This window comes from Meriones unguiculatus, chromosome 6 (genome assembly GCF_030254825.1).
Source record: "Meriones unguiculatus strain TT.TT164.6M chromosome 6, Bangor_MerUng_6.1, whole genome shotgun sequence".
NCBI lineage: Eukaryota > Metazoa > Chordata > Mammalia > Rodentia > Muridae > Meriones > Meriones unguiculatus.
Window position 1 is genome coordinate 96,074,279 of NC_083354.1, and position 62,607 is coordinate 96,136,885.

At 39.9% G+C, this 62,607-nt stretch overlaps 2 protein-coding genes and 1 long non-coding RNA gene across 8 annotated transcripts in view; 1 reads left to right on the top strand and 2 right to left on the bottom strand.

The window, feature by feature from the left end:
* Positions 1-6,985: 6,985 nt before the first annotated feature.
* On the top strand, positions 6,986-33,401 carry LOC110558025 (tyrosine-protein phosphatase non-receptor type substrate 1-like). 4 transcript variants are annotated; one of them, XM_021652731.2, is made up of 6 exons: positions 6,986-7,082; positions 11,580-11,730; positions 19,171-19,527; positions 26,812-27,168; positions 31,460-31,574; positions 32,165-33,401. In XM_021652731.2, exons 2-5 carry the CDS (start codon positions 11,658-11,660, stop codon positions 31,570-31,572), a joined length of 900 nt encoding a protein of 299 aa, XP_021508406.1. In that variant the 5' UTR covers positions 6,986-7,082; positions 11,580-11,657; the 3' UTR covers positions 31,573-31,574; positions 32,165-33,401. The 4 variants fall into 4 exon arrangements, with proteins under 4 accessions (XP_021508406.1, XP_021508407.1, XP_021508404.1 ...); XM_021652732.2 differs by having other exon boundaries at positions 31,460-31,550; XM_021652729.2 differs by having other exon boundaries at positions 31,460-31,524.
* A 1,311-nt stretch (positions 33,402-34,712) lies between these two features.
* LOC132654550 (uncharacterized) lies at positions 34,713-42,861 on the bottom strand. Its single transcript, XR_009592178.1, has 3 exons — positions 42,732-42,861; positions 37,290-37,422; positions 34,713-35,673 (listed from the first exon to the last, which is right to left on the bottom strand). It is a non-coding gene; the product is annotated as an uncharacterized LOC132654550 (long non-coding RNA).
* A 9,311-nt stretch (positions 42,862-52,172) lies between these two features.
* Positions 52,173-62,607, bottom strand: part of LOC110558027 (signal-regulatory protein beta-1-like) — a 35,594-nt gene continuing 25,159 nt past the window's right edge. For all 3 annotated transcript variants that reach the window (XM_021652734.2, XM_060385748.1, XM_060385747.1), the window contains exons 3-6: positions 61,198-61,515; positions 60,449-60,763; positions 54,118-54,232; positions 52,173-53,530 (exon numbers count right to left, since the gene is read on the bottom strand). In XM_021652734.2, the coding sequence (XP_021508409.1) occupies positions 54,120-54,232; positions 60,449-60,763; positions 61,198-61,515 (746 nt within the window). In that variant the 3' untranslated portion in view covers positions 52,173-53,530; positions 54,118-54,119. The remainder of the gene's footprint in view (positions 53,531-54,117; positions 54,233-60,448; positions 60,764-61,197; positions 61,516-62,607) is intronic.

A 62,607-nucleotide genomic window follows, 5' to 3' on the forward strand; every position in this document is an offset into this window, starting at 1 on the left:
ATCAGAAGATGGAAAGATATCCCATGCTCACAGATTGGTAAAATTATCATACTGAAAATGGCCATTTTAACCTAAGGCAATCTACAGATTCAATGCATTTCCCATCAAAATGTCAACACAGTGCTTTATAGACCTTGAAAAGACAATTCTCAGCTTCACATGGCAAAATGAAAAACCACGAATAATTAAAACAGTCCTATACAATAAAAGAATTTGTTGTTCAAGTACAACAAACCAAATGTAATTAACATAATCACATGATATTAGCATAAAATCAAACAATTCAATGGAATTGAATTGAAGAACCAGAAATAATCCCACACACTAATGGACATATTCTTTTTTTGACAAAGAAACCAAAACCATACAATGAAAAAAAATAAAGCATCTTTATCAAATGGTACTAATCTACCTAGATAGCTGCATGTAGAAGAATGGAAATGGACCCATATTTATACCACCTTGCGCAAAACTCAAGTTCAAGTGGATCAAAGATCTCAACATAAAGCTGGACACACTAAATTTATTAGAAGAGAAAGTGAAGATTAGCCTTAAGTGCACTGGCACATGGAAAACTTCCTGAAAAGAACAGAGCTTTGAGTTGTTGTGCTCCTATGACTACCCATCTATGAAATGATGGAGCCAGATGAAGGGGCCAGTCTTGCAAAAACAAAGGTGCTGGATCTTCCTTGACACAAGGCAACAAGATATCCTATAGGAGCCTTGGTGAGGATCAAGTGTTGATAGGGTAGCAGAAGCCAGAGGCCTCAATCAGGTCAATGACTCATTGCAATTAACATTTGCAAGAAAAGACGTTGAGCAAAAGGGTGTACTAAGTGATACATCTTGACATCTTGAAGCTTCCTCTGCAAGATGTATTTTTTATTAATAAATAGTTAATTAATTACTTTTATTTTGAGGGAGATTGCAAGGTCAAATGGCATATATGGCAGGATGGGGAGATGAGGGAACTGGGCTTCATGATGTAAAATTCACAGAATCAGTGAAAATTTAAAAAGTTAGAAGGAAAGGAAGAAATAATGAAAGAGGCAAAGAAAGAAGATAGTGAATGTAATAGTAGTTTTATGACTGCAGAAACTTTTGAAAGCAATTCACTACAGGGAAAATACTGCAAGGGGAATGATTTCGTGTAAGAAAGTGGGGATTGTGGGTTTATTATTGCAGCACTGCACAAGGATAATTTTATTACAACAAGAAATGAGTAGGCGAGGAGAGTATGAGAAGTTAAAAGTTATAGTGCACAGTATCAACTATGAGTAAAAAGCCCATGCACAACTGACTAAGACATTGCACAGTGACATATTTGCATAAACCAGTATAGCTCTACATAGGAAGACCGAATGCTGTTAACAGGGGCTCATTAAGGGTGGCCTCCTACACCTCTGAACTTGGTTGCCTCAGAAGAGCAGTTGATACATTCCTATTAAGAGTGGATTATTGGAAAACAGAGTGAACAGGTAATATACATCTGCAAAAACATTTGAAAGAAAATCAGATCAGGGAATTTTATAGCAAGGGGAATGAGGATTTAACATAAGAAAGCAGGAAACATTACTTTATTATTAGAGCACTGCACAAAGACATTTTTTTTATTACAACAAGAAACAAATGAGGGAGCAGAGGACATGTTTCTTCATTCTTTCCAGTACACAGTGCCATGAATGTGTAGAAAACACGGCACAACTGATTAAGCATGGCATAGTGGCTGATTTTCTAAAACTCAATGAACTTCAACTACAGTGAAAACTAAATCCAGTCTACCACAACTAAAAGATTTCTTCATACATCGCTGTAGTTTCTTGCGTTAGAAGAGCAGAGCACATATTCCCATGTAAGTCAGGTTTTTAGAAAACATGCTGAGAAATGTAATTTCCTTTAAACTTGCAAAATCTCCTTACAGCAATGCACAGCATGGGAAATTTCAACAAGGGAAGTGGTAATTTACAGTAAGGAAGCAGGACATATGAGTTTATTTTAGTAACAGTTAATAAAGATATTTGTGCTAGACTTATGGTTAAAATCAGAACTAGAAAGGAATGGTGGAGAAGCATATGAGTATATGAAAAGTTCATAGCACACTCTACTCCATGCAACAAACATCCACACAGGCACGCGCGCGCTTGCACACACCACTAAAATATCGCAAAGTGATCTATCTCTCCAAATGAATTTATTTCAACTGTAGCAAAGACTGAATCCCTTTTTACATTTGGAAGGGGTTTCTCTCATACATCTTTGAAGCTGCTTGAAATGGAAGACTAGATGTCACTTTTATATGTAATGTAAATTTCTACAAAACGAAGTCAAATCAGTAGTACTTTCAGAAGAGTACTCTGTTACTATAGAGCCCCTTACAGAGAAACAGTTCACAGGACATGGTAATTATTTGCAAGAAAACAGAGCACATGGCGTTAAGACTCATCCACTGCATAAGGAGATTAGAGTTAAGATTCCAGTAAAGGTAGTGGTTTGAACAAGAGAGAAGTATGGTACATTATTATAAATATCTGAAACATTGGCATCACACAGACCCTTTTGGAAAAAAATCACAGGGAAAATTACAGCAAGGTGATTTAGTATAAGAAAGCAGAGAACATGAGTTTATTAGTGGAGTACTGCACAAAAACATTTTATATTACAGTAAGAAATGAGTAGGGGAGCAGAGAATAAGTGTCTCTAATATTTATAGTCCTCAGTATCATCTATGTATAGAAAACACAAGCAAAATGACTAAAGCATTGCACAGTGGGTTGTTTGCAAATAAAACAAAACAAACAAACATACAAAAACTAAAGAACTTCTACTCTAGAGAAAACTACTCCCATGTACAACAGTTGAAAGTTTTGTTCACATATCTCTGGAGTTGCTTCCATTAGAAGAACAGAGGATGTATACCAATGTGATGTGGACATGCTAGATAGCCTAAGTGAAACAGTCTCAAAACATAAAACATGGTCAGAAACACAGATCAGCTGGTAAAGTGGTCAGTGGGCATGCCAGAGTCCTTTTGTTAATCCTTCGAATCATCATAAAGTGGGCGGGGGTGCACACCTGTCCTGCCAGCACTCAGAAAGCTGATAGACGAACAGTACAAGTTCAAAAATAATAGCTACATACAAAATTCATTTCCAGCCTACATTATAAAATACCAAATTTTTAAAGCCAAGACAGAAAAGGAAACAACACAAGGAGGGATTAGGGAAGAATGAAATGAGAAAAATAAACTCATTTTGTCTCCACTGTTTCTCCAAGATTATGTATTTCCTCCTTGCCACGGACTCCTGCGTCCGCAGGAAAACCAGGGTATTTGGATATCAGGAAGGCACAGTTTCAGGCGAGTTGACAGACAGAGATGACACAGAGATCACTTTGATTCTGCTGTAATTTTACTGAAGTCAGGCTTACAATTTTATAGTGATTTCATAAGGAAGCACCTTAAAGTTGGCATGCTTTCCAGAGCATTCAAACTTTTACCAAGGATACAAAGTTTATGTTTTAACTCGAAAGTGTAGCCAAGCGTAAAGCAGTGCCCAGAAGAAATCTCAGCCTAGAAACTTTCTGATCAATGCAAACAAGAAATAAAATCCTCAAACTGTGGTTTCATTATCACTGACTAGTGAAGGGGAAAGTCAGGAGCTGTAATAGTCCTCCAAGCCAAGTCAAATACCTGCCAAAGTCTTTTTCTACATTAAAGTCTAAATACACCTTGGTCAACCATCCTCCCATATGTCTTGCTAAAGATTTATAATCTTCCTTAGAAACAAGATGCTAAAGGAAGGCATGCTCAAGACTGCTGTACTTGTTTATGCTATTTTTTCTTAAGAAGGAGCCCATTATTTCTTTTTCTATTCTTATAATTCTTTCTGATACTAAATCTGATTCATTACTTCTTTTTGTTTTACTCTATTCTTGCTAAAGCTTTTAATAATCTATCAAAAAATATATTTCCTTGAATAGTTATTTGTGCTGTACCAGGAATCATAGAGAAAAATCAAAAGGCTCATTCAATCCTTCATCGGAACAAGCAGGATTTTCAGAGTACATCTTTTTGGTGTAGATGGCCAAGGGGAACATCCAGGGACTTCCAGGGAGAGGATTCTGGTGTGTCCACAAGGAAATGTGTCTCCTTGTCTTAGCAGCATAATTTTATGCTTATATAGCACATTTTATGCTCTTATAGACTCTGGGGTTAGTTTGGCACCTCCTGTCAGCTGCTTTTATGTTCTATTCCAGTCTTCAAAGTAAGATGAGAGCATGAGTAGTTTTAAGCCTTCAGCTCTGAACCTGACATCAAAAGAGGACAAATTCATGAATGTCACCAGACTGGTGTGCTGTGAAGGCTTCACCCTCATCACTGATGGTTATTTTGCACTTGAAAAGGCCCCATGGTGCATGTTACAGGTGAATCAAAGTGATTTTTAGTTAATATCTTCTTTAAAATAGATTTATGTTTTGCAACAGAGCCTCACTGTGCAGTGCAGATGTTTTTATCTGACCAAATGAAAGACTTCCAAACACAGGGTACCACCTCAGTCAGGCCATTCGTGATACAGAATTAAAGACTAACTCATTTTCCTCTTCTTCAGTATATTCTCTATTTACTTTGTCCCACAGAGAGTATGCAGGTGCACATTGTCACAAGCCAGGGAATTAATTGAAATGAAGGATACAACCAGGACAACATCAATAATTAGGAACTGTGATGAACTGGACAGAGTTTGCTCCAATGATATCACTTGTTCCATCTTTCTCCCATATATGAAAATGCCTGGCTGCTGAAGTGCTTCCTAAACAATGGCTTAGAGGCCATGACAGCCAGAAGACCAGGTAGGCAAGCTCACTGCAGAGCCCCCTACTCTCTAGGTTTCCTTGGGCAAATAATCACCTCCTCCGCCAGCCACAGGCCAGGCCTTACAGAAGAACAGGTAATCCAGGGCCCTATGCTCAGTTCTCTCTCCCCTTCTCAATACCATATGCCAGATGCCAGCTTGCAAGGACATTCCCTGCTGAACCAGAGACTACACAAGTCACCAGAAGTCCAGAAAGACCTCCTGCTGATAGATCTGCTCTGCCCTTTCATTGTCTCCTTCCCTGAGCTCTGTTTACAGCAGTCCCTTCAAATCTCATAACCATGTACCAGCCTCCAACTGAGGCAGAAACTTTCTGCTGGATCAGAGGCCACAGGCTACCAGAACTCTTACCCCAACTTGGGTGGAGAGTGCTTGCCCAACCAAAGGCCTAATGGGCCAGAAGACTAAAGAGGAAGCAGTAACTAAGAAACAAAACACTTACCCAACAAAGACTAAACCAAGAAATTAGAATATAGGCTCATAGTCACCACAAACTGAGATGCGTAAATGCCAGAGCAAGAACACAATCAACAACTGCCAAGGCAATATGGCACCACCAAAGCCCAGCTACCCTAGAAAAGCAAGCCCTGGATATCCTCACATAGTAGAAGCACAAGAAAACAGACCTTAAAAATACCTTTGTGAAGGTGATAGTTAAGGATGAAGTTTCTTAGACTTACATTTTCTTTGGCCAATGTATCCATTTTTTTCTATTGTATCTTTACTGACTGAAATTCTATCTTCCATATCTACTATTCTGTTGGAGAAGCTTGCCTCTGTGGTTCTTGTTTCAGTTTCTAAATTTTTCCTTTTCATTTCATTCAGTTTGAAATTCTCTATTGATTCTATATCCACACTGCAGTCTTGAGTTTTATTCATTTCCTTCCACTCTATGTGTTTTCATATATTACTTTATGAAATCTATTCATTTCCTCTTTATTGACTGGCCTCTCCTTTTTATAGGTTTTGAAAAGGCCTTTTATTTTCAATTGAGCTATTAAATATTCAGTTCCTGAAGAAGTAAGGATGCCTGGCTCTAGTGGATAAATATTGTCCTTGTGTTACTGATTTTGTGTTTATGCACACAATGCCTTTCGGCATCTGGGATTGGGAAGGTTGTAAATCTGAGTGTTTATATCTGATTTTGTCTTGGCTCTGTGGGTGTTTTGTGCCTGGATTTTTTTTTCTGATTCTTGGGAGATTTTCTGGCTGTGTGCAGCCTGTAGAACAATCTTATGGAATCTTCATGGGTGTGGACACTGGAAGTTTCAGGTCAAATGTGTGTCTGGGCATTTAGACCTGAGACTTCGGGATGGGAAAGAGGCTTGGGGCAGTTTAGGTGCTTCAGAAGAGGGAGAGAAACAAGGTGTTCCTCCAGGGTCTGCTTAGTTAGTCTCCTGAGTATTGAGACAGAGAAAGGTGAGAGGCCACAGCAGGTTTACTAAAGACCTGGGGATGAGACCTGGATATTGAATTTAGAGAGAGAGTTGAAGATCTGTACTTAGCCTAACTGCTTCCTGGCAGGAGTGGCCTGTGGGTTATCAGGGAGTGGATGGTGGAGCTGGGGTTGGCATAAAGCAAGTAGTTGAGAGGGAGTTTAGAAGAAGCTCTTGGGATTTTTGGAAATGGGGGCAGGGAGAGAGGCTAGGCTGCTGGAGGTGTTCTGTTGCAGGGCTGGGGATTTCATGGTGTGTTTGGTTGGAGGAGCAGAAGGAGAGGTGAAAATCTAGAGTTAGCCGACCTTATTCCATACCATAAATCCATATTCGATTTTTCTTTGAGTATCTTTCTTAAACTCCTAGTGTACCTTGATAAAATTTTACACTACTAGGTCCTCAATTGACTAAAATGAGATACATTTGAAATCTACATATAACAACATATATAAAACATGTCTAATAACTGAGTGGACAGCATCCTAATAGTCATTTTCGGGAAAGCAATTTTTCATGAAATAAGCAGGGTATTTTGTTTCCTTTTGTTTTTTCACAGGCAGTAATTTTAAATTTGTCTATGTTTAGTCTTTCAACCATTTTCCTCTCCTTCCTCTTCCTCTTCTTTGTCCTCTCTCTGTCTTCCTCCTCTTTTGACTTCTCCTTTTTTTTTCTTTCCTTCTTTTGGAGACTAAGTCTCACTATGAGGGTTAGAATGCCTTGAGCTTCTGGACTCAGGAAATTCTCCTGTAATAGCTTCCAAGGGCTGGGACCACAGGTGAGTACCACCTTGCCTGGCTTCTGATGGTTAATTTTACAAGTCCATTTGGTTAGGTCACAGTGTTTTAGATATTTTGGAAAACAACCTAAATATTTTTCTAAAGATTTAGCTTGGGTATGTGGATGAGGTTATCTTAAATAGATGGAATTTCAGTAAACCAGTTCTACTCTCTGGTATGGTGAGCCTTGTTGTAATAGTGAATTATTTGCCACTATTGAACAAAGAAAGGTTTCCTACTAGAACTCCCTGAGTAGGGATTTTTTCCTAGATCTATAGCCAGGTCCTACTAGCTGGCATATTCTGACTCCAAAATTCAGTGAGTTACTTTTGTTAAAGAAATCTCAAAGTGAATAAGCTGTAATAAAAAGAAACAAATAAATTTATTAAATTTAAAATTAAAAAAGTAAACTATTTCCTTTGTAGAAATTTTAGGAAAAAAACAGTGATTATTTTCTATAAGGGAACAAAGAAACATAGAAAAGAAATGTATCTCAACAAGAAAATTATGTACAAAAATGCTGTACCAGAACTCAAACTGGGCTGTAACACACAGGGCTGAAGATGGCTGGTTGTCTTTTAGTTCTCATGTAGATGGCTTTTCTACTTAAATTAGATTTCCTTTTATTTTATGCTATAGACAAGTCTTTTGCCACATATAACTCTAATTTGATCAGTAATATTTTAAATTATTTTGGAAAAGCAAATATATCTGTGCCATTTTATTTCTGAAGACAGTTCTCCTTGAAGGTCTGCAGAGCAATATTCCCCTTATTTGAAAACACCATTTCATTGGAACAAGACCTTAACTCTCCTCTTCTTGGGAGTATTCAACACTGAATGTTGTGAAAATAATTCTTGAACTTAGTTATACAGACTTTATTGTTGTGGACTAAGATTAGAGCTCCCAATTTTAAATGCCTGCATTGAAAACATTGAGAGCATAAGTGAAAAGAATCACAGATATCATTGGTATAAGAATTACAAGAAAGCTTAAATATCCACAGCATATTCACACAATAACACACTGCCTTTGCTTGCATTCTTCCTGAAATGGAGGAATAATTTTTTGCTTAAGTTGCTGTCTCTATCTTTGCGCAGTCATGTCTTCCTCCTTGATTTACATAACATGAAGGTGCAGTGAAAATAACATTTAAAAGTTCTTCAACAGTTATCCCTTCAGGTGTTTGTTAGTATTTCAGGGCTCTGAGTATCATGTAAGTCTCCTGCAGATTAAGACCCTCCCCCTTTTTTCAGGATCTTATTTTTATAAAAATCTATATCTTTAAAGGTATGTCTATGGATCATGAAATCTTTATAATTATGCTCTGACTCTCTGGGGTTAAGAGGAAACTACCTTTTCACTATGTTGATACTACTATATACCAAGCCTGAGTCTTTAGAGTGAATGCTGTGCTACTGCAGAAGCATGGTGTGAGGAAGTGATACTAAAGGCAAATTATGTTTGAGCAGAGTGAGACTACAGTACGTGTGTCAAGCACCGCATTCTAGAAGCAGTTCCCCAAGAACTACAGATGCAAAAACGTCCTGGGAACTGGTTCTCATGTGGTAAACACTCAGCAATGAGTGGTGTGTCTATTCTGATTAAATCACGTAAAACCCTTCTGTATCTGGGTTCTGTCTTGGTGCAAGCTTTTAAGTACCCACATGTGTTTGATGAAAAAATTATGTAAAGAAATAGAAGAAAAATTTGTGAATGCTTTAAAGATTTTCAGGCACACTGATTGAGGTAACAAATTGTGTAAAAAATACTCAACATTTACAACTTTGCATGGGATTGTAGAGTTTTCTTTAAAAAAAAAGTTATGCTTTAGCTGACTTGCCAGAAGTTAACTGAAGATCTTACTCAGAAGGCTTTAGGTGAATCTCTAGTCTTGAGGCCTGGAATAGGAATAGTCAAAAATTCTGAGGCATAGGCATTACCACCGTATGCCAATGTAAACCACTAGGAAAGATAGTGATGATGCCTTGAGATACAAGGCATTGAGTCTGTAGATGGCTCTTGGCAGAATGGCCATTTTAACCATGTTAATCCTAGTGATCTAGGAGCATGGGGGATCTTTTCATCTTCTAAAATATTCTTTGATTTCTTTTTTTTAATTTTTTTATTCATTATAATTTATTCACTTTGTATCCCAGGTGTAGCCCCTCCCTTAGCTCCTCCCAATCCTGCCCTCCCTCCCTCTTCTCCCATGCTCTTTTCCCAGTCCACTTATAGGGAAGGTCCTCTTCTCACTCTATTGCTGGCTTTTGGATCACTTCCCCCTGCAGGCTGCCTTGCCTGCTTCAGGGATGAGGATATTCTTAGACCTGATGTGACTTGATATATTGGGTAGGGTTCATATAAGGAAGCTCTCCTTTTTTTGCAGGGGGGGGGGGATTAAGGCAAGAGGGGAAGGAGGAAGTACATGAAGGGGGAACTAGGAGGAAAGGAGGGAGGTAGCACCCTTGGGATGTAAAGTAAATAAACTGAAATTTAAAAACACCAATGTACATAAAATAAAAATAAAATAAATTAGTAAAAATATATATAAGACAGAACTCAATGCCTGGCAAGTCACATATCAATACTTCTGTTTACAAAACTGACATTCTAGTAGCATTCAATAGTAAGCATGCATCACTTAGTCATGGGTCTGCAAATTAGCTATACTTCAACAGATCAGAGTGAGACTGTTTACATGTGACTCTAAGCTTGTGCTGTACACTGGATTCTCATTCTTTCTGTCTCATTGTCTTTTGTTATATTAACTACCTCCCACTCAATATCTATTAACAATCCTTTTGAAAGCATGGCACAAGGTGAGCCTGCCAAGATTTAGGAAGCAATAACACCTTTTTATTTTTAAAAATACAAAAAATAATATTAGAAAAATTGATGAGTATTTACAAATAGGAAAGATGGCTTATATAACCCACTTTTAAAATGTAATTGGGGGGGCTGGTGAAATGGCTCAGAGGTTAAAAAAATTGGCTGTTCTTCCAAAGATCCTGAGTTCAATTCCCAGCCACCACATACTGGCTTACAACTATCTACAGTGAGATCTGGTTCCACTCCTCTTCCAATGAACAGGCACACATGCAGGCAGAATGTTTTATAAGAAATAAATAAAGATTGTCAATAGATATTGCCTGTATTATTTTAGGGAAAACAAATGTTTAAGTTGGCAATTTCACTGGGTAAAGTTCTACCTTCAGGAGGACCCACAGGTGACAACATTGCCACTTAATTCATATCTCATTGACCTTCAAATTTTCTATGTTAGTTAATTTGCTTTCTAGAATGTAGCCCACAGTTACTACAATAGATTTTAAGTTTCAGTTAAAAGTACCCCAATGGTGATTAGTATTCTATTGCTACACAGCAAGCAATAGTCAATATTCTAACTACAAACAATAATATACACCAACTTTTCTCTCACGGAATGTAGAAGTTGATTAGCCTTTGGCTGACTTACTATGAGCTATGATTGTTGGGGTTATGGTCCTTATGGCCACACATGTAATCCTTTTACCATATGACTGTATTTTCCTCACAGTTTAAATACAAAGGACACAAAAGATCTAAATCAAATATGCAAATAAATTTCAATTCTGACTTTTTAAAGCATATAATATTATCACATGGAACAAAAACTCATGGCCAGATACTAATATGATTGAAACAAGTTTTCTAAATTCTGCATTTCCACATGTCTGAGACTTTCATTTACTTCTAGCACAGCAGCATCATCCTCAGGTAGAAGAATTTCACTGTAGCTTCTTCAGTCTTTTCTAGGCATCTGTGCCCTATACATATGCACAGCCTTCCAACCAATAAGTATAAAGTGATATCTGAATGTTCTCATTGGCTTCATATTTCCATGAACGCTCTGTTCACATGACTTATTGAATGACATGAATATATAAACATCAAGGGGCTAACGTGACAAGTAATGAAAATAAAAATATTCAAATAAACTGAAAGTAAGTAGAACTTTATCCATTGAGAGGTTCTTGGTATGTAGTCCTGGCTGGCCAGGAGCTCAGAGAGAATCACCTGCCTCTGTTTCTGAGTGCTGAAACTGAGGGTGTGTACCTCCATCCCTGACTTGTGTTCCTTTCTTATTCAGCCCTGATTCACCTGCACAGAGCAGCATTGTTCACAGTGAACTAGATTCTCCTTAGTTAGCAATGGAAAAAAAAAATGCCCCACAGGTGTACCCATGGGCCAGCATGAAGCAGTAAATTGCACAACTGTAGTTCTTGTTTCTGATGTTCAGTTCATAGCCAAGACTACCTCTCACAGCAACAGAATCACCACAGTAAAGACACTTCAGCCTAGATAACAGAGGATATTGGGTCTTGAATGCTCTCTTTCTCTTTTTCCTAGGCACACATCTGAGGTTAGTGAGGGCATTTCTCCTCTCTTCCTAGTTCCTAGCAGCACACTGTAAGACATGTTCCCCACAACACTGATGAGTCCATTGTGCACAGGACCTCTTTCCTCTGCAGATCAGAAGCTGAGATCTCCTGAGTACAGACACTGGCAGAGCAGGCTCCTTGACCCTGACCATGCTTCCCATGGACTCCTGGCCACACTCTCCTCACAGTGTCCTGCTATTGACCCTGCTGCTGGGACTTACAGGTAAACATGTCTCAAGAATAGCATCATCTTCTTGTGTCTGGGCAACCCCTGCATTAGAAACTAAAGGACTCCAGTTGGCCATCTGAACTGTCCCAGGAAAGAAAGTCAGAATATTGTCTCAGGTCCTAGAGCCTGAGCTCTGACCATGGCTCTGCATGTCCATAAGTTTTAACAGAGGAATAGAAGCATCCTATAAGATAATGCTTAAAAAAATGGTACTTTCTGATATTTAAGTTGAAGAAAATATTTTCAGCAGAATCATGATTAAATCACTCTATCTCTTTGGCCCGTGGGAACCACCAAATCACTTCCAGTGCAACTGAAAGGACCACATAGCTCTGAGCTCTGGAATCTCTGCTCACTTCCTGAGACATAGAAGCTGACATGCAGAGCAGTGGCATGGCTCTGGGTGAAGTGTGTCCTGCAGTGCTCAGCCACCATTTCTTCTAAGTTAGGTTCCTGATTTCATCCTCTGAGTACTATTAACTTTCTTATATGATCTCAGTCTTCTCATTTCGTGCTGCTTCTTCAAGAGCCTGAACCATTATTTTGTTTTACCCAAGGCTATGTTCTGTTGCTAGGCTTGCCATGAAGGCTGGTGACCAGAGTCAAGGTGTCCATTGAGCTGATTTCTTCCAAGATGCCTCTCCTTTAAATAGTACTGTCTCATTCTCTCTTCATGCATGATCTCACCTCAGCCTGTCTCTGTGGATTTTCGCCATTTCCTGAAAGAAAGAGTCACATTGGACTAAGAGCCACCCAAATGTCTCCATTGACCTTAACAACTCTTTAGAGACTCTGTGCCATATACAGTCACATTACGGGGTTATGGCTTTGATATGTAGAATATAAGCAATTCATCAATGATAGGTCTCCACACATACCTGCTATTTTTTTATTATTATTATGATTTATTACAATTTATTCAACTTTTATCCTGGCTATGGCCTTCTCCCTCATCTCCTCCCAATTCCATCCTCCCTCTTTTTCTCCTCCTATGCCCCTACCCAAGTCCACTGATAGGGGAGCTCCTCCTCCCTTTCCCTATGAAGATAACCAGCCGTGTCTAATCAGGTTGCTTTGTCTTCCTTTGTGGCCAGGCAAGGCTGCACCCTTCAGGAGGAGGTGATCAGAGTCCATGCCAGAGATAGCCCCTGTTCCCCTTTCTATGAACCCACTTGGAGACTGAATCTATAGGCTATTTCTGAGTTGGGATTTTAGGTCTTTGCTTGGAGTATTATTCTTTTCAAGGGCCCCAGGTATCAGATTTTTTTTTTTTTTGCTTGTTGGTCTATTTTTGGAGCTCCTGTCCTCTCCAGGTGTTCCTATCTGTGCCTTCTTTCACAAAATTTCATGCATTTTGCTCAAAGTTTGGCTAAGTGTCTCAGCCTGTCTTCTGATACCTCGATCAGTAGAGTCTTAAAATTTTGTTTCAGTACTGAGAAGGTATTTAATAAAAATATTCTTTGAGTCTCAAATATATTAGAAATTTATGTTGTAAAATCTTTTCAAAAGATAATGGTGCTACTTTGAAAGTTTGATTACTTAGAAGGTAAGATCTACTTTGGAAATCAATCTAGTGCTTTCTCTGAAATTTGGGAATAGCGCTCCCTCAAGATCCAGCTGTACCACTCCTAGGCATATATCCAAAAGATGCTCAAGTACACAACAAGGACATTTGTTCAACCATGTTTGTAGCAGCTTTATTCGTAATAGCCAGAACATCCGTCCATCAATGGAGGAATGGTTGCAGAAATTGTGGTAGTTTTACACAATGGAATACTACTCAGCAACTGATTGTTTAGAAGATAAGGTCTAACAGGGTGGAAGGTCATGGGAAATTGGGGGAGGCATGCTCTGAGGGCAGCATGTGGCCTACATCCATTCTTGCCACTCTGTTTCTTGCCACCATAAGATGAGCAACATTGTTCCTTCACACACCATCATCATGAGGAGGCTCTGTCTAACCTGAGACCAGTACAACCAGTCAACCCTCAGGACCTGAACAATGAGCCAGAGCAAATATTCAGTCTTTTGAACTTCTGATCCCATGTGTTTTTCAAATCAATAAAATGCTAATTTATCATGGCATAATTATAGTCAGGTCCACGTCTGTATCTATAGTTCGAATTAGCAGCATGAATTGTACCCAGCTCCACGAATCTATATAGATCATCCAGTGTATGCAAACAGCTTTTCTTGAAAATGTCATTTGCATGGGTAATTTGGTTTCTATCCTCTATAGAGAACAGAGGAAATAATAATTAGGAGAAAAGGTGAAATGTACAATATTTTAAAAAGGTATATGTGATCTTAGTCCATCAGTTCACATCAAAAGTGGCTGCATTGTCCTCTACTATGGTTTCTGCCTTCCACTTTCCCGATGGTGAGTGCTCTCTGTCATGAACAACTCCACATTTGGCTATGGTTGAGGATCTGGCTTGCTTCCATGTATGTGGACCTATCTGCATTGCCCACGTGGCACGCTGGGGTTGGCTACCCAGAGGCTATTTAAGCTGTGGGCTGGCTTTCCCCAGGGTCAGATGATTGTTCATGATTCCTGAATAAACTGCATTGAAAAAAAAAAGTATATGTGGAGATAAGTCTAAATGACTAAAGAAATAAGAAGGCTCTGTTGGAGACTTAGACATTGCAGATGGGATGGTCTGGATGAGCATCACTGAGAAGAAATTCTATAAGAAGATACAGAGATAAAAAGATGAAAAGCGAGCATGAACATGAGTCATGTGGCCCAGGCTCCTAGAAGGACTTCACTGAAGGCAGCTGCATGTGCAAAGGCTATAAGTGGAGCTTCCTCCAAAATCATGGACAGTACTTTCACTCCAGGTGAATGGGAGCCATTTCAAGCTTGGAATATTACAAATCAGGCTGCTACAAACATGGTTGAGCAAATGTCCTTATTGTGTACTTGAGAATCTTTTGGATATATGCATAGGAGTGGTATAGCTGGATCTTGAGGAAGCGCTATTCCTAGTTGTATGAGAAAGCGCCAGATTGCTTTCCAGAGTGGTTGTACAAGTTTACATTCCCATCAGCAGTGGAGGAGGGTTCCCCTTTCTCTACAACCTCTCCAGCATGTGTTGTCTCTTGAATTTTTGATCTTACCCATTCTGATGGGTGTAAGGTGAGATCTCAGGGTTGTTTTGATTTGCATATCCCTGATGAGTTTGAGCATTTCTTTAAATGTTTCCCTGCCATTCGATACTCCTCTGCAGAGAATTCTCTGTTTAGCTCTGTACCCCATTTTTTAATTGGATTACTTGATCTTTTGCTGTTTAACTTCTTTAGTTCTTTATATATACTGGATATTAGCCCTCTGTCAGATATAGGATTGGTGAAGATCTTTTCCCAATCTGTAGGCTGTCGTTTTGATCTGAGGACAGTCACCTTTGCTTTACAGAAGCTTTTCAGTTTCATGAGGTCCCATTTATTGATTGTTGCTCTTAGAGCCTGTGCTGTTGGTGTTCTGTTCAGGAAGTTGTCTCCTGTGCCAATGAGTTCAAGGGCATTCCCCACTTTTTTTTCTAAGCGGTTTAGTGTATCTAGTTTTATGTTGAGGTCTTTGATCCACTTGGACTTTAGTTTTGTGCAGGGTTAAGCACTTTGGCCTAATGTGGGTTTTAAATAGATTTTTCTAATGATGAAGGACAACTCTTTCAGGACAGATAGAAGCAGGTTGTTGAATGTGAACTAATGAGACAGAGCTGCTTGCACAGTACAGTAGCAGAAGAGAAACAGGAAAGAGGTCAAATTTTTGGATATAGGCTGAAGTGGAGCCTATAGGATTTCTTGAAATATCAGACTTCATGTGGGAGTGCAGACCCTAGGCTTGGGGCCTAGGGATCTTCGAGAAGATAGGAACTTCATCTAAATCCATTGATCATGGTAGGATCTCCTGATTGGTCATGTTCTCCATGAGATGCTCATTTCACTCCAGAAGACACTCAAGTATACTTCTAGACAGACAACTTCAGAGTCACAGTGGGTGGGAATGGGCTTCAGGTTTTCTTTCTAAGATCGTTCATATTTCTGCACTAACAACTCAGCTTCTGCCCTCCCATCTTTTCCAGATGTCAAAACTTAAACCACCCAAAGATTGTGGCACATCAGCCCCATTCCTGTGCTGTCATTAGGAATATCACTTTTACAATCTATGTTCTTGAATCATTGACTCCTTACAACCTTTTTATAAAATTTCTTGCCAGGATTTTAATCAATATGATGTCCTCCAGGAACTTTGGCTAGAATTACACTGTTCTTTAAAAGGCATCGTGCTACCTTGTCATCTTCTGGTTTTCAGTGATCTCAACAGAGGAAAGGATACAGAAATTATGGCACTTCTACACAAAATTTTCGTTTCTTAAAATTTATTTTCTTTTTGGCTTCCTTTATCTAGGGAAGCTGAGTCTTGCCATCAGATATCCTTGCCTGAGACCTAACAGTGACTGAGTTGTCCATGGCCATCCACCATACTTCTCAGCAGGTTGAAAATTAGAGCCACCATTATCCAAAAACTAAGTGGAAGTGCTGAGCTCAGAATGAATGTTTTATGAAAATTTAAGTCAAGATACAAGAAGACTTAGAAGTTCAATTTACAGGTCTACAAAGTACTTACACATTTTATAAAAATAATGTACAAACATAAAAATGGATACAATAATGTTACTGAATCAGCAGTGCAGGGGCAGTGGGCAAATAAAGAGCAAAAATTAAAGATTTCGGAGTGAATGTGAAGGATTGGTGAAAAAAATATTGCTTAACATATTGTGAAGCCAACATGAACTAACTGAATGTGCTACAAACTCAGAGAGAATCCCACCAGCACATTTGTATTCCAACTGAGAAAAGCCAAGGGTAGTAAAAGACTGAAAGCAGCCTAGAGAATAATTCATTTCTTTAAACATCCTGAAAAATGATAGGAACATTACTCATTTCAGAAATGTCAACATCCAGGAAGCAGTGAGATGATGTATCTATCAGAAAGAGAAAATGCATCCAGAATTTAAATAAAACCAAGAATTCCACACATGATAACACTATGGAATCAACATAAAGGAGAAAACATGGTATTCAAGTTAAATATCTCCTCTTATTACAATGATACCTTCCCTGCAGGAAATGCTAATGGGCTCTTTAGGGATTACATAAAAATAATCAGTGAATAAGGGGAGTAGTGAAAGATAAAATAACTTCTTCCTAAGTCGCTAAAAGTATAGCGACTTTTTTAATTTTCATAAAGATAAATTAGGGTTCTATGACTCCATGTTTGTTGCCTTCTCTCAACAAATTTGAACATCTGAACTACACAATATAAATAATAAATATCTGTTCTGTCAAGTCACACACTTTATAGAAATCTGTCATCTCATCATTAATATCCAGCACCCACATAGTAGCTCACAACCATCTAAAGTTACAATTCCAGGGAACCTGACACCCTTTTCTTGCTTCGTTAAAATCCATGCATGCATTTGGTGCACAGACTTCCCTGCAGAAAAACATCCATACACATAAAACTATTTAAATAATTAAGATGATGTTACACATTTTATGATGTACAGAATATTAATATATTTTTAATTGGTAACTTAAACCAAGGTCTTATTTCTTTATTTTGCTGTTCAATCATAAAATTTTAAACATATTATACACATGTGGCTGGTTCAGGCTCCATATCCCCTCTTATTAAGAATCATGGCTAGGGTCAATCTCATAAAATCCTAGAAGTTTCCATTTGATAGGTTTCTACCTCACCTGTACCCCCCCAATTCTGCCTTTTCCAGTTGTCTCTCCCAGTATTCTCTCCCTCTATTTACCTCACACCTGATTTCTCCTATTCCTTTACCTACCCACTCAGTCCTGGCAGTCAACTCACAATATCTATTCTATTAACTTTTCCTAGGGAGATCCATGCACCTACCCTTGAGCCCTTCTTATTACTCAGCCTATTTGGGTCTTTGAATTGCATCATGATTATATTTTCTTTTACAGCAAATATTCATATAAAAGTGAGGACATTCTATGTTTGTCTTTCTAGGTCTGGGTTACCTCAGTCATGCTAACTTTTTTTGTAGTTACATCCATTCCATTTCATCCATTCATTTCCTCTGTAAGGACCACTGTGCTCTTTATAAAGTTGGTTTTCTGGTCATTTTCTTATGTCTCAGCTCTGTTGCAGTCTAGGCTTTGCTGTTTTAGGATAGCTGGCTGTGGTGATTCTGTATTGCCCTTGCTGTTCTTGATCATGATCTTGTACTGGGACCTAGGCTTCTGCATTTAAGATAAGGATCACTCTAGGAGCCTGTTTCAGAGTTTATTTTTGTTGGATGGGTATTTTGTTTCTTGCTTTCGGATTATTCTTTGGTCTTGTCTTTGTGGTCTGTATTTCTGATAGCCAGCTTGACCTCTGGTCCAGAAGCAACTTTCAGTCAGAATTGGGGGCTAGACTTCTGGTTGTTATCCTGGCCTGTGGACCAGTAGGGATCTCTGTTTTTCTGACTGGTATGGCCTTTCCTTGAGTAGCAGGTATACACCAGTGCAGGCGTGGGGGCATGGCAGTAGGAGGCAGGTGTGAGAAGCTTGGGTCTTTGGGCTCTGAGAGGAGAGAGTAGGAGGGTTACTATGGCAGATGGAGCCCTACCCTGTTCCTGCTTGTGTGGCCTGTACCTGAGCAGTGGATGACTGCCTAAGAAGAGGAAGGTGCAGTGAAGAGGTTGGGGGCCGTGAGCCAGGGAAGGTATCACTGGTACCAGTCTGAGGGATTGCGAGGGTTCAGACAGCAAGTAGGTCTCTTAGCTCTTCTGGTTGGCATGGTCTGCCCCTAAGCAGTGAATGTGCACCTGAGTAGAAGGAGTGTGGAGGTGTGGGGAATGGGGAGTGTAGGTGAGTGTTGAGTGTGAGCAGGGTGGGTCTTTGGGCATTAAACTGAGGGAGCAAAAGTTCAAACAGCAATTGGGCTCTTAACTGTTTTGTCTGGAAGTTTTATTTCATAGTTAGGTTAAATGTTATTATTTTTTGTGAACTATCTAAGGCCGTATTATCCCATCTGATAAAGCAAACCCCATCATGAGAAACTTATAATCAAATGTAGACCTCACTCTACAATTATGTTCATATCTCATTGATCTAAAAGAGTCACATGATCACACCCAATATTATTGTAACAGAAATTCTATATGCTGTGTGCACAGAAAATGAAGCAGATACTGGACGAAGCATGAGAATTGTAAACAAAATTAGGGCTTCAATCAAAACCTGCCAAGTTCCACATCTTTCTGTGATTCAGTTTCCTCATCTGTGTTAAGAGTCACAAGCTTTGGGATCTGTGATAACATGCAGGCTGAATGTTTCTGAGAATAGTATTTGATCACAAACCTGTAGGTTTCCATCAAGATGAGCACTAACTGATGTTTCCTGCAGGAGCAGATAGGCGGGAACTGAAGGTGATTCAGCCTGAGAAAACAGTTTCTGTCCTTGCTGGAGATTCAGCCATTCTGAACTGCACTGTGACCTCCTTGCTCCCTGTGGGGCCAATACGGTGGTTCAGGGGTACAGGACAAGGTCAGCACATTATATACAGTTTCTTAGGAGAGAGTGTCCCCAGAATCACAAATGTCAAAGATGTCACAAAGAGAAACATCCTGGACTTTTCCATCCGTATCAGTAACGTCATGCCTGCTGATGCTGGCACCTACTACTGTGTGAAGTTCCAGAAGGACACATCAGAGCTTGGGAAAGAGATTCAGTCTGGGGGAGGCACCACATTGTATGTGCTTGGTAAGTACTGCATTGTCCTCATCCCTGATTTCTCCAACAGGTAAAAACAGTGTCCAAGATTCTGTGAACAAGTAAGAAACAAGTGTGGAAGTAAGCCCTCATGTTCATAGAGTGACTTTTCCAAACTGTGGTCCAAGGAACCTGAAGAGAGGAGGTGACATGCTGTTTGCTAGAGATTCTTCTGATGAATGGGGTAAATCCATGCCCTTGTCTGCCTGCCCCAAAGAGCTTACCTTTCGTAATATGTCCCAGCATAGTGGCTGATAAAATTCCTGACAGCTGACTGCCTGGTCCAGTGATGGGGTCACACCTGTCCTACGGCCTCCAGAGTGTCCTTCTTCACCTGATGAAATCTCCTTCTGCCCTAACAAGCTGGAGCCTACTTGTGCCAAGTTTTACTCTAGATATCTACTCTAGCTGTCAAGCAGGAGCTCTTTACTCAAAATGTTTGTGTCCTCCTTTCCAAGAGAAAAAGCACATCAAAGCAGAAAATGATGCTAAGGAAGGGTGTGATTTCTTTATTTCCTGTCCAGTTACAACACACTGAGATCATTCTGGATAGGTCTACATTCTTTGTGAAATCTCTTAGCTCTGGCTTAGATGTTGGCACCAAGCTAACCTTGTGCCAACATTTTGTGTCAGGGACCAACTCTTCCAGCCACTAAAAGTCTGGGCCAGTATTAGCTTGCCTCCTGGAGGTTGTTCCATGTAGATTGTCAGTCCCCAGCTGACGTAGCCAGGTGCTCACTTTGAATTTCCTGACAAAAGCCTAAATTCTTCTAACTTGGGCTTGATATCAGGAATTTTGGAGAATGAAGGTCAGTCACACTATAAAGGCCAGTCTTGTTAGGGATGTGACCCTTGTATGCTGGCATCCTGACCATGATCACATAGCCAGTTAGCTGAGATGTGGTACATCTCATTAGAGGGCTGCTTCTGATTGTCCAAGCAAGAGAAACCTTGTTCACTTAGAAGCTTGATGAATAAGAGATGTTGGGTCAGAATTCTTGAACTCAGTCAACATGTTCATTCACCACCAGCTCCAAGTTTTTGAGATTTTTCTCACTCTCAGATTGTATATATAGTAGTGATCAGAAATCTATGAAAATGTCAACCATACCGATATTCTGTGTGAGAATTCTTCCCCTGTGGAAACAAAGCATGATAGTCCAACAACCAGAGATACCAAATTTCAGATCTCAGGCCATGAATGTTTCATTTGTTTCAATTTTTGGCTAAGTAAACAGTGCCACAGTGTATCAACTCTATGGTTATTATCTTGGCCATAATACACATGTTCTCTGGAGAAGGTCTGCTGCTTTTGAGGGTGAATTAGATTATAACGATGTTAGTGTTTTACCGCATAGATGTGATGTATCAAGTCTTCTCACAACCCCTCAACAGAGAGAAACATGGAAAGTGGCTTCCTCCTAAATCCATCCATATCATGAACAAGGACACTGAAGTTCTAGGTAATGCAATGTTTAGACACCCCAACCAGCAAAAGACTCAAGTAATATAAAACCCATAAGTTTTAGTGATGCTAGCTTTATTTTCCATATCACTTGTCCTGATGATACTGCTGAAGAAGGACATATTTGTAAGGAGAGGCATAAAATACCAATGTGTCATGTCTCTGTTATGCCATTTTCTGCTAAGCATGTGTTATAGGGGGGAAGTCACCTTTTCTTTTAGAGAGGAGGATGCTGGCATTCATAGAGGTCACCTGACTTGTGTGCAGCTGAAGGGTTGACCACAGCACACTGCCTCATATGTGCTATTTTTCTACACAGTTTATTCTCTGAGCAGCAGATGCAGAGTACAGCTGCCTCCTGCATCCAGTAAGGGTCTACAGGAGCCTGGGGCCCCTGGAACAAAGCTATACTAATTATAGGCCACAGAGCTAACACACAGCATTTTCAGGCATTTATTTCTTTCCCAGTATACACTGGAGTTTTTCATATTAATTTCAATTATTAGGATCCACACATATCACTGCCTGAGTTCTTGGTTTAATAGCTATGCTTAGTGGTGCCTCTACTCTAGAACAAGCACTCCTCCCATGATACATTTGTTAACAGGGGTGGGTCCTCAGGACTCCAGACTCTTCCCTTTGACTTAGTTCCATCTGCCTAGGCTTCTGCTTGTGCTTTTTCAGTTCTACCCTCCCTGGAGGTCAGCCAGCATCCAACAGTGGTACTGAATCTGATGAATGTCACCTGTCAAGTGAAGAACTTCTATCCTTTGAGCCTTCAGTTGAACTGGACAAAGAATGCAAATATGTTTCTGAGCATTGCTCTGCGTGTCCATAAGTTTTAACAGTGGAATAGAAGTATCCTATGAGATGATGCTTAATAAATGTTAGTTTCTAATATTTAAGCTGAAGAAAACATTTTCAGCAGAATCCTAATTAAAACACTCTATCCCTTAAGTCCATCAGAGCCACTGAAAAACTTCCAATGCACCCGGTAGGACCACTTGGCTCTGAGCTCAGCCATCTCTGCTCACTTCCTGAGACATAGAAGCTGACATGCAGGCCAGTGGCATGACTATGGGTGAAGTGTGTCCTGCAGTGCTCAGCCATCATTTCTTCTAAGTTAGGTTCCTTATTTCATCCTCTGACTTCTATTAGTTTTCTCATATGACATCAGTATTCTCATTTCGTGCTACTTCATTAAGAGCCTGATGCTGGGGTTGCCATGAAGGCTGGAGACAAGAGTCAAGGTGTCCATTGAGCAGATTTCTTCCAAGATGCTTCTCCTTTAAATTGCACTGTCTCATTCTGTCTTCACACACGATCTGACCTCAGCCTGTGTCTGTGGATTTTCTCCATTACCAGAAAGAAAAAGATTCACCCAAATATCCTCAATTGACCTTAACACTTTAAAGATTCTATACCATGTACAGTCATATTATGGGTTTATGCTTTGATATGTAGTATATAAAAAATTCATCCCTGGTATTCATTTTTCTTTTTTATTATTATAATGTATTACAATTCATTCAATTTGTATCCTGGCTTTGGTCCAGTCCCTCATCTCTTCCCAATCCCTTCCTCCCTCCTTTATTCTCCCTATGCCCCTCCCATAGACCACTGATGGAGAGGTCTTCTTCCATTTCCCTCTAACCCTAAGTAATCAGGTCTTATCAGGACAGGTTGCATTGTCTTCCTCTGTGACCTGGCAAGACTGCACCCCTCAGGAGGAGGTGATCAGAGAGCCTCTCACTGAGTTCATGCCAGGGACACCCCTGCTCCCCTAGTAGGGAGCATTCCTCTAATAGGGAATCAACTTGGAGACTGAGTTTATAGGTTACATCTGAGCTGGGGTTTTAGGTCCTTGGTTGGCGTATCATTCTCTTCAGGGACCCCAAGGCTCAGATATTTTGGCTCTGCTGTTCTCCTTTTGGAGATCATGTCCCCTCTATGTCTTTCTATCCTTACCTTATTTCATAAAATTCCATGCATTCTGCCCAAAGTTTGGCTAAGAGTCTCAGCTTCTGCTTTGATATCTCTAACAGTAGAGTTTAAAAATTTTGTTTCAGTACTGAGAAGGTGTTTAGCCAAAAATATTATGCTTTGAGTCTTAAATACATTAAAAACTTACATGTTAAAATCTTTTCAACAGATAATGGTGCTACCTTGAAAGACTGATTACTTAGAAGATAAGGTCTAAAGGGAGAAAGTCATGGGAAATGTCAAAACCTAAACTACTCAAGGATTGTGGCACTTCAGCCCCTACTCTGTGCTCTCTTGAGGAATGTCACTTTTACAATGTATGTTCTTGGATCATTGACTTCTTATAACTTTTTTAAATTCCTTGCCAGGAATTTAATCATTACTATGCCCGTCAGGAATTTTCAGTAGAATTACATTGTTCTTTAAAAGGCACCATGCTACCTTGTCATCTTATAGTTTTCAGTGTTCTGTTTCAAGATTCATGCATCTGTTGATTTGTTATCTTTGCTACACTGGTGTAAAGCCTTTATGAAAAATACCTTTTCTCTTGAAGATTGTGTGTTATGCAGTGTTAGTTTTGTTTCCAGTCTGTCACTGTTGTAAAGACCGTTTGTACATTTTAGCTGAAACTAAAACTTTGCCACAGTTCATTACATGGTCATGTCAGAGCTTCCATGAGTTCACATAGATGAAGGTCACAGTGAATGTAAACAGCAGAAGGGATGAGAAGCCCAATGTGTAGGCATCACAACAGTGAGAGTGGTGGTATTAGTAGAGTGATATTTTTTTTTTAGTATATAGAGGGTTAAACTCAGTAGTGGTAAAGTGCCTTTGGTATTGCAATCTCTGAGAGAACAGGGGCCTGAAGCTCCTGTCCATACATCATCCAATGGCATGAGCCACCCTCAGTACAGACAGAAGCAAGAGAAGAAACACTGTGTACCTATTGTATTGTTTGATGAGACCATGGACATTTCAGTATGCTATGATCAGGCCTAGATACAGAGTGGAGACAGGTACTGCATGTCCACCAGTTCTCAGTCTTAGCATTAACCCATCCCACAGGGAGGGCCACACAGCATTTGACAAAAGTGATACAACATACTAGACTCTTAGTCTCATGCAACATGCTCTATTCTAATATGTAGTGATACCCTGTTCTCCTGGGTTATGAGGCCCTGGACAGGCTTGAATACAGCTATTACTCTTGTTCTTCTGGGCAAGTCATACAGTGAGGCTGCAACTCCTGTGCTAGTGTCCCGTGATTTCTTCAGACTCAGGGATGAGGATATAAAAAACTGTCCTTCTATAACCAAACCAGTGTGAAGTCAGACACACTTCCCTGGTTCAGATGATATATAGGTACTGTATCTTGGGGTCATGGGATGAAAGACAGAGGGTGGATGGTGTGTCTTCCTAGCCCAGCTGCTGTGAAGTGTTTATCTGGTCTCTCTAAATACCCTGAAGCCAGTCATGCCTGGATGTTCCCAGAACCTATGATTGCCCACATCCATGCACACAGACTTAGCTGAGAATCTCAAATCCTCTCTGAAAAGAAAATTTCACAGTTGTCAGTATACTTATTTAAGTTTTCTGTGCTCTCATGCCAGACAGGAAAGGTTCTAGTCACTCCCTTGATGCATTCTTTCCCTCTCCCATGGTGACTTCTCTCAAATTACAGCTGGATAAAACATTAGGGAGAGTATGGGAAATCTTATCGAAAAGGTGGGAGAAGAAATGAAAGAGCTGGAGAGGTCAAGGACAGCCCATAACAACTTACAAAGTCAACTGTCCTGGACCCTTAGGAGCTTGAACAGACTGTACCAACAACCAGAGAAAAGTCATGGGACAGATATAGGCCTCACATACATACCTAACAGATATACAGCTTGGTCCTCATGTGGGACCTCCAACAGCAGGAGTATGGGCTGTCTCTGACACTGTTGTCTTCCTATGAATGCCTTCCCCACTGGGATGTCTTGTCTAGCCTCACTAGAAGATGCACCCAATCCTCCTTGATATGAATAGGCTGACTGATACCCACAAGAGGTTTCCCTTTATCTCAGAAGATAGGGAGTTGAGCAAAGGCAGATGGGACAGTAGAGGAGATGGAGAGCCTGGAAGAAGAAGAGTGAGATGGAGTTTCTACTGGGATGAAAAGTAAATCAATACATTATTTAATGAAAAATTTAAAAATACAGATGACTACTGATTTAGTTCCCTGTGAGAGATGAGGTGAGTCATGGGCACATGCCATTGACCTTCATCTCTCCCCATCTTTACCATTTTACCTTTATAGAATTCAATGTATCAAACTACTTTATTATTAAGTTTATTTTAATTTAAATTATTTCATGTTTTTCTTTTCTGTAGCCCTCTCTCTCCTCCCCATGTAATTCCATCCTCCAACCTTCTTCTTCTCCCAGGACTCTACCCCAGTCCACTGATAGGGGAGTTCCTCTTCCCTGTCCCTGTGACCCTAGCCTATCAGGTCTCATCAGGAGTGCCTGCATTGTCTTCCTCTGTAGCCTTGTAAGGCTTCCCCACCCCCCAGGGGTAGGTGATCAAAGAGCCAGCCATTAAGTTCATGTCAGAGACAGCCCCTGTTCCCTTTACTAGGGAACTCACTTGAACACTGAACTACCATGGGCTACATCTGTGCAGGGGTTCTAGGTTATCTCCATGCATGGTCCTTGGTTGGAATATCAGTCTCACAAAAGACCCCAGTGCCCACATTTTTTGGTTCTGTGGCTCTGTTTATGGAGCTCCTGTCCCCTCCAAACATTTCTATCTCCCCCTTCTTTCATAAGGTTTCCTGCACTCTGCCAAAGTTTAACTATGATTCTCAGCATTTGCCTTGATACCCTGCTGGGTAGAGTCTTTCAGAGGCCTTTTGTGTTATGCTCCTCTTCTGTTCCTTGTTTTCTCTCTCTTCTTCTGTCTCTCCAGTTTGCCTTTCTGAATGAGGATTGATTGAGGATTTCTGATTGAGGATTGATTACACAGGGTCCTCCTTATTGCTTAGCTAATTCAGATTTTAGTATGTTTGCTCTATATCTTATGTTAAATGTCTAGTTATTTATTAGTGAATATATACCAAACAAAATTAGGGATTCAATCAAAATCCTGCCAAGTTTCCTGTCTTTCTGTGATTCAGTTTTCTCATCTCTGTTACATGCTTGTATTAACCAAAATTCTGGCAGAGTACAGGAAATATAAGAAAGAAGGGGGAGTTATTATGACCTGGAGAAGACAGTAAATCCACAAGGACCAAATGTATCTGGGCACAGGGGACTTTTATGAGAATGTTTCTCCAACCAAGGCCCATGTATGGATATAATCTAGCACCACTGCTCAGATGTAGTCAATGGTAGCTCAGTATCATATTGGGTTCCCTAATAAGGGGAACAGGGACTGTTTTTGACATGAACTCAATAGTGGGCTCTTTGACCCCACCCCCCACCCCAAGGGAGCAGCAGCTCTCATAGATCACAGAGGAGGACTTTGCAGCCAGTCCTGAAGAGACCTGATAAACCAGGGTCAGATGAAAGGGGAGGAAGTCCTCCCCTATCAGTGGACTTGGAAAGGGGCAGGGAGGAGATGAGGGAGGAAGGGTGGAAGTGGGAGGGAATGAGGGAGCAGGATACAGCAGCGATACAACGTTAACAAACTTTAACTAATATTAAAAAAATAAAAACAACAACAACAAAAGAGTCACAAGAGAGGGAAACTGTGATCACGTGTGTGCTGAGCATTTGTGAGAACAGTATTTGATCACAAACCTGTGGGTTCCCAACAGGATGAGCACTAACTGATGTTTCCTGCAGGAGCAGCTATGCGGGAGCTGAAGGTGATTCAGCCTGAGAAATCAGTTTCTGTCACTGCTGGACAGTCAGCCACTCTGAACTGCACTGTGACCTCCCTGCTACCTGTGGGGTCTATAAGGTGGTTCATGGGAAGAGGACAAACTCGTCGTCTTATATATAGTTTCACAGGAGAGCGGTTCCCCAGAGTCATAAATCTCACAGATACAACAAAGAGAAACAACCTGGACTTTTCCATCCGTATCAGTAATGTCACCCCTGCTGATGCTGGCACCTACTACTGTGTGAAGTTCCAGAAGGACACATCAGAGCTTGAGAAAGAGCTTCAGTCTGGGGGAGGCACCATGTTGTATGTGCTTGGTAAGTACTGCATTGTCCTCCTCATCCCTGATTTCTCCAACAGGTAAAAACAGTGTCCAAAATTCTGTGAACATGTAAGAACCAAGTGGGTAAATATGCCCTCATGTTCAAAGGGTAACTTTCCCCAGCTGTGGTCCAAGAAACCTGAAGAGAGGAGGTGACATGCTATTTGCTAGAGGTTCCACTTCTGAGAAATCCATGCCCTTGTCTGCCTGCCACACAGAGCTTGCCTTTCCCAATATGCCCTAGCCTAGTGGCTGATAAAGACACTGACACCTGACTGCCTGGTCCAGTGATGGGGTCACACCTGGCCTACTGCCTCCAGAGTGTCCTTCTTCATCTGATCAAGTCTTCTCTTTCTTCCCAAACAACCTGGGCCCTAGTTATGCCAGGTTGTACTCTAGATGTCAACACAGATGGCAGGAAGCTTTTAAGCCGGAGCTCTTTACTTAAAATGTGTGTCTCCTCCCTCCCAAGAGAAAAAGCACATCAATGCAGAAGATGATGCTAAGGAAGGGTCTGATTTCTTCATTTCCTGTCCAATGTCAACCATACTCTTACCCCAGAGTCTAGGTTAGAATTCTTCCCCTGTGGAAATAAAGCATAATAGTCCAACAACCAGAGATACCATATTTCAGATATCAGTCCATGAATGTTTCATTTGTTTCAATTTTTGACTAAACAAATAGTGCCACAGTGGATCAACTCTCATGGTTATCATCTTGGCCATAAGGCACATGTTCTCTAGAGAAGGCCTATTGCTTTTGTGGGTGAATTAGATTATAACGATGTTACTATTTTCCCACATAAATGTGATGTAGCAAGTCTCCTCACAACCCCTCAAAGGAGAGAAACAGGGAGAGTGGCTTCATCCTGAATCCATCCATATCATAAACAAGGACACTGAAGTTCTAGGTTATGCAATGTTTAGGCAACCAGCAATTGACTCAAGTATGGTAAAACCCATAAGTTTTCAGTAAGGCCAGCTTTATTTTTCATATCATTTTTCATAAGGATACCATTGATGAAGGAAGTACTTGTAAGAAGGGGCATGAAATAACACTGTGCTATGTGTCATCTCTCTGCTATGCTATTTTCTGCTAAGCATGTGTTATACGGGAGAAGTCACCTTTCCTTTTCGGGAAGAGAAACCTGACGTTCAGAGAAGCCATAGCACAGCCTCTGAAAAAGGATAGGAAAAAATAAAAATAAAAATTGTTTTTTCATGGCCAGGCCTCAGATATAACTGAACTTAACTGCAGTTCAGCTAGCAGGAACAAAGCTTGGGACAATATTCTGGGAATGAGAAGGACAGTATCTCATTAAGGGAATAATTATTCAACCTATTTATTTGGCATGACTTAAAGTTAAATTGCCTTCCTAGGACTTAAGATAGAGATTCTATTCTCTTGATGTGAAGTGTTAGTGCATGGGCCTTTATTGCTATTCTAAAGATATCATTGTTTTCATTCTTTTCCTCCTGGTTTATTTTTGTCTTGTTGGTTTCCTTGAAAAGGTAGGCAATCAATTTCAATGCTTGATGCAAAAATAATTACTTTTCTGTGTATAACTAATGTCTGCTGGTTTTAGGTAAACAGTTATACCCCAGGCCCTCTGATCTTTCATGTTGGGATCTCCATTCCATCCAGTCTATTAATTAAACTACAAATTCTTCAATTTGAGAGTACTCTTCAGACCATTCTTTCATATTAGAATTCCAAGGAAGTACTCTCTAAAGTGGTTGAAGAAAGGCAGCCCATTCTTCAGTACTGTGGATATCAGCACAGGTGTGAAACAGCTGGTTTAGCCAAAGAAGACATATGATCACAGTATTGGTCCAATAAAAGACATCATAGGTACTCAGAGAGCTGGAGGATGGGATAGCCATTAATAATTCTTTCAGGATGATCTTTTCGAGATCCCACCATTTACCTGCAAATTTCATGATTTCCTTGTTTTTTCATCCATTCCTCCACTGAGGGGCATCTGTGCTGTTTCTAGCTCCTGGCTATTACAAATCAGGCTGCTACAAACATGGTTGAGCAAATGTCCTCATTGTGTACTTGAGAATCTTTTGGATATATGCCTAAGAGTGGTATAGCTGGATCTTAAGGATGCGCTATTTCTAGTTGTCTGAGAATGCACCAGATTGCTTTCCAGAGTGGTTATACAAGATTACATTCCCACCAGCAGTGGAGGAGGTTTCTCCTTTCTCCACAACTTCTCCAGCATGTGTTGTCTCTTGAGTTTTTAGATCTTAGCCATTCTAATGGTGTAACGTGAAACTTAGTGTTGTTTTGATTTGCATTTCCCTGATGGCTAATGAGGTTGAGCATTTCTTTAAGTGTTTCTCTGCCATTCGATATTCCTCTGCAGAGAATTCTCTGGTTAGCTCTGTACCCCAGTTTTTAATTGGATTACTTGGTTTTTTGCTGCTTAACTTCTTTAGTTCTTTATATATACTGGATATTAGCCCTCTGTCAGATATAGTGTTGGTGAAGATCTTTTCCCAATCTGTAGACTGTTCTTTTGTTCTGAGGACAGTATCCTTTGCTTTATAGAAGCTTTTCAGTTTCATGAGGTCCCATTTATTGATTGTTGCTCTTAGAGCCTGTGCTGTTGGTGTTCTGTTCAGGAAGTTGTCTCCTGTGCCAATGAGTTCAGCAGAGGGATGCACACAGTATATACTCACTCATATGGACATATAATATAGGATAAACCTACTAAAATCTGTACACCTAATGAAACTAATGAAGAGGGAGGACTCTTGCTAGAATGCTCAATGACTATCCAGAAAGGCAAAGAGGCTGGACATCAGAAGAAGGAGAAAAGAGGAAAAAGTCAGGAGCCTGACACAGAGGACCTCTGAAGAGCTCTGCCCTGCAGACTATCAATGTAGATATTGAGACTTATGGTCAACTCTTGGACATAGTGCATGGAATCTTAGGAAAGAAGTGGAAAACAGTAAGATCTGGAGAGGACAGGAACTCCATAAGGAGAGCAACAGAACCAAAAAAATCTGAGCACAGGGGTCTTTCCTGAGACTGCTATTCTAACCAAGGACTATGCATGGAGATAACCTAAGACCCCTGCACAGATGCAGCCCTCGGCAGTTCAGTATCCAAGTGGGTTCCATTGTGATAGGAACAGGGACTGACTCTGACATGAACTGATTGGCCTGCTCTTTAATTACCTCCCCCTGAGGGGGAAGCAGCATTACCAGGCCACAGAAGAGGACAATGCAGCCACTTCTGATGAGACCTAAATGACTAGGATCAGAAGGAAGGAAATGAAGTCCTGTACTATCAGTGGACTTGGGGAGGGGTATGCATGCAGACAGTGGAGGAAGAAAGGGATTGGGATGGGAGGAGGGATGGAACCATGGGGGGGATACAAAATGAGTAAAGTGTAATTAATAAAGAAAAATAAAATAAAATTCAAAAAAGAATTTGGCAACAAAAAAAAATCTTTCAGACTGAAGAGATGGGAGGAGGTAATAGAATTCTTATCTCAAATCAGCTGAATAAAGTTGGGTGTCTGCTTATTCCTAAGGACCCTTCAAGAGCATTTTATTCTTGTTTTATCATGAGGCTCTCTTCATTTCCAGGAATCTAAAATTTTTTAGGATGAATTTTCTCTAAACGACGAAGAGCATAAATTCTCTTACTCACAATTTTTCTGTTTTCTGTTTATTTCCTGTTCACAGCTATTGCTTGGTATTGAGAGACTGATCCTCTCTGTGAAGGACACTGTCTCAGGGATCATCCTAAACTGCAGTAGTGAGGAGCATCTCTTGATCCCACTAACCTTGTGACCCCTCCATAGTGTACAGTTATCCCTGCAAAGTGCGAATAATAATCCCTGACAAATACGATTCTGAAAACCAAGATTTATTTATTTATTTATTTATTTATTTACTGTATATATGAATGATCTATCTGCAACCTGCATGCCAGAAGAGGACACCAGATCTCACTATAGATTATTGTGATGTGGTTGCTGGGAATTGATCTCAGGACCTCTGGAAGAGCAGCCAGTGCCATGTGACACTGATCACAAATTCTTACACACTTTTTCTCAGAAGGAGAAATTGGAGGCATGAGCAGTGGCCAATGGAGAAATAGAAACCTTATTCCCATCTCTTTTCATTTGAAATTATGCTTTGAACTGGTAGAGAAAATACAGTCAAAATCCTCAGAGCTTTGATGTGCTTAGAGGTCCACTGATCAGCCAAGAGAAGACCATTGATGATGTGACCTTTCTAATGGTTCCTTCTACTTTTTGATTCCAGAATTGAAGACTTCAGATTCTGCTAAAGTCCTTGTAGCTGTGCTTTTTGGACCCAAACTGCTGCTGGTAATTTTGGTCCTTGCTGTGTACAGGTACAAGAAGCAGAAGGCCTGACTGTAAGTTAGAAGGGATGTAGGTGTATTTGTTAATTTTCTGTTTCTGTGATAAAATTCTATGACTACAATAACTTATAGAAGAAAAGGGTTTATTTGACCACTTACTGTTCCAGAAGCATATATGTACATCATGCTAGGGAAGAATGGCAGCCAAGACACATGTTAATTGCTCACATTCTTAGAAAAAAAAAAAAAAACATGAAGCAGATAGAACAAACTGGAAGTAGCAAAAAGCTTTTAATCCTGAGGCTACTTTCTATGGCATACTTCCTTTAGTTGGGCTATACCACCTAAATATAGGGAATGGTTCTTATTCAAATCGCCAGATGGATATCTGTGTATTGATGAACATAGAAATGGCAGGATTAGTAGGAGGGTCATGTCATTTATCTGTGATAATGGCTTGTTTCTGAGGCCCATCAAGAGTCTTGTGGAACCTTTTAATATATCCGTACCTCACAGGAAGTGTGTACATACTGCAGAATGGCTCAGTCAAGGCTCAAAAAAGTTGCCCAAAGAAACTTAGAGGACATGAGTGAAATGGGCCCTGGCTAGGATTTGGTATACTGCCTTCACTATTCTTCTTACAGGTTACTACAGTAAGTGGAAGACAAGAAGTTCATGGGAAACATCAGTCTACACTTATGGGATAGAATTTAGACATTTCAGATGGATGTAACAATGACTGTTTCTGCTCTGGCCTCCTTGTGACCAAGAAGAACAGACTCAGAAGATTGTATGATTCAGGACCTAGGCTGAGATAACATTTTTATGACATGGGCATCTCATCCACTCAGGACAGGAATGTTAGGGGGAGAGAATGTTCCATGGACACTGGAGCACTAAGATAATGTATAAATGATGAGGAAGCTATTGAGTGAGAGGTGATTCTCCACAGCTCTTCCTTGCATCCTCTATAACACTGGAACCCTGAGTATCTGGTATAGAGGTTCAGTCTAGAAGAAGAAGCTGGTGAGAAGCCATGGAAAACTGCTCCTAATGATTCACTTACAAGGACAACCTCAACACAGAATTTCTTTTTGTCCCTCTGCATCTGCATTGTTATCCCAGGGCTTTGATGCTGTGTGCATATTGGATTCTATTCTTGGAGTACTTATTGTCATTATTAAAATAATCTAAAAATGGATTTAAATTTCAAAGATAATCTACCCTGGTGCAAAGAAAAATTTTCAGTACAGGCAAAGTGTAAATCTCAGCAACCTCATGGAAAAGAAAGACCATTGAAATAAAATAGGAAAGCAGCCTTTTTGTTTCAGAAGGCATAGATGTCTGACCTCAGGAAGGAAGGCTTACCCAGCTGAACCTTAGCATTGCATGTAGGAACCGTGCTGGAGTGGGAGAATTCTAGGAAGGATAGGGTAGTGTATCAAGTAATGGGAAAAATTATTTTGACTTCTTTTGTTATTGAGACAAGATCTCACTATGTAGCCTTGACTCTTCTGGCACACACTATTTAGACCAGACTTAACTTGAACTCATTAAGATTGGTTGGCCTTTGCCTGTCACATTATGAGATTGATTGTGGGTTTCACCATTACATTTATTTAGGAAAAATTAGTCAAAATATCCCTTTACTGTAATGTAAGAGTGTCCTTTGCCTGATGCACCAATGGGGGACCATGCATGGAGAGGGCCTAGACTCCCTGCTGGCTGATTAGCAGCTCAGTATCTATGTGGATCTCTTAATGAGGGGATCAGGGGCTGCCTCTATCATGAACTCAGTTGACTGCTCTCTGACCACTGGCCTCTGATGATGCAGCCTTGCCAGAGGAAGAGGATTCAGGCAGTCCTGAAGAGATATGATAATCTGTGGGAAGATGACAATGGTGTAGAACTCCTCCTTTCATTGCACTAGGGGAAGGAGAACGGAGAAAAAGGGAGGAAGGGTGGAACTAGGTGAATTGAGGGAGGGGGCTTCAGTCAGGATATATAATGATTAAATTGTGAAGAAAAAATAAAAATAAAAATTATAAAAATGTGTGTCCTTTGCCTGAGATTGACCCCGAGTTTCTCACCAAGATCACAGATTTTGTTTTCTTAATCATCAACTTTCCTTTAATGGGCTTTTATTGATACTCTAACACCACTCTGAAAAAGTAACCCTAAAATCATTTTGGAAACAAAATCATGGATCACAGCCTCCAAACAGTTTTGGTCTCTCTGGCCTTTAGGAAGAACAAGGCTGCAAACAAGCCAGAGGACAATTTTGTCTTCTAGACAAAGATAGAAACCGTTTGAGCTCTGTTTACACTAAATTCTTTTCAGTTTCTACCTGTTATTTGTTTTCTTTTCCCAGACAGATTCCACTGTGCAGCATTGTCTTCCCCAGGACTCACTCTATAGACCAGGCTGTCCTCAAATTTATAGAGAACCACCTGCCTCTGATTCTCTAGTGCTGAGATTAAAGATGTGCACCACCATGCCAGGCTCTACCTCTCATTCTTTTCACAGATCTTTACAAAATGTGTGAAAAAAAAGATGTGAGCCTCTCTTCTTCATATGAAATTTCCTTTTTGAATGCATCTGCTTATTTTTAATCTATTCTCTTGGAATTGACCATCACTGCTCAGTTTAGTTCTTGTTCTCTGGTGCTATTCTAGCTCATAAACTCCCAATTTATTGATGTTCTCTGTTGAGCTGTATCATAATTTTAGGAATAAAAATTATTCTCATTTCTATTTTTCTCAAAGTTTCTTTACAAAAATAAATAAGGAAATACTCTTTAATTATTGAGATGAGAATATAGCTTTTTCTGTCTTCTTTTTTTGTTGTCAACCCTCCTGCTTATGGTGTAAATGTTGTGTGAGTTCAGTGAATATGGCCATTTTGCTGTCTCTTTCTCCTTGATCTCTCTCTGTGTTTCTCATGCAGATATACAAATAAGACTTTAAAATGTGTATCACCACACTTGAGAGGGTAAGTATACAAAATTTGGTTCTGAAGAGAGGAGAAAGTACTGATCTGTAGTGCTTTCGACATTCCATCATGTAAACACTATATTCTCAAGGTCAGTGTCAATTAGCCAACCTTTAAAACTCCAACTGCCCTGCCATGACAGTTTATCACAGAGTGATCCAACCAGTGCCTATACATCAGTGCACTGTATGTATGGTCTGAGCATGGCTTAACTCCCCTGCCTTTCTGCACTTGCCACAGCATCTCCCAAGAACTCTCTCTACAGCTTCTACTAGCTCCTATTTTAGCTACCAGAATGTGTTGAGAAACTAAGTTAAATAGAGTGACCTCTCTGCTTCTTCCAAATACATCTTTCTTTATAATTATTTACTTTAAATCCTGGTTGTATCTCATCGCTCTTTTTTCAGAGACTTTACATAGTTTTTTTTTAATTTTTTATTTAACTTTTTTTAATTACACTTTATTCATTTTGTATCCTCCCATAAGCCCCTCTCTCCTCCCCTCCCAGCCTCACCCTCCCCTCCCCTTTCTGCATGCATGCCCCTCCCCAAGTCCACTGATAGGGGAGGTCCTCCTCTCCTTCTTTCTGATCTTAGTCTATCAGTTCTCATCAGAAGTGGCTGCATTGTCAGGGTTCTAGGTTATCTCCATGAATATTCCTTGGTTGGAGTATGAGTCTCTGGGAAGTTCCCTGTGTTCAAATTTTCTGGTTCTGTTGCTCTCCTTGTGGAGTTCCTGTCCTCTCCAGCTCTTACTATTTCCCACTTCTTACATAAAATTCTATTCACTCTGTCCGACAGTTGGCCATCAGGCTCAGCATCTGCTTTGACAGTCGGCACGGCAGGGACATTCAGAGGCCCTCTCTGGCAGGTTCCGAGGATGTAGGCTACATGCTGCCCTCAAAAGCATGCCTCCTCCCATTTCCCATGACCTTCTCCCCTGTTAGACCTTATCTTCTAAACAATCAGTTGCTGAGTAGTATTCCATTGTGTAAAACTACCACAATTTCTGCAACCATTCCTCCATTGATGGACGGATGTTCTGGCTATTACGAATAAAGCTGCTACAAACATGGTTGAACAAATGTCCTTGTTGTGTCCTTGAGCATCTTTTGGATATATGCCTAGGAGTGGTACAGCTGGATCTTGAGGGAGCACTATTCCTAAATTTCAGAGAAAGCACCATTGAGTTCCAAAGTAGACCTTACCTTCTAAGTAATCAATCTTTCAAAGTAGCACCATTATCTTTTGAAAAGATTTTACAACATAAATTTCTAATATATTTGAGACTCAAAGAATATTTTTATTAAATACCTTCTCAGTACTGAAACAAAATTTTAAGACTCTACTGATCGAGGTATCAGAAGACAGGCTGAGACACTTAGCCAAACTTTGAGCAAAATGCATGAAATTTTGTGAAAGAAGGCACAGATAGGAACACCTGGAGAGGACAGGAGCTCCAAAAAAGAGACCAAAAAGAAAAAAAAATCCGAACCCTGGGGCTCCTGAATAGAATGATACCCCTAGCAAAGATCTAAAACCCCAGCTCAGATACAGCCTATAGATTCAGTCTCCAAGTGGGTTCCATAGAAAAAGGGAACAGAGGCTATCTCTGGCATGGACTCAGTGGCAGGCTCTCTGATCACCTCTACCTGAGGGGTGCAGCCTTGCCTGGCCACAGAAGAAGACAAAGCAACCTGATGAGACATAGTTGGTTATCTTCATAGGAAAAGGGAGGAGGAGCTCCCCTATCAATGGACTTGGGTAGGGGCATAGGAGGAGAAAAAGAAGGAGGATGGGATTTGGAGGAGATGAGGGAGAGGGCCATAGCCAGGATAAAAATTGAATAAATTGTAATAAATTATAATAATAATAAAAGAAAAAAAAGAATACCAGGAATGTGTGGAGACCTAATATTGATGAATTGCTTATATTCTACATATCAAAGCCATGAACCCATAATGTGACTCTATATGGTACTGAGTCTCTAAAGAGCTGATAAGATTAATTGGAGATATTTGGGTTGATCTTAGTCCAATGTGACTTTTTTCTTTCAGGTAATGGAGAAAATCCAGAGACAGGTTGAGGTGAGATCATGCATGAAGAGAGAATGAGACAGTACAATTTAAAGGAGAGGCACCTTGGAAGAAATCAGCTCAATGGACACCTTGACTCTGGTCACCAGCCTTCATGGCAACCCTAGCAACAGAACATAGCCTTGGGTAAAACAAAATAATAGTTCAGGCTCTTAAAGAAGCAGCACGAAATGAGAAGACTGAGATCATATAAGAAAGCTAATAGAAGTCAGAGGATAAAATAAGGAACCTAACTTAGAAGAAATGGTGGTTGAGCACTGCAGGACACACTTCACCCAGAAACATGTCACTGGCCTGCATGTCAGCTTCTATGTCTCAGGAAGTGAGCAGAGATTCCTGAGCTCAGAGCCAAGTGGTCCTACCAGTTGCACTGGAAGTGATTTGGTGGCTCCCATGGGCCAAAAAGATAGTGATTTAATTAGGATTCTGGTGAAAATATTTTCTTCAGCTTAAATATCAGAAACTCCCCCTTTTTTAAGCATTATCTCATAGGATGCTTCTATTCCACTGTTAAAACTTATGGGCATGCAGAGCCATGGTCAGAGCTCTGGCTCTAGGACCCTGAGACAATAGTATGACCTTTATTCCTGGGACAGTTCAGGTGGCCAACTGGAGTCCTTTAGTTTCTAAGGCAGGGGTCGCCCAGATGCAGGAAGATGATCCTATTCCTGGGGCATGCTCACCTGTAAGTCCCAGCAGCAGGGTCAGCAGCAGGACACTGTGAGGAGAGTGTGGCCAGGAGTCCATGGGAAGCATGGTCAGGGTCAAGGAGCCTGCTCTGCCAGTGTGTGTGCTCAGGAGATCTCAGCTTCTGATCTGCAGAGAAAAGAGGTCCTGTGCATAATGTGCATGCCAGTGTTGGGGGGAAACAGGAACCACACTGGTTATTTTGAAATCGATACCCAGTGTGGTATGTAGTTGCAAGCAAAGATTTGTTCTTTATAATTTATGATTAGAAGAAGAATTTATGTTCATCTTGAAATTATCCCTTAGATATTCTTTACTGATACCCTGGAACTTGTAGTCCAAGTGACACTTAGGAGTCTTTCTATTTACACAAACACAGTAAAATAAGTTAGAATTAGAATTAATTGTCAACTTTTCACATATGAAGCAGGCCACCAGGGATATCTGTGAGAGATTGCTGGGGTTTAGAATGTCTCTGAGCCTATCTGTGAGGGATTGTCTATAGTTAATTGAACTGGGAAAAGTCATCTTACTTTTGGGCAGAACAATGTCCTGAGCAGAGGGTCTTGAACTGTAAAATCGACAGGGTCACCTGAGTACTAGCATGCATGCACTACTTCACTGCTCTCAGATGTTGTCTGTGGATGTAATGTGACTCCCTGCTTCAAGATCTTTCAACCTTGAAGTTGCTGCAATAAATGTTAATTTGGAGTAGAGAACCAAATAAGCCTTTGATTTTTATAAAGCCTTTCCCAGGGCATTCAATAATATTATATTGATTTCTCCCAGAGAGCAAGTGGGAACAATTTAGTCAAGTATATGTTTCATGGACCATGAAGGTGTTCATCACTATACTCAGAAGGAAAAAGAAAAGACTGCTTCTTGAGACAGGGAGAACACAGACACAATGATGGCAGAGTCTGTTCTGGACAGAGATAAGATATTCCATTTCTTACAGTGTGCAGGTAAGGAACTAGGAAGAGAGGATAAGTGCCCTCACCGACCTCAGATGTGTGCCTAGGAAAATGAGCAATAGAGCTAGACATTCAAGACCCAATTTTATCCTCTGTTATCTAGGCTGAAGAGTCTTTACTGTGGTGATTCTGTTGCTGTGAGAGGTAATCTTGGCTGTGAACTGAACACCAAAAACAAGAACCACAGTTTTGCAATTTACCGCTTCAAGCTGGCCCATGGATATACCTGTGGGGCATTTTTTTTTCCATTGCTAACTAAGGAGAATCTAGTTCACTGTGAACAATGCTGCCTTAGGCAGGTGAATCAGGGGTGATTAAGAAAGGAACACAAGCCAGGGATGGTGGTACACACCCTCAATTTCAGCTCTTAGAAACTGAGACAGGTGATTCTCTCTGAGCTCCTGGCCAGCCAGGACTATATACCAAGAACCAATCAATGGATAAAGAAAGTTCTACTTACTTTCTGTTGATTTGAATATTCTCATTTTCATTACCTGTCAACTTAGCCCCTTGATGTTTGTATTTCCATGTCATTCAATAAGTCATGCGAACAGAGTGTTCATGGAAATATGAAGCCAATGAGAACTTTCACATATCACTTTATACTTATTGGTTGGAAGGCTGTGCATGTGTATAGGGCACAGATGCCTAGAAAAAACTGAAGAGGCTACAGTGAAATTCTTCTAGCTGACAATGATGCTGTTGTGCTAGAAGTAAATGAAAGTCTCAGACATGTGGAAATGCAGAATTTAGAAAACTTGTTTCAATCATATTAGCAACTGGCCATGAGTTTTTGTTCCATGTGATAATATTATAGGCTATAATAAGTCAGAATTGAAATTCATTTGCATGTTTGAGTTAGGTCTTTTGTGTCCTTTTTATTTAAACTGTGAGGAAAATATATTCATATGGTAAGAGAATTACATGCGTGGCCATAAGGAACATAACCCCGACAATCATAGCTCATATTAAATCAGCCAAAGGCTAATCAAGTTCTACATTCCGTGAGAGAAAATTTGGTGTCTATCATTGTTTATAGTTAAAATATTGACTATTACTTGCTGTGTAGCAATAGAATACTAATCACCATTGGGTTACTTTTAACTGAAACTTAAAATCTATAGTAGTAACTGTGGGGCTACATTCTAGAAAGCAAATTAACTAACATAGAAAATTTGAAGGTCAATGAGATGTGAATTAAGTGGCAATGTTGTCCCTTGGGGTCCTCCAGAACGTAGAACTTTAACCAGAGAAATTGCCAACTTAAACATTTGTTTTCCCTAAAATAATACAGAATTATTTTTAAGAAAGCTATTATTAAGATTTACTTATTTATTTCTTATAAAACATTCTGCCTGCATGTGTGCCTGTGCATTGGAAGAGGAGTGGCACCAGATCTCACTGTAGATGGTTATAAGCCACTATGTGGTTGCTGAGAATTGAACTCAGGACCTTTGGAAGAACAGCCAGTTTTTTAAACCTCTGAGCCATTTCTCCAGCCCACACTCCCGGAATTATATTTTTAAAGTAGGTTATATAACATCTTTCCTATTTGTAAATACTCATCAATTTTTCTAATATTATTTTTTGTTTTTTTAAAAATAAAAAGGCGTTTTTGCTTGCTAAATCTTGGCAGGCTCACCTTGTGCCATGCTTTCAAAAGGATTGTCAATAGATATTGTCTGAGTGGGAGGTAGTTAATAGAACAAAAGACAATGAGACAGAAAGAATGAGAATCCAGGGTACAGCACAAGCTTAGAGTCACATGTAAACAGTCTCACTCTGATCTGTTGAACTATAGCTAATTTGCAGACCCATGACTAAGTGATGCATGCTTACTATTGAATGCTACTAGAATGTCAGTTTTTTAAACAGAAGTATTGATATGTGACTTGCCAGGCATTGAGCTCTGTCTTATATATTTTTTACTAATTTATTTTATTTTTATTTTATGTATATTGGTGTTTTTAAATTTCAGTTTATTTACTTTACATCCCAAGGGTGCTACCTCCCTCCTCTACTCCCAGTTCCCCCTTCATCTACTTCCTCCTTCCCCTCTTGCCTTAATTCCCCCCTGCAAAAAAGGAGAGCTTCCTTATATGAACCTTGCCCAATACATCAAGTCACGTCAGGTCTACGAATATCCTCATCCCCGAGGCCAGGCAAGGCAGCCTGCAGGGGGAAGTGACCCAAAAGCCAGCAATAGAGTGAGAAGAGGACCTTCCCTATAAGTGGACTGGGAAAAGAACATGGGGGAAGAAGAGGTAGGGAGCGAAGGATTGGGAGGAGCTAAGGGAGGGGCTACACCTGGGTTACAAAGTGAATAAATTATTATAAATAAAAAAAATTTAAAAAGGAAATCAAAGAATATTTTAGAAGATGAAAAGATCCCCCATGCTCCTAGATCACTAGGATTAACATGGTTAAAATGGCCATCTGCCAAGGGCCATCTACAGACTCAATGCCTTGTATCTCAAGGCATCATCACTATCTTTCCTAGTGGTTTACATTGGCATACGGTGGTAATGCCTATGCCTCACAATTTTTGACTATTCCTATTCCAGGCCTCAAGACGAGAGATTCACCTAAAGCCTTCTAAGTAAGATCTTCAGTTAACTTCTGGTAAGTCAGCTAAAGCATAGTTTTTTTTTTTTTAAAGAAAACTCTAAAATCCCATGCAAAGTTGTAAATGTTGAGTATTTTTTTACACAATTTGTTACCTCAATCAATGTGCCTGAAAATCTTTAAAGCATTCACAAATTTTTCTTCTGTTTCTTTACATAATTTTTTCATCAAACTCAAGTGGGTACTTAAAAGCTTGCACCAAGACAGAGCCCAGATAAAGGTTTTACGTGATTTCATCAGAATAGGAACATTGCTCATTGCTGACTGCTTACCACATGAGAACCAGTTCCCAGGACATTTTTGCTTCTATGGTTCTTAGGGAACAGCTTCTAGAATGCTGTGCTTGACACACGTACTGTAGTCTCACTCTGCTCAAACATAATTTGCCTTTAGTATCACTTCCTCACACCATGCTTCTGCAGTAGCACAGCATTCACTCGAAAGACTCAGGCTTGGTATATAGTAGTATCAACATAGTGAAATGGTAGTTTCCTCTTAACCCCAGAGAGTCAGAGCATAATTATAAAGATTTCATGATCCATAGACATACCTTTAAAGATATAGATTTTTATAAAAATAAGATCCTGAAGAAAGGGGGAGGGTCTTAATCTGCAGGAGACTTACATGATACCCAGAGCCCTGAAATGCTAACAAAAACCTGAGGGGATAACTGGTGAAGAACTTTTAAATGTTATTTTCACTTCACCTTCATGTTAGGAAAATCAAGGAGGAAGACATGACTGCGCAAAGATAGAGACAGCAACTTAAGCAAAAAATTATTCCTCCATTTCAGGAAGAATGCAAGCAAAGGCAGTGAGCTATTGTGTGAATATGCTGTGGATATTTAAGCTTTCTTGTAATTCTTATACCAACGATATCTGTGATTTTTTTTTCACTTATGCTCTCAATGTTTTCAAAGCAGGCATTTAAAATTGGGAGCTCTAATCTTAGTCCACAACAATAAAGTCTGTAAAACTAAGTTCAAGAATTATTTTCACAACATTCAGTGTTGAATACTCCTAAGAAGAGGAGAGTTAAGGTCTTGTTCCAATGAAATGGGGTTTTCAAATAAGGGGGATGTTGCTCTGCAGACCTTCAAGGAGGGCTGTCTTCAGAAAGAAAATGGCACAGATATATTTGCCTTTCCAAAAGACTTTAAAATATTACTGATCAAATTAGAGTTATATGTGGCAAAAGACTTGTCTATAGCATAAAATAAAAGGAAATCTAATTTAAGTAGAAAAGCCATCTACATGAGAACTAAAAGACAACAGCCATCTTCAGCTCTGTGTGTTACAGCCCAGTTTTGTTTTGGTACAGCATTTTTGCACAATAATTTCCTTTTTGAGATACATTTCTTTTCTGTATTTCTTTGTAACTTTACAGAAAATACTCACTATTTTTTCCCTAAAATTTTTATAAAGGAAATACTTTACTTTTTTAATTTTAAATTTAATAAATTTATTTATTTTTATTACAGCTTATTCACTTTGAGATTTCTTTAACAAAAATAACTCACTGAATTTTGGAGTCAGAATATGCCAGCTAGTAGGACCTGGCTATAGATCTAAAAAAAAAAATCCCTACTCAGGGAGTTCTGGTAGGAAACCTTTCTTTGTTCACTAGTGGCAAATAATTCACTATTACAACAAGGCTCACCATACCAGAGAGTAGAACTGGTTTACTGAAATTCCACCTATTTAAGATAACCTCATCCACATACCAAGCAAAATCTTTAGAAAAATATTCAGGTTATTTTCCAAAATATCTAGAACACTCTGACCTAACCAAATGGACTTGTAAAATTACCCATCAGAAGCCAGGCAAGGTGGTACTTACATGTTGTCCCAGCCCTTGGAAGCTGGTACAGGAGAATCGCCTGAGTCCAGAAGCTCAAGGCATTCTAACCCTCATAGTGACACTTAGTCTCCAAAAGAAGGAAAGAAAAAAAAAAAGAAGTCAAAAGAGGAGGAGGACAGGGAGAGGACAAAGAAGAGGAAGAGGAAGGAGAGGAAAATGGTTGAAAAACTAAACATAGACAAATTTAAAAGCTACTGCCTGTGACAAAACAAAATACCCTGCTTATTTTATGAACAATTTCTTTCTGAATATGACTAGTAGGATACTATCCACTCAGTTATTAGATATGTTTTATATATGTTGTTATATGTAGATTTCAAATGTATCTCATTTTAGTCAATTGAGGACATAGTAGTGTAAAATTTTTTTTTAAGCTACACTAGGAGTTTAAGAAAGATACTCAAAGGAAAATCGAATGTGGTTTTATAGCATGAAATAAGCTCGGCTAACTCCAGATTTTCACCTCTCCTACTCCTCCAACCAAACACATCATCAAATCCTCAGCCCTGCAACAGAACACCTCCAGCAGCCTAGCCTCTCTCCATGCCCCCATCTCCAAATATTCCAAGATCTTCTTCTAAACTCCCTCTCAACTACTTGCTTTATGCCAACTCCACCTCCACCATCCACTCCCTGATAACCCACAGGCCACTCCTGCCAGGAAGCAGTTAGACTAACTACAGATCTTCAACTCTCTCTCTAAATCTAATATCCAGGTCTCATCCCCAGGTCTTTAGTAAACCTGCTGTGGCCTCTCCCCTTTCTCTGTCTCAATCCTCAGGAGACTAACTAAGCAGACCCTGGAGGAACACCTTGTTTCTCTCCCTCTTCTGAAACACCTAAACTGCCCCAAGCCTCTTTCCCATTCCTAAGTCTCAGGTCTCAATGCCCAGACACACATTTGACCTGAAACTGCCACTGTCCATACCCATGAGGATACCATTAGATGGTTCTACAGGCTGCACACAGCCCGAAAATCTTCCAAGAATCAGAAAAAACAAATTCCAGGCACAAAACACCCACACTGCAAAGACAAAATCAGATATATCCACTCAGATTTACAACCTTCCCAATCCCAGATGCCGAGAGGCATTGTGTGCATAAAAACAAAATCAGTAATACAAGGACAATATTTATCCACTAGAGCCAGGCATCCTTACTTCTTCAGGAACTGAATATTTAATAATAGCTCAATTGAAAATAAAAGGCCTTTTCAAAATCTATAAAAAGGATAGACCAGTCAATAAAGAGGAAATGAATAAATTTCATAAAGTAACATATGAAAACACAAAGAATGGAAGGAAATGAATAAAACTCATCAAGACTGGAGTGTGGATATAGAATCAATAAAGAATTTCAAACTGAATGAAATATGAAAATGAAAAATTTAGAAACTGAAACAAGAACCACAGAGGCAAGCTTCTCCGACAGAATAGTAGATATGGAAGAAAGAATTTCAGTCCTTAAAGATACAATAGAAAAAAAAAATGGATACATTGGCCAAAGAAAATTTAAGTCTAAGAAATTTCATCCTTAAAAACCTTTATCACAAAGGTATTTTTTAAGGTCTGTTTTCTTGTGCTTCTTCTATTTGAGGATATTCATGGCTTGCTTTATTAGGGTAGCTGGGCTGTGGTGAGGCCATATTGCCTTGGTAGTTGTTGATTGTGTTCTTGCTCTGGCATTTAGGCATCTGGGTTTGTGGTGACTATGGGCCTACATTCCAATTTCTTGATTTAGTCTTTGTTGGGTGAGTGTTTTCTTCCTTAGTTTCTGCTTCCTCTTGAGTCTTCTGGCCCATGAGGCCTGTGGTTGAGCAAGCACTCCCCACCCAAGTTGGGTAGCCTCTGTGGCCTCTGATCCAGCAGGAAGTTTCTGCCTGATTTGGAGGCTGGTACATGGCTAAGAGATTGGGAGGGACTGCTGGAGACAGGAAAGGAGACATTGAAAGGGTGGAGCAGATCTATTAGCAGGAGGTCTTCCTGGAGATCTGGTGACTTGTGTGGTCTCTGGTTCAGTAGGGAATGTCCTCCCAAGTTGGGGGCTGGTATATGGTATTCAGAAGGGGAGGGAAAACTGAGAATAGGGCCCTGGCCTACCTAATCTTCTGAAAGGCCTGGCCTGTCGCTGGGGGAGGAGGTGATTATTTATTTGCCCAGGGAAACCTAGAGAGTAGGGGGCTCTGCAGTTAGCTTGCCTACCTGGTCTTCTGGCTGTCATGGCCTATATGCCATTGTTTAGAAAGTGCTTCAGCAGCCAGGCATTTTCACATATGGGAGAAAAATGGAACAAGTGATGTCATTGGAGAAAACTCTGTCCAGTTCATCACAGTTCTTTTAATTGATTTTGTCCTGATTGTATTCTCCAATTTAATTAATTCCCTGGCTTTTGACAATGTGCACCTGCATACTCTCTTCTGGGAAAAGCAAGTAGAGAATACTGAAGAAGAGGAAAATGAGTTAGTCTTTAATTCTGTATCAAGAATGGCCTGACTGAGGTGCTACCCTATGTTTGGAAGTCTTTCATTTGGTCAGATAAAACTGAACTGCACAATGAGGCTCTGTTGACAAAATATAAATCTATTTTAAAGAAGATATTAACTAAAAATCAATTTGATTCACCTGTAACATCCATCACCGGGCCTTTTCAAGGGCAAAATAACAATCAGTGATGAGGGTGTAGCCTTCTTCACAGCACACCAGTCTGGTGACATTCATTAATTTGTCCTCTTTTGATGTCAGGTTTAGAGCTGAAGGCTTAAAACTACTCATGCTCTCATCTTACTTTCAAGTCTCTAATAGAACATAAAAGTAGCTGACAGGAGGAAAAACAGAATTTTGGAGAAACAGCAGAGACAAAATGAGTTTATTTTTCTCCCTCCACTCCTCCCTGATCTCACCTTGTGCTGTTCTTTCCTTATCTGTCTTGGCTTTTAATAAATGGGTCTTTGTAATGTAGGCTGGAATTGAACTTTGCATGTACCTGTGATCTTGAACTTCTACTGCTCCTCTATCAACTTCCTGAGTGCTGGCGTGACAGGTGTACATGCCTACCCACTTTATGATGATTCTAAGGATTAACCAAAGGACTCGGGCATGCCGACTGAACACTCTACCGGTTGAGCTGTGTTGCTGACCATGTTTTATGTTCTGAGACTGTTTCACTTAGGCTATCTAGCATGCCCACATCACATTGGCATACATCCTCTGTTCTTCTAATGGAAGCAACTCCAGAGATCTATGAACAAAACTTTCAACCATTCTAAATGGAAGTAGTTTTCTCTAGAGTAGAAGTTCATTAGTTTTTTTTTTTTTTCAAATAAGCCACTGTGCAATGCTTTAGTCATTTTGCTTGTGTTTTCTATATATAGATGATACTGAGGACTATAAATATTAAAGATACTTGTACTCTGCTTCCCTACTCATTTCTTATTGTAATATAAAATGTTTTTGTGCAGTGCTCCACTAATAAACTCATGTTCTCTGCTTTTTTATATTAAATCCCCTTGCTGTAATTTTCCCTTTGATTGTTTCCAAAAGGGTCTGTGTGATGCTAATATTTCAGGTATTTATGATAATGTACCATACTTCTCTCTTGTTCAAACCACTACCTTTACTGGAATCTTAATTGTAATTTCCTCATGCAGTGGATGAGTCTTAACTCCATGTGCTCTGCTTTCTTGTAAATAATTACCATGTCCTGTGAACTGTTTCTCTCTGAGGGGCTTTATTATAACAGAGTGCTCTTCTGGAAGTACTACTGATTTGACTCTATTTTGTAGAAACTTACATCATATATAAAAATGACATCTAGTCTTCCAATTCAAGCAGTGTCAAAGATGTATGAGAGAAACCCTTTCCACATGTAAAAAGGGATTTAGTTTTTGCTATTGTTGAAATAAACTCATTTGGACAGTTATATCAGTTCACAATATTTTAGTAGTATGTCAAAGCGTGCACGCATATGTGGATGTTTGTTGCATGCAGTAGAGTGTACGATGAACATTTCAGATTCTCACATGCTTCTTCACCATTCCTTTCTACTTCTGATTTTAACTATAACTCTAGCACAAATATCCTTATGAAGTGCTACTACAATAAACTCATATGGACTGCTTCTTTACTACTTCCCTTGAAGAAATTTTCCTGCCATGCATTGCTTTAAATAGATTTTCCAACTGAAAAGGAAATTACCATTCTCACCATGTTTTCTAAAAATCCAACTTACATGGGAATATATGTTATACACTTCTAATGCAAGAAACTACAGCGATGTATGAAGAAATCTGAACTTGATTGCCTCAGAGGAATAGTTGATACATTCTTATAAATAGTGGATTTAAAAAAAGATTTGCAGATATATTTTACCTTGTTCACTCTGTTTTCCAATAATCCACTGTTAATAGGAATGTTTCAACTGCTCCTTTGAGGCAATCAATTACAGAGGTGTAGGAGCCCACCCTTAATGAGCCCCTGTTAACAGCATTCGGTCTTCCTATGTAGAGCTACACTTGCTTATGCAAATATGTCGCTCTGCAATGTCTTAGTCAGTTGTGCATGGGCTTTTTACTCATAGTTGATACTGTGCACTATAACTTTTAACTTCTCATACTCTCCTCGCCTACTCATTTCTTGTTATAATAAAATTCTCCTTGTGCAGTGCTGCAATAATAAACCCACAATCCCCACTTTCTTACACTAAATCATTCCCCTTGCAGTATTTTCCCAGAAGTGAATTGCTTTCAAAAGTTTCTGGAGTGGTAAAACTACTATTGTATTCACTATCTTCTTTCTTTCTTTGCTTCTTTCGTTACTTCTTCCTTTCTTTCTAACTTTTTAACTTTTCATTGATTCTTTGTGAATTTTGCATTATGCACCCCAGTTCCCTCATCTCCCCATCCTGCCATGTATGCCCTTTGACCTTGCAATCTCCCTCAAAATAAAAGTAGTTAATTAATTAATTATTAATAAAAAGTACATCTTGCTTAGGAAGCTTCAAGATGTCAAGATGGTGGACCCAGTATAGCCTTTTGCTCAACAACTTTTCTTGCAAATGTTAATTGCAATGAGTCATTGGCCTGATTGAGGCCCCTGGCTTCTGTTACCCTATCAACACTTATTAATATTATCCTCCCCAAGGCTCCTATAGGATAACTTGCTGCCTTGTTTCAGGGAAGATCCTGCACCTTTGCTTTTGCAAGACTGGCCCCTTCATCTGGCTCCATCAATTCATAGATGAGGTAGTTGTACGGGCACATCAACTCAAAGCTCTGTTCTTTTCAGGAAGTTTTCCATGTGCCAGTGCACTTAAGGGTAATCTTCACTTTCTCTTCTATTAAATTTAATGTGTCCAGTTTTATGTTGAGATCTTTGATCCACTTGGACTTGAGTTTTGTGCAAAGTGGTATAAATATGGGTCCATTTCCATTCTTCTACATGCAGCCATCTAGGTAGATCAGCACCATTTGTTAAAGATGCTTTATTTTTTCTATTGTATGTTTTTGGTTTCTTTTTTTTAAAAAAAAAAAACAGAAAAAAGTGTCCATTAGTGTGTAGGATTATTTCTGGTTCTTCAATTCAATTCCATTGAATTGTTTGATTTTATGCTAATATCATGTGTTTATTTTAATCACTATTACTTTGTTGTACTTGAAAAACAATTTTTTTTATTGTATAGGACTGTTTTAATTATTCTTGGCATTTCATTTTTCCATGGGAAGCTGAGAATTGTCTTTTAAATGTCTATAAAGCATTGTGTTGACATTTTGATGGGAAATGCATTGAATCTGTAGATTACTTTAGGTAAAAATGGCCATTTTTACTATGATAATTCTACCAATCCATGAGCATAGAAGATATTTCCATCTTCCTATGTCTTTTTCAATTTCTGTCTTTAGAAACTTGAAGTTCTTGTCATACAGGTCTTTTCCTTGCTAGGCCAGAGTTATTCCAAGATACTTTATATGATTTGTGGGTATGTAAAAACTTCAAGTCTCTGAAGAAAGAGGGATGAGATACAATCAGGATGTAAAGTAAATAATTTTAAATAAAGATGTATTTGGAAGAAACAGAGAGGTTAACCTATTTAATTTAATTTCTCAACACATTCTGGTAGCTAAGTAGGAGCTAGTAGAAGCTGTAAAGAGAGTTCTTGGGAGATGCTGTGGCAAGTGCAGAAAGGCAGAGGAGTTAAGCAATACTCAGACCATACATACAGTGCAGTGATATATATGTACTGGTTAGATCACTCTGTGATAAATTGTCATGGCTGGGCATTCAGAGTTTTTTTTTTTTTTTTTTTTTTTTTCAATGCAGTTTATTCAGGAACCTTGAACAATCATCTGACCCTGGGGAAAGCCAGCCCACAGCTTAAATAGCCTCTGGGTAGCCAACCCCAGCATGCCACGTGGGCAATGCAGATAGGTCTACAAATATGGAAGCAAGCCAGATCCTCAGCCTTAGCCAAATGTGGAATTGTTCGTGACAAAGAGCACTCACCATCGGGAAGGTGGAAGGCAGAAACCAGCTCCATCTTTAAGGCGCGGCATTACGCAGCTCTCTACAGTTCCCCCTTTTTGTTTTAGACGCATCAGGCAAGAGTAGAGGTCTGATCTCTGATATTAGAAATAAATTGGGACTTTGTACTGATGTTCATTTAGGTGTCATCCACCCAAAGAGCATCAGACCCGACCGATACCTTTTTCTCAGAGGCGGGACCTGGGGCATCAACCCGCATGCAATCAGACATGCTCTTCTCTGGGTCCAAAGTGGCTGACCCTGAGTGCAGTGCTTAGCTTCGCATCCTGAGCATAACATTTTAGCTTTTTATGGTATCCAACCATGCTTGGGGAGACTGTCCTGCTTCAATGGCTGTAAAGGCCTGAATGGTCATGGCTGCATTACGCTTTTGTGAGACTCTAATCTTACATATATACCACAGGCAAACCAAGGAGACCAACACCAGAAGGCCTGCTAATGCTCCCATGCCCGCCCATTCCTTCAGATGATTCATGGCTGCAGCAATCCATGATGATAATCCTGTGACTAGTCCTGCGTCCACTCCGGTAGAATTTACTGTGACAATGGCCACTCTCAACTGCTCCATCGTAGTATCGAATTCTCCAGTCCAATTACCTAAAATATAGCTCGACAATTGTTTAGACAGATTTGCAGCACAGGAAAAATTCTCATGTTATATGCTAGTGACTCAAAGTCCAGCATAGTTTCATTGACATCCAAGTTGAGCGATTTGCCATAGGGTATCAATTTGCTCCTGCACGAAGTCAATCCTCTGATTGAACACCATCAAGCTTCCTTTTAGTTGAGCATTAATTCCTTTTTGTACAACTAAGGCATGAGCTACATTGGCTAAATGATTATTCAGGGTCTGAGCAGTCTGCCCAGTATGACTCATGGCTAATGCCCCGGTGGTAGTTTGGAATTTTAGGTAAGAACTGGGAAATAGTAAGAGCTGGAGAGGACAGGGTCTCCACAAGGAGAGCAACAGAACAAGAAAATTTGAACACAGGGAACTTCCCAGAGACTCATATTCCAACCAAGGACTATTCATGGAGATAACCCAGAACCCCTGCACAGATGTAGTCCAGGGCAGTTCAGAGTCCAGTTGGGTTACACAGTAATGGGAAGAGGGACTGCCTCTGGCATTCAGAGTTTTAAAGTTTGGCTAATTGAAACTGACCTTGAGAATAGTGTTTACATGACGGAATGTCAAAAGCACTACAGATCAGTACTTTCTCCTCTTTTCAGAACCAAATTTTGTATACTTACCCTCTCAAGTGTGGTGATACACATTTTAAAGTCTTCTTTGTATCTGCATGAGAAACACACACACTCAGAGAAAGAGAGATCAAGGAGGAAAAGAAAGCAAAATGGCCATATTCACACACATTTCCACCATGAGCATTACGGTTGACAACAATACAGAAGACAGGAAAGGTGATGTTCTAATCTCAATAATTAAAGAGTATTTCCTTATTTATTTTGAGGGAGGACTTTTGCTAAAATACTCAGTTCCTATCCAGAAAGGTAAAGAGGATGTACATCAGAAGGAGAAAAGAGAGAACAAGTCAGGAGAACACAGAGGACTTCTGAAAGTCTCTGCCCTGCAGACTATCAATGCAGATGCTGAGACTTATGGGCAACCTTTGGGCAGAGTGCAGGGAATCTTAGGAAAGAAGTGGGAAACAGTAATATCTGAAGAGGACAGGAACTTCACAAGAAGAGCAACAGAACCAAAAAATCTGAGCACAGGGGTCTTTCCTGAGACTGATACTCCAACCAAGAATTATGCAGGGAGATAACCTAAGACCCCTGCACAGATGTACCCCATGGCAGTTCAGTATCAAAGTAGGTTCCATAGTAATAGGAACAGGGACTGTTCCTGACATGAACTGATTGACCTGCTCTTGATCACCTCCCCCTGGGGGGAAAGCAGCATTACCAGGCCACAGAAGAAGACAATGCAGCCACTCCTGATGAGACCTAATTGACTAGGATCAGAAGGAAGGAAAAGAAGACCTCCACTATCAGTTGACTTGGGGAGGGACATGCATGCAGAGGGTGGAGGAAGGGAGGGATTGGAAAGGCAGGATGGAGGGAACCACAGGGTGGATACAAAGTGAATAAAGTGTAATTAATAAAGAATTAAAAATAGAAATGAGAATAATTTTTATTCCTAAAATTATGATATAGCTCAACAGGTTGGGAGTTTATGAGCTAGAATAGAACCAGAAAACAAGAACTAAAGTGAGCAGTGATGGTCAACTCCAAGCTAACATATTAAAAATAGGCAGCTGCATTCAAAATGGGAATTTCATATGAAGAAGCGGGGCTCATGTTGTTTTTCACGCATTTTATAAATATCTGTGAAAATGATAAGAAGTAGAGCCTGTCATGGGGGTGCACACCTTTAATCTCAGCACTAGAGAATCAGAGGCAAGTGGATCTCTGTAAATTTGAGGCCAACCTGGTATATACAGGGAGTCCTGGTACAGACAATGCTGCACAGTGGAACCTGTCTGGAAGAAAAAAAAGAAAAGAATAAGAGGTAGAAACTGAATAGGAGTTAGTGTAAACAGACCTCAAAGAGTTTCTATCTTTATCTAGAAGCCAAAATTGTCCTCTGGCTTGTTTGCAGCCTTGTTCTTCCTAAAGGCCAGAAAGACCAAAACTGTTTGGAGGCTGTGATCCATGATTTTGTTTCCAAAATGATTTTAGGGTAACCTTTTCAGAGTGGTGTTAGAGTATCAATAAAAGCCCATTAAAGAAAAGTTGATGATTAAGAAAACAAAATCTGTGACCTTGGTAAAGACATCAGGGACAATCACTCAGGCAAAGGACACACATTTTTATAATTTTTATTTTTATTATTTCTTCACAGTTTATTCATTATATATCCTGACTGAAGCCCCCTCCCTCAATTCACCTAGTTCCACCCTTCCTCCCTTTTTCTCTGTTCTCCTTCCCCTAGTCCACTAAAAGGAGTAGGTCTCCACCATTGCCATCATCCCACAGATTATCATATCTCTTCAGGACTGCCTGAATCCTCTTCCTCTGTGGCCTGGCAAGGCTGCATCATCAGAGGCGCCAGTGATCAGAGAGCAGTCAACTGAGTTCATGATAGAGTTAGAACCTGATCCCCTCATTTAGAGATCCACATGGAGACTGAGCTACCAATCAGCCAGCAGGGAATCTAGGTCCTCTCCATTCATGGTCCTCCACTGGTGCATCAGGCAAAGGACACTCTTACACTACAGTAAAAGGATAAATAGAATAATTTTTCCTATATAGAAGTAATGGTGCAGCCCACAATCAATCCCAGCATGCAAGAGGCAAGACACAAGCCAATCTTAATGAGTTCAAGGCAAGTCTGGTCTAAATAGTGTGTGCCAGAAGAGTCAAGGCTACATAGTGAGATCCTGTCTCAATAACAAAAGAAATCAAAATAATTTTTCCTATTCCTTGATACACTATCCCAAACTTCCTAGAATTCTCCCACCCCAGCATGGTCTGTACAAGCTATGTTGAGGTTCAGTTGGCTAAACCTTCCTTTCTGAGGTCACACATCCATGCTTTCTGAAACAGCATGACTGCTTTCCCCTTTTATCCTCCAAGGTCCTTCTTTTCCATGAGGTTGCTGAGATTTACACTTTGCCTGTACTGAGAATTTTTCTTTGCACCAGGATAGATTATCCTTGAACATCAAGTCTATTTCAAATTATTTTAATAATGACAATAAGTACTCCAAGAATAGAATCCAATATGCACACAGCATCAAAGCCCTGGGATAACAATGCAGATGCAGAGGGACAAAAAGAAATTCTGTGTTGGGGTTGTCCTTGTAAGTGAGTCATTAGAAGCAGTCTTCCATGGCTTCTCACCAGCTTCTTCTTCTAGACTGAACCTCTATGGCACATACTCAGGGTTCCAGTGTTATAGAGGATGCAGGGAAGAGCTGTGGAGAATCCTCTCATTCAATATTCTCTTCATCACTTACATATTATCTTAGTGCTCCAGGGTCCATGGTACATATCTCCCCTTAGCATTCCTGTCCTAAGTGGATGAGATGCCCATGTCATAAAAATGTCATCTCAGCCTATCTCCTCTATCATACAGTCTTCTGAGTCTGTTCTTCATGGTCACAGAGAGGCCAAAGCAGGAACAGTAATTATTAGAGCCATCTGAAATGTCTAAATTCTGTCCCATAAATTTAGACTGATGTTTCCCATGAACTCCTTGTCTTCCACTTACTGTAGTAACCTGTAAGAAGAATATTGAAGGCAGTAAACCATATTCTAGTCAGAGCCCATTTCCCTCACATCCTCTTAGTCTCTTTGGGCACTTTTTTTTGATCCTTGACTGAGCCATTCTGCAGTATGTACACACTGCCTGTCAGGTACGGATATATTAAAAGGTTCCACAAGATTCTTGATGGCCTCAGAAACAAGCCATTATCACAGATAAATGACATGACCCTCCTACTGATCCTGCCATTTCTATGTTCATTGGTACACAGATATCTAACTGGTGATTTGAATAAGGACCAACCATTCCCTATATTTAGGTGGTATAGCCTAACTAAAGGAATTATGTCATAGAAAGTGAGCCTCAGGATTAAAAGCTTTTTGCTACTTCCAGTTTGTTCAATCTGCTTTATGCTTTTGTCTAAGAATGGGAGAACTTAATATCTATCCTGGCAGCCATTACTCCCTAGCATGATGGACTCATATGCCTCTGGAACAGTAAACAGTCAAATAAACTCTTTTCTTTTTTAAGTTGTTGTAGTCATTGAATTTTATCACAGAAACAGAAAATTATTGAATGCACCTGTATCCCTTCCAACTTACCATCAAGCCTTCTGCTTCTTGTACCTGTCCACAGCAAAGACCCCAATTACCAGCAGCAGTTTGTGTCCAAAGAATACAGCTACAAGGACTTTAGCAGAATCTGAAGTCTTCAATTCTGAAATCAAAAAGTAGAAGGAACCATTAGAAAGGTCACATGGAGCTCATCATCACTGATCTTCTCTTGGCTGCTCAATGGACCTCTAAGCACATCAAAGTTCTGAGGATTTTGACTGTGTTTTCTCGACCAGTTCAAAGCATAATGTCAAATGAAAAGAGATGGTAATAAGGTTTCTATTTCTCCATTGGCCACTGCTCATGTCTCCAACTTCTCCTGAGAAAAAGTGTGTAAGAATTTGTGATCAGTGTCACATGGCACTGGCTGCTCTTCCAGAGGTCCTGAGTTCAATTCCCAGCAACCACATTCTGGGTCACGATAATCTATAGTGAGATCTGGTGTCATCTTCTGGCATGAAGGTTACAGATAGAGCATTCATGTATACAGTAAATAAATAAGTAAGTAAGTAAATAAATAAATAAATAAATCTTGCTTTTCAGAATATTTGTCAGGGATTATTATTCCCACTTTGCAGGGATAACTGTACACTATGGAGGGGTCACAAGGTTAGTGGGATCAAGAGATGCTCCTTGATACTGCAATTTAGGATGATCCCTGAGACAGTGTCCAGTGTCTTTCACAGAAATGATCAATCTCTCAATAGCCCAGCCATAGCTGTGAACAGGAAATACACATAAAACAGAAAAATTGTGAGTAAGAGAATGGATTCTCTTCCTCCTTTAGAGAAAATTCATTCTAAAAAATTCTAAATTCTCGGGAATGAAGAAAGCCTCACGATAAAACAAGAATAAAATGCTCTTGAAGGGTCCTTAGGAATAAGCAGACACCCAACTTTATTCAGCTGATTTGAGATAAGAATTCTATTATCTCCTCCAATCTCTTCAGTTTAAAAGAATTATTAATGACCATTCTATCCTCCAGCTCTCTGAGTACCTATGATGTCTTTTATTGGAGCAATACTGTGATCACGTCTTCCTTTTCTAAACCAGGTGTTTCACACCTGTGCTGATATCCACAGTACTGCAGAATGGCCTGCCTTTCTTCAGCCACTTTAAAGGGTACTTCTTTGGAATTCTAATATGAAAGAATGGTCTGAACAGTACTCTCAAATTGAAGAATTTGAAATTTAATTAATAGATTGGATGGAATTGAAGATCCCAACATGAAAGATCAGAGGGCCTGGGGTATAACTGTTTACCTTAAACCAGCAGATAATAGTTATACACAGAAATGTAATTATTTTTGCAGCAAGCATTGAAATTGATTGCCTACCTTTTCAAGGAAACCAACAGGATCAAAATAAACTAGGAGCAAAAGAATGAAAACTATGATATCTTTAGAATAGCAATAAAGGCCCATGCACTAACACTTCACATCAAGAAAATAGAATCTCTATCTTAAGTCCTAAGAAGGCAATTTAACTCTAAGTCATGACAAATAAATAGGTGGAATAATTATTCCCTTAATGAGATACTGTCCTTCTCCTTCCCAGAATTGTGTCCCAAGCTTTGTTCCTGATAGCAGAGCTGCAGTTAAGTTCAGTTACATCTGAGGCCTGGCCATGAAAAAACAATTTTTATTTTTTTTATTTTTTTCCTATCCTTTTTCAAAGGCTGTGGTATGGTTTCTCTGAACTCTGTTTCCCACCATTTGTGCACAATGCCTCTCTAATGACTAAATGACTAATGGAATATAAGAGAAAAAACAAGTTATCCATATCAACACTGAGACAAGAATATAATCATAGACCGCAGACTAAAAATGACAAACAAATCCTTTGAGAATTTCTATAGTAGAAGTTCGAAAACTCAGATATAAAGGATAAAATTCTCTATAACAAACCACATTCAACAATATGTCCAATATCAGATGACTAATGTCTTTTTATAAACATTGAAGAAAATTAAATTCATCGTTTTAACACATTGGGGTAGATTTCTTTCTTTTATTTTAAAATTATTTTTACTATTAATTTCACTTTATTAATTTTGTATCCCCCCATAAGCCCCTCCCTCCTCAACTCCAATCCCACCCTCCCTCCCCCTTCCTCATGCATGCCCCTCCCCAAGTCCACTGATAGGAGAGGCTGCTCCCCCCTCAGAGGGAGGTGATCAAAGAGCAGGCCAATCAGATTATGTCAGAGGCAGTCCCTCTTCCCTTTACTATGTAACCCACTTGGAGACTGAACTATCATGTGCTACATCTGTGCAGGGTTTCTAGGTTATCTCCATGAATAGTCCTTGGTTAGAGTATGAGTCTCTGGGAAGTTCCCTGTGTTCAAATTTTCTTGTTCTGTTGCTCTCCTTGTGGAATTCCTGTCCTCTCCAGATCTTACTATTTCCCACTTCTTACATAAGATTCCATGCACTCTGTCCAACAGTTGGCAATAAGTCTCAGTGTCTGCTTTGATTGTCTGCAGGGCAGAGGCTTTCAGAGGCTCTCTGTGGCAGATTCCTAGGTTTATTCATGTTTTCTTCATCTGATGTCCAGACTCTTTGCCTTTCAGGATGGGGATTGAGCATTTTAGTCAGGGTCCTCTCTCTTGCTTCATTTCTTTAGATGTACAGTTTTTAGTAGGTGTATACTATGTTATGTCTATATGAGTGAGTATATACCGTGTGTGTCTTTCTGCTTCTGGGACAGCTCACTCAGGATGATCCTTTCTAGGTCCCACCATTAACATACAAATTTCATGATTTCCTTATTTTTCATTGCTGAGTAATATTCCATTGTGTAGATGTACCACAATTTCTGCATCCATTCTTCAGTTGAGGGGCATCTGGGTTTTTCCAGCTTCTGGCTATTACAAATAAAGCTGCTTTAAACATGGTTGAGCAAATGTCCTTATTGTGTACTTGAGCCTCTTTTGGATATATGCCTAACAGAACCAGAAGGAACATTACCAAACTCATTCTATGAAGGCACAGTCTCCTTGGTACGTAAACCACACAAAGACCCAACAAAGAAAGAGGGTTTAAGGCCAATCTCCCTTATGAACATTGATGCAAAAATACTCAAACCGAATATAAGAACACATCAAAGATATCATCTATTATGACCAAGTAGGCTTCATCCCAGGTATGCAGGGGTGGTTCAATATACGGAAATCCATCAATGTGATCCACCATATTAACAAACTGAAAGAAAAAAACCACATGATAATCTCCCTAGATGCTGAAAAAGCATTTGACAAAATCCAACATCCATTCACATTTAAAGTATTGGAGAGATCAGGGATACAAGGCACATACCTACACATAGTAAAGGCAATATACAGCAAGCCTATAGCCAACATCAAACTAAACGGAGAGAAACTTAAAGCAATCCCACTAAAATCAGGGACAAGACAAGGCTGCCCACTCTCTCCATATCTCTTCAACATAGTGCTGGAAGTCCTTGCTAGAGCAATAAGACAGTTGAAGTAGATCAAGGGGATACAGATTGGAAAAGAAGAACTCAAATTCTCACTATTTGCAGATGATATGATAGTGTACATGAGTGACCCCAAAAACTCTACCAGGGAACTCCTACAGCTGATAAACACCTTCAGCAAAGTGGCCTGATACAAAATTAACTCAAAAAAATCAGTAGCCCTCCTGTATACAAAAGACAAAAGGGCTGAGAAAGAAATTAAGGAAACAACACCCTTCACAATAGCCACAAATGACATAAGGTACCTCGGAGTAACCCTAACCAAGGAAGTCAAAGACTTGTATGAAAAAAATTTCAAGTCTCTGAAGAAAGAATTAGAAGAAGATATCAGAAGATAGAAAGATCTCCCATGCACATGGCTTGGCAGGATTAACATAGTAAAAATGGCCATCTTACCAAAGGCAATCTACAGATTTAATGCAATGCCCATCAAATTACCAACACAATTCTTTACAGACCTGGAAAGAAAAATTCTCAACTTCATATGGAATAACAAGAAAAACAGAATTGCTAAAACAATCCTCTACAATAAAAGATCTTCTGGAGGTATCTCCATCCCTGATTTTAAGTTGTACTATAGAGCAACAGTTTTAAAAAAAACTGCATGGTACTGGCATAGAAACAGAATGGTGGATCAATGGAACCGAACAGAGGACCCAGAAATAAATGCACACACTTATGGACACCTGATCTTTGACAAAGACGCCAAAATCATACAATGGAAAAAAGATAGCATCTTCAACAAATGGTGCTGGTCCAACTGGATGTCTACATGTAGAAAAATGAAAATAGATCCATACTTGTCACCCTGCACAAAACTGAAGTCCAGGTGGATCAAAGACCTCAACATGAAACCAGACACATTAAATCACATAGAAAAAAAGTGGGGAATACCCTAGAACTCATTGGTACAGGAGAAAACTTCCTGAACAGAACACCAACAACACAGGCTCTAAGAGCAACAATCAATAAATGGGACTTCATGAAACTGAAAAGTTTCTGCAAAGCAAAGGACACCATCATCAAAACAAAGCGACTGCCTAAAGATTGGGAAAGAATCTTCACCAACCCTTTATCTAATTGAGGACTCATATCCAGTATATATAAAGTACTAAAGAAGCTGAAAAGCAGCAAACCAAGTAATCCACTGAAAAAATGGGGAACAGAGCTAAACAGAGAACTCTCTGTAGAGGAATATCGAATGGCAGAGAAGCATTTAAAGAAATGCTCGACTTCATCAGCCATTAGGGAAATGCAAATCAAAACTACCCTGAGATTTCACCTTACACCCATGAGAATGGCCAAGATCAAAAACTCAAGTGACAACACATTCTGGAGAGGTTGTGGAGAAAGGGGAACCCTTCTCCACTGCTGGTGGGAATGTAAACTTGTACAACCACTCTGGAAATCAATCTGGCACTTTCTCAGACAACTAGGAATAGTGCTTCCTCAAGATCCAGCCATACCACTCCTAGGCATATATCCAAAAGAGGCTCAAGTACACAAAAAGGACATTTGCTCAACCATGTTTATAGCAGCTTTATTTGTAATAGCCAAAAGCTGGAAACAGCTCAGATGCCTCTCAACTGAAGAATGGATGCAGAAATTGTAGTGCATCTATATAATGGAGTATTACTCAGCAATGAAAAATAAGGAAATCATGAAATTTGCAGGTAAATGGTGGGACGTGGAAAGGATCATCCTGATTGAGTTGTACCAGAAGCAAAAAGACACACACGGTATTTACTCGCTCGTATAAACATACAACATAGGATAATCCCACTAAAATTGGTACATCTAAACAAATTAAGCAAAAGAGAGGACCCTAACTAAAATGCTCAATCCCCATCCTGAAAGGCAAAGAGGATGGACATCAGAAGAAGAAGAAAACAGGAAACAACCTAGGAACCTGCTACAGAGGGCCTCTGAAAGCGAGAAGAAGAAAACAGGAAACAACCTAGGAACCTGCCACAGAAAGCATCTGAAAGCATCTGAAAGCCTCTGCCCTGCAGACTATCAAAACTGTTGCTGTGCTTGATGGCCAACTGGCTGGCAGAATGAATGGAATTTTATGTAAGAAGTAGGAATAGCAAGAGCTGGAGAGGACAGGAACTCCACAAGGAGAGCAACAGAACAAGAAAATTTGAACACAGGGAACTTCCCAAAGACTTATACTCCAACCAAGGACTATTCATGGAGATAACCTAGAACCCCTGCACAGATGTAGCCCATGGCAGTTTAGTGTTCAAGTGGCTTACATAGTGATGGGAAGAGGGACTGCCTCTGACATAAACTGATTGGCCTGCTCTTTGATCACCTCCCCCTAGGGGGGGAGCAGCCTTACCAGGCCACAGAAGAAGACAATGCAGCCATTCCTGATGTGATATGATACACTAAGATCAGAAGGAAAGAGAGGAGAACCTCCACTATCAGTGGACGTGGGGAGGAGCATGCATGCAGAAAGAGGAGGTAGGGTGGGATCAGGAGGGGGAGGAGGGAGGGGCTTATGGGGGGAAGAAAAAATAAAGAGAAAAAAAAGGTTATTTTGAAAAACTCAAAATACAAACTTTTAAGATCATTGTTGGGAAAATATAGTTGTTCCTGACCTAAGTTGTTTTGTGTGCACCTATGCAACAGCAACTAACACAAGCCTAAATGCCTTCAAGATCACAATCTCAGCTACTGGAGTTAAGAACAGACTTTTAGGGGTACACAATGGTACATAATCTTGTGCTATTTCTCATCACAAATTTGATCTACTTGGCCATATATCACACAGCCAAGGAGGTGGAATGGAGACCTCACCAGACATGAGGCCAGTACCTTGCTCCCTCTGATGTGCACTGACCACCACAGTATGGGATTTCATGACTGCTGGCTGTCCATCATGCTCAACAAGGCATGTGAGTACCATGTCCTCCTCATCAACATGTGTGTTCACCAAGAGCCAGCTGGTCCATGTGTAGGTTCCATCCTTGTTTACTGTGAGTTTAGAAGCCACATCTGGCTGAGACATATTTCCGTTCTTTATCCAGATCAACTGAAGGTTCGAAGGATAGAAGTTCTTTACTTGACAGGTGACAATTATCAGATTCAATATCACTGTTGGATGCTGAGTGACCTCCAGGGTGGGTGGAACTGAAAAAGCACAAGCAGAAGCCTAGGCAAATGGAACTGAGGCAGAGGAAAGAGTCTGGAGGCCTGAGGACCCACCCCCATTACAAATGCATCATGGGATAGAGTGTTTGTTCCAGAGTAGAGCTGCCACTAAGCATAGCTCCCAAACCCGGAGCTTAGGCAGTGATGTGTGTGGACCCTATTAAGTGAAATTAATAAGAAAAACTCCAGTGTACAGTGGGAAAGAAATAAATGCCTGAAAATGCTGTGCATGAGCTGTGGGGCTCAAAATTAATATAGCTTGCATTTCTTCTGTTAAAAGAAATAAAATTTCCTTCCTGTGCTGATCATAATCTTTTATCCCTCCTGTGTGGAGCACATGAATATGTGCTGAGATCTGTGGACAAATCATTATAACCAGATATGAGTTTGAGCTGTGATTCAGACATACCTACCTCGGATGATGTCAGACAAGCTGGCAGTCCCACAGAGAGAGCTTCCTTGCAAGGTGACATGGGCCACCTCACAGATGATCTGAGAATGAACATCCTCAGGTCCCAGCACAACTTGGGCAGTGCTGGAGACATTGTAGAAGACTCCTTCTCCTTTGGTGTCCACAGTAGTTTTGAAGTGAGAGAGCTCTTTTCTGCTTTTGAACCACTTCAGTATGATATCCCGAGGGAAGAATCCATGAGACTTGCATGTAAAGGTCACTGTCTGATGAGGTAGACCTCGGGCTACAGGTCCTGAGACCACAGGAGGAGACGGCTTTGCTGTAAATTAGCATGTAGACAAGGATGAGACTGTGATGGCCTCCACTGAGGACATAACATTGTGAAGAACCTTCCTAGATAATATAACCACCATCATGGTTTGCTGTGTGCTTGGGATCAATTCCAGAGCTTCAACCACACTAAGAACCTGCTCTTTACCCATGTCATGCTTGTGTCCTAACCAAGAAAGTAAGTGCTCATGCTCCTCAATGTGTTTTCTTGTTTTTTCCTGTTCCTCCTGTGGTATCCCTTGTTCTGTGTCTGCAAAATTTAGCACACACTCCCAGGAGAAAATGAGGAAGAGCCAGGGAAATTAAAGTTCAAGGCCTTGCCAGGAAATGCAATTACCACATTATTTTATATTTTATATTCCTGCCTGCCTTCTCTTGAAAGCTAGACAACCTATGGTAAGTATTTCTAAATTGATATCTATTATAACTGAGAAAATAAAATACCTCCTAGAAGTGCCACAAAGCTAGTACCCTTCCTCATTCCGTTTACTTTCCTTCTTTGTACGCATATGCCATTATGTCTAATCTGTGCCAAGTCCTGAATTTCAAACTGAGAACCCAAGAATCTGCATCTTCATATGTGTGCTTCAGTTGGCTCAGTCTGAAGTCAAAGAGATTACCTTCTGCTGATAAAGCCAGAGGTATTTCATTTCCTACTTGTTAATCTCAAGGGACACAGAAGCAAGCCTGCTGAGCAGACAGAAATACTCTCTGGTCCTATATGCATGCATATGTGTGGACTGTTGAGATTAATGCAGTTTGCACTGTAGAAGTCTCATGTTGAGGTTCCCATAATTCACCTGTCTTATGAGCAAAGCATGACAAATATTACACATTGGTGCTTATACATGTGTAATTCCTTCTCAAATGTCCATCCAACCAGGAATGTAAACAAGTGTTACGTGAAGTCAAGTTATCTAACTCTAGCAAACCTGATGACACTACAGGTTTGAGAGGGCCAGAGCAAGCTGCTATTTATTAGGAATTTTCAGGCATTCTTTCACTGTGCAGATTCCAGTGATGAAGCTTTGGTAGGATTAAGACCATTGTGCATGATTGCTGAGAAGTTACACAGTCTAAA

Coding starts and splice junctions, on each gene's coding strand:
- LOC110558025 (XM_021652729.2), top strand. CDS start 11,658: ATGCTTCCCATGGACTCCTGGCCACACTCTCCTCACAGTGTCCTGCTA. Junction 11,731..19,170: donor CCTGCTGCTGGGACTTACAG/GTAAACATGTCT, acceptor TGTTTCCTGCAG/GAGCAGATAGGCGGGAACTG. Junction 19,528..26,811: donor CACCACATTGTATGTGCTTG/GTAAGTACTGCA, acceptor TGTTTCCTGCAG/GAGCAGCTATGCGGGAGCTG.